This window comes from Conger conger, chromosome 6, assembly GCF_963514075.1.
Source record: "Conger conger chromosome 6, fConCon1.1, whole genome shotgun sequence".
In the NCBI taxonomy this organism is placed as follows: domain Eukaryota; kingdom Metazoa; phylum Chordata; class Actinopteri; order Anguilliformes; family Congridae; genus Conger; species Conger conger.
The window spans coordinates 2,502,758-2,574,846 of NC_083765.1; the positions used below are offsets into that span (position 1 = coordinate 2,502,758).

General features: G+C 45.8%; 4 protein-coding genes and 1 pseudogene across 5 annotated transcripts in view; all 5 read left to right on the plus strand.

The window, feature by feature from the left end:
- Positions 1–740, plus strand: part of LOC133130442 (transmembrane protein 132C-like) — a 17,115-nt gene extending 16,375 nt beyond the window's left edge. Inside the window, exons 12-13 of the mRNA XM_061245043.1 lie at positions 263–365; positions 681–740. Coding sequence (XP_061101027.1) covers positions 263–365; positions 681–740 — 163 coding nt within the window. The remainder of the gene's footprint in view (positions 1–262; positions 366–680) is intronic.
- A 5,201-nt stretch (positions 741–5,941) lies between these two features.
- Positions 5,942–13,911, plus strand: LOC133130443 (uncharacterized). Its single transcript, XM_061245044.1, has 5 exons — positions 5,942–6,170; positions 6,816–7,145; positions 10,718–11,038; positions 12,079–12,372; positions 13,664–13,911. Exons 1-5 carry the CDS (start codon positions 6,128–6,130, stop codon positions 13,909–13,911), a joined length of 1,236 nt encoding a protein of 411 aa, XP_061101028.1. The 5' UTR covers positions 5,942–6,127.
- A 9,164-nt stretch (positions 13,912–23,075) lies between these two features.
- LOC133130445 (transmembrane protein 132C-like) lies at positions 23,076–38,306 on the plus strand (annotated as a pseudogene).
- Positions 38,307–44,295: 5,989 nt separating this feature from the next.
- On the plus strand, positions 44,296–58,171 carry LOC133131323 (uncharacterized). 2 transcript variants are annotated; one of them, XM_061246627.1, is made up of 6 exons: positions 44,296–44,400; positions 47,140–47,212; positions 47,858–48,187; positions 53,999–54,319; positions 55,358–55,651; positions 57,118–58,171. In XM_061246627.1, exons 2-6 carry the CDS (start codon positions 47,170–47,172, stop codon positions 57,234–57,236), a joined length of 1,107 nt encoding a protein of 368 aa, XP_061102611.1. In that variant the 5' UTR covers positions 44,296–44,400; positions 47,140–47,169; the 3' UTR covers positions 57,237–58,171. The 2 variants fall into 2 exon arrangements, with proteins under 2 accessions (XP_061102611.1, XP_061102610.1); XM_061246626.1 differs by lacking the exon at positions 44,296–44,400 and having other exon boundaries at positions 46,987–47,212.
- Positions 58,172–60,579: 2,408 nt separating this feature from the next.
- Positions 60,580–72,089, plus strand: part of LOC133130447 (transmembrane protein 132B-like) — a gene marked incomplete at its 5' end in the record, with an annotated part of 26,697 nt that continues 15,187 nt past the window's right edge. Inside the window, 6 exons of the mRNA XM_061245053.1 lie at positions 60,580–60,599; positions 67,581–67,800; positions 68,498–68,508; positions 68,897–69,092; positions 70,160–70,303; positions 70,503–70,705. Coding sequence (XP_061101037.1) covers positions 60,580–60,599; positions 67,581–67,800; positions 68,498–68,508; positions 68,897–69,092; positions 70,160–70,303; positions 70,503–70,705 — 794 coding nt within the window. The remainder of the gene's footprint in view (positions 60,600–67,580; positions 67,801–68,497; positions 68,509–68,896; positions 69,093–70,159; positions 70,304–70,502; positions 70,706–72,089) is intronic.

Below are 72,089 nucleotides of genomic sequence, written 5' to 3' on the forward strand. Positions count from 1 at the left end.
CACTCTTGTGATGTAGTAAACTCTCACTCTTGTGATGTAGTAAATCTCTCACTCTTGTGATGTAGTAAATCTCTCACTCTTGGGATGTAGTAAACTCTCACTCTTGTGATGTAGTAAATCTCTCACTCTTGTGATGTAGTAAACTCTCACTCTTGTGATGTGGTAAACTCTCACTCTTGTGATGTAGTAAACTCTCACTCTTGTGATGTAGTAAACTCTCACTCTTGTGATGTAGTAAAACTCTCATGTTCATTTCCCCCAGGAGCCCACTGGAGAGAGCAGTGCTGAGGCCTGGCCGTAATGGGGGAGGGGTGTTCTCCCCCCCCAGCAGAGAGGGGGGCGGCGGGGGGGACGGGGAGCTGCAGGTGGGGGCCGGGACCCTGCTCTCCCTCCTCTGCCTCTCCACACTCCTCTTCCTGGCAAACTTCCTCCCCTGCGCCCTGCGGGGGAGAGGGAGAAGGAAGGAGAGGGGGAGGGAGAGAGGGAGGGGGGCCCAGTGCCCAGAGGAGGATGGGTGGAGAGAGAAAGCAGGTGATGGTGAGGAAGGAGGAGAAGAAACGGAGGAGCGCATGAGGAGTGGACTTGGCTAGCGGACGACTGTCACCTGTCTGTCACACAGACTGTCTCTCTCACTGTTCCTGTGGCTCAGTACAACTACCCATGTCTCTCTGTGCCTTTAGACCATAAATCCTACACCCCCCCCCCAGATACACAACATTGGGATTTGTAGTCCTCAATAGGAAGGTAAAGTGGAAGTTTTCACATAGGGAACAACATTTCAGGTTTACTGCAAAGTGCTATGCTCGGGGATTTCATCATAGACGGCATTGTGTACCAAATGCAACAACAAAGATGACGTTATCTATTCTGGGATGGCCAGTGTCACGGGACGTACCAACACATTCACACACACAATTGCGCTTGACATTAGTTTCAGGTTGCCATCGATAGGCCACTGATTATAAATATATATCCAATTTGTAATCAAGTTTATAAGTTAGAATCATGCCAGTTGTCGGATTTTTTTAATCGCACGAGTCGGGACAATAAATGAACAGAGACACTATATTCCTTGTATAGTGTGCATAAACATATTGTCTTATTTGTTTTATGAATATTGTACAGCACTACGCTCCATAAATAAAGGTAACTTGACACACTGTCGGTGGCATCAGGATGGTCCCTATTGTGGGAATTTCGTCACTTTGAAAGGGAAAGTATCATGGGAGGCTGAGTTTAAGCCTACTGAAAAGCCATCGTATTCAGTATATACCTATGTATATAAACCATAAAAAACATCCCGACTTCAACTATGTAGTTTGCTTATATTTAGCTTTTGCCGCTCTATTTAATAGAGAGCAGTATATCTGAAGTATCATTGCCGATACATCCGTTTTACCTCCCTATAGATTCTACACTTCTGTAGATGGCCAGCTCTGGGAGGTGTAGGTCTTCAAATATCTAAGCTCACCAGATAGCCTACCTAGCTTTGTGCGCTTAACACTGAACGTTATCCCTATTGAAGCTGAAACCTTCATTAAACTATTTCATCTTCTGAAAATGCATTAAGGAGTATTATACTGGCAGATACTGTGACAGAGGGAACTGAGTATATCTAGAGCAGGGGTCGGCAACCCTGGTCCTGGAGAGCCGCAGGGTGTGCTGGCTTTCGTCTCCACCTTAAAATAAGCAACCGATTCAGACCCAAGAAACCAGGTGAGGTGAGTTAACTGTGCAATCAACGGCTTTCATTGATCAATTAATGCCAAGTAACAACGAAAGCCAGCACACCCTGCGGCTCTCCAGGACCAGGGTTGCCGACCCCTGATCTAGAGTGTGTCTTTGTCCCCATTTTTTAAAAGGACTTTAGCTTTGTCAGCACTGCGTTTCCCCTGCATGTCAGTGTTCCTTCCCTGCAGTGACTCTGTATCTGTCAAAATATCAGCACAAATCCACGCCTTCCTCTGTTCAACACTATAGGATCCTCACCCGCTTCCGGGGGCTTCAGCCGGGAATCTTTTCCAGTGTTCTAGCTGCGTGGATAATGGTTTGTTAACTTCCCGACTGACTGATAAAAACATAACCACTAATTTCGTCCACACTCATGTGATTGACATTGCGGACAGCCAATGAGAGTGTAACTGTGGGCGGGCTGTCAGAGACAACTCCAGCCTTGAAACCATATGTCTGTGCGTGAAACTTTTCTCCCGGTTTCTCCATGGTTCAATTTATGCTGCCTCCCATTTACCATCGGAGGTCGGAACTTGGAAATTTCCGACCTCCGATGGTAAATGGAACGTTCCAGGTGCACGACACCAAACGTAAACGAAAAATATGGCTGACCATGAAAAACTGGTGGTGTTTATGTGGCAAGTGTATAAACCACATGAACTGTCTGCTGTTCTCCGGTCTAGTTACATTAGTCGCTAATGAGGAAAAGTCAGTAAATGATATGTTTACAAATGGTTTCACTGTTTTTAAATGTTCTAAAATAACTTTTGTGCAGAGAAGATAACTTTCAGAGATCATTTGCCATAACCAGCTAACTAATAACATCGGCAACTTTGTTTCAAATCAATTGACACGCAGAACAGGCTTTACTATATGACAGTATGTTCTATTCAAATGTCATGAAGGAACAAATACTTTGCGTTGCATTTTAGTTGAAGGTTTACTATTTACGATGCGTGCCTCCATGGATGCTGCCATTGTTGTGTGACGTCAGACAGGTTCCTTATCGTGAAGTCGGGGTAGATGGACTTGAATTTGGACTTTGAGTGATATTCTATTGCTCTTTTCCGAGTATGAGGTCGGAAAGACTTCCGAGTTGTCTGGAATGCAGCATTAGCTCTGATATTGTCATCTTGACACCGCGTGATGATCGAAGGTGTTTCATCAAACGGAAAAGGTACATTTAAAAAAAACATAAGCCAAGATAAAGTTAAAAGTGGTATCAGTTGTGGGGGACTAAGTTAATTAATGCCACATCCCAAGAAGACGATGAGGCTAACCTAGGCTATCGTTAGCATTGTACTTAGCTAGCTATGTAACTACTGTTTACGTTAGCTATGTAAAGTATTTAGCTATGTAAGGTTCCAAAACATTTCTGGGGACCCTTATGAACTACTGCTGCAGACTGTGCAAGCACTAAATGGCAATATTAACTTACCTACTACATTAAGTAGATATGTTTAAATTAGTTTGGTGGGCAATCTATGAGATAGTTTGAGATTAGCCTACATTTGAAAACATTTGGTCCAGAAAAACAATGGGGTAAAAATATCCTAAATTTGTTTTTTGTCCATCCACTAGGTGGCGGTGTACGCACCCATTGCATTATGCAGACTTCCCAACGTATTTCCCCTCCTTAAAATCTCCATCTGGCAAAAACAAAGCTGTCATTCTATAACTGCAAAACATTCCTTAAATTCTTACAAAGAACACAATTTATAAGATTGTTTTGTGAATGTTAGAAAACTCTAAATGGAACTATTACATGTTACTGTTTGATGTATGCATAGATGACATGAGTTAAATGGATACATGACATTTTTGGAACATAATTTCAGTCCAATCTACTGTCATCATCAGGCTCCTTGTTTATTATATGTATACATACTGACTGTGAAACATTACAGTAATTTAACCTGTAAAGGTAAAATGCATGGAACGCCCCTTCCCAGCTCAGCCCCATATGACTTTGTCCCAAATGTATTCAAACCTTGGTGATGCCCCTGCATCTGTGGATTTAATTTTTGTGAATGCATTTCTTATGTGAATGTTTATGTGAATGTTTATGTGTGTCGGATTAGGTTATTCTCTGCATGGCCATGCTTTTCACCACTGGTGTTTTTTGCCAAAAACTATTTTTGTCTCATCTCACCATAGAAACCAGTTCCAATCAAAGTTCCAGGGATGTCAATGAACTCCAGACACTTACAGTACATTTGATTAGATGCTCCAAAATCTACAGTTAGATGAAACCTCCATGCCAAACCCTAACCCCAGCCCTCCCAGCAAAAATTGAATGGTTTGAGGAACAAATGCTTTTTTTGTGAGCAATCAAGAAATTCAATTGAAACTCAGTTGAACATCAACGGCTTCAAGCCAAGTTACACTTTGAAATGGAGAAAACTTGATAAAATGGCTTTTACATGATACAACCAGGCAACATAAGAAGCGTTTGGATGCTTTCCAGATTTCTCATACGCATATTTGTTTATTTGTCAGGGACAATACTTACAAACATTGTTATAGTTAAAAAACATGAATAGTTTCTAGCCAGAAATGAGCCAGATCTAATTTTCAACCCTGGTTAGTCTTTTCCATTTTAAAATCAAAATTATTTTGGTAATAAAATGAGATTAATTGCAACTGGATATAGAAAGGAAAAGGAAAGTATAGTAGTTTGAATGAGATTTACAGCATAAATGCATGAGGTGTAAGACATGTCCATGGTCAGTGGATGCAAATCTGATTCTGTTCATGCCATTGTTTTATGTTTTCTTTCAAAGACCCTGGGCTCTGTTTGTGTTTTAATTTCAGGTAGAGCATTCCATGGTTTTTATCGTTTGTGACTTTTACTGCTAAATTTGGTTGACCTTGTGGTACTCGTAGTAGTGACCTGTTAAATGTGACTAAATTATAAATTGTAGCTACCATGTAGTAGACACCTACAGCCAACAAACGTGTCAGATACTGACTTAGCGGTCACAATTATTGGCACCCTTAAAGATTCTTATCAATAAAATCTCACAAAGTGAAGTCAACTTCACCATGTAGATATGAGACTATGTCCTAAAGAACTGTGTTGTAGCCTTCCATGGCTTCCTTTTTCACAGGGGTATAAAACATGCTTTTAAAATAAATTTTTCATCAAAGGAATCAAACTCTCAAATTAAAAGAAACAAATGTTTGGTTTCCTTCAAAAATCAGGCAATCGATCAAACGATAGATAAGTATTTCCATATATATTAGACTTACTACTATCATGTGATCTGTGAGAGTCCTCTAGTGGTCAGAAAATGCCACTGCACCCCTCTCCTATCTACCTCAAGCTTGACCTCCCTTGCAGGTTTCTCCAACACAGTTCTGTACAAGGCCCGATGGTGTTGTAGCCTCTCGACTGTGACCTCCTCTCTATGCGCCCTCAAGAACAGAACAGCCTATAATACCATGGGACATCATCAGCCCTGGGCCCACAATGGTCCCACCCAAACACCTGTCTTATTGCCGCCCCAACCCATATTTTCAAAATACATTTACATTTGTGCAGACCCAACAAGTATCAAAAATGCCCTTTACAAATAAAACTCCCCACTTCTACTGGCAAAGACAACCTGTCCCTATGTGACAAACAGCCCCATGAAACAGTTTTCAGTAAAAAAGAATATATATTGTAGTCACCAAATAAGTTCTACATTTGTAGAAATTTGACATATGTATTACAAAGACGGCTATAGGCTATATATTTGATATGAAAAGTTACAAAGTAAATGTGACAACCCAAAAGTGCACTAGAATTGTAGCTAGTGACCACATGCTGTAGCCTAGCTAAAGAAAACCCTGGATAAATGATAGTACTCCCTTCACAGCTTTGGTGATAATTATTTGAAGATTAATTTATAGTGTAGAAGTATAGAAGAAAAACATCAATGGGTTGGAACTGAACTTTTTGAAACATTAACCCCAAACCCCCCGCCCCCCCTCCTCCCCCCTTTTCAATGATGTGTGTCTTATTCATTACATAACCATTTGGGTGAACCCCAAAACTGAACAGTTTGATGCCAAAATATTTGTACAGTGCCTTCTAACACAGTAAATGATTCAGCGACGAAGGAGCGAACGCCTCCTTGCTTGAGCCAATGAAAAAAGAAGGGCTAGGATCCAAAAGCGAAACTAAAAGCAGATCAAGCTAATCGTCATTTTGGTCAACGTTTCCTGATTAGCAGAACTAGCCAGTAGAGCCAAGGCGTTTAGCTACCGAATTTTGCTGTTTGATTTATTGGACACTAAATGGTACATAGTTTCATAGTCGGAAAGGAAATTAAGGGGATTTTACATAATAGTTTTCTGTTCTTTCAAAATACCTTTGCAGACATTTTAGTAGCGACTACCCTACCCGGAAATGAGGGGTGCAGCTTTGCACATGGTCGTTCTGCTGTTGCTGGGTGAGTAGCTACAGATCGTGCTACATTTTGCATTAATGAAAGGGTTTTAAAGATGTTTGACCTGCGAATGAATATAACATCAGATCTACCTAAATACAGGCAAATAAGTTGTCTCTGAAACAATTTGTTCCAATTTGTGACATGCCTGCAAATATTTAGATTAGTTAAAGAATTTGTGTCCTCAGAACCATTTATTGTTTAACCTATCAATCTTAACTGGACACATCTGGACAATGAGAAACACCTGTCAGTCACTTGTTCCAATACTTTTGATCAAAATTGGGTGCTCTGATACAAAAGGTGATATGTTGTAAGTTGTTTAACAAATCTCGATAAAAATACTAGGAAATAAAAGCTGAAATTTAGATCTCGTATATATTTTGAGCTCAAACTCAATTGTCTTCAGTGTATAGCAACAACAAAGGAATTGACCTTCCTGTTCCAATACTTTTGGAGGGGAAAGTACATGCCAATGACAAGTACAGAAACAAATCCAGAAAATGTTTTTCCCAAATATTGTGGAGGCCACGGTATATTTACTTTGTTATTTTCCTTTGGGCATGAAAAGCCCAGCACTGTGAGATTTTTCTCTTAATCTGATTGAACATCCAGTTTCCCCACTTTCTCTCATTTCCCCGCTTCTAGCCCTGCAACAAACATGTTCAGCCCACCCAGTGTTTTTATATGCACGCGTTGGCCAGTCCATCACCCTCCCCTGCAGTGGAGAGCCCAATAGGGTTGTGGAATGGTATTTTCAACAGCCTGTGCTCCCTGATTGGCTGCTTGTGGCCAAACTCCACAATGGATCCATTTCCCCAGGACCTGGCTTCCAGGAACGGGTGAAGTCCATCTGTGAGGAGCAGCCAGGAAACTACAGCCTGGTCCTCAGTCCTGTGAGGTATGATGACCTAGGCATTTACGAATGCCGGGACAAGGATGGGTCCATTCTTTCAGATGTGAAGCTACAAATTTCTGGTAAGTGCATATTGCCTTTTTTTCCTGCAAATGTGGTTAATTTCTTTTGGTGCTCATGGATTTCAGTTTCATTTCCCAAAATGTTTTTTGTTGATGATGTATATTATTATTCTGGATCATTCCAGTCTGTAGAAAACCCACAAACCATGGGCTGTATCCAGCCATTCATCTACCCCAAGCAACATGGTTCACCTGTTCAAATCTTATATTCTCTCTCCCTCTCCATTTCAAATGACTTTTATTGACATGGTAAGGTACACTCACATTGTTCCATCAAAGAATGCTTTGACAAACATAACAGGCAATAATAATTTAACTACAATAAACAATACAATTCAGGAGACATCATACATGTAGAGGTGAACACAAAAATGTCAATGAACTATAATCATTTTGCTTTCTGGTGTCATTGTTTCTCGCTGTCCCTATATTGTGCTGCCACATCCCCTCCTCTCTCCCAGAAGGAATGGTAGCCTCTCTGTGTCTGAGAGTCTCAGATTGTGGTTTGACTTCTTTTATTTTGGGGAAATACATTGACCTTGCCGGCGGCACGGATGGTGCAGTGGGTAGCACTGTCGCCTCACAGCAAGGAGGTCCTGGGTTCAAATCCCCGTCGGCCGGGGCCTCTCTGTGCGGAGTTTGCATGTTCTCCCCGTGTCTGCGTGGGTTTCCTCCGGGTACTCCGGTTTCCTCCCACAGTCCAAAGACATGCAGGTTAGGCCGATTGGAGAGTCTAAATTGCCCGTAGGCATGAGTGTGTGAGTGAATGGTGCGTGTGCCCTGTGATGGACTGGCGACCTGTCCAGGGTGTATTCCTGCCTTTCGCCCAATGCATGCTGGAATAGGCTCCAGCCCCCCTGCGACCCTGATCAGGATAAGCGGGTTCAGAGAATGGATGGATGGATGGACATTGACCTTGCCTTACTGTATTCGTCACATTTCATGAGGAAACTCGGTCTCCTCCTCTTCAGTGTTACAGAGTGAGCACAACCTGGCCTCTCTGGCCAGCCTGCTCTGCCAGAGTCCACCTGTCTCAATGGCCAGGTTGTGTTCATTGAGTCTATATTTATGTTCCTTGAAACCAAGGAACACCTTTACAACCAACTATATCATATACTTCAGGCCTTGAAAGAAAAGGACATCATGATTTTGATGGGAGACATGAATGCAAAGATGGGAGGAAACAACAATGGCAACAAACTAATAATGGGAAGACAAGGACTAGGAACCCTGAACGAAAATTCTCCAGAGGGACCAAGGCGACAGCACAGAAGGAATATGAAGCAGCAAACAAAGAAGTGAAGAAAAGTGTCAGAAGGAACAAGAAGTACATCGAGGATCCAGCACAACAGGCAGAGGAAACAGCAGGAAAAAACAATCTGAAGGAACTCTACTTAACCACAAAAAAGCTCATTGGCAAGTTCAAACAAACACAAGCACACATTTAAAAACTCACAGGGGACACTCCTCACAAGACCAGTTTAAGAGGTGGACAGAACACTTTAGTCCACTGCTCAATAGGCAGCCTCCTCAACTGACAGCAGAAATTCCACCAGCCATAACCTGTTGGAGATAAACTGCAACCCCCCCACCGAGACAGAAATCAAGAAAGCCATTAAGGCCTTGAGAGGAGGCAAGGCAGAGGGACCGGATGAGATACCAGCCGAAGGCAGATATTGAAACCTCCCCCAGCATGCTTCACCATCTCACGCCAATCATCTGGGAGGAAGAAAATGTCCCGTCCGACTGGAGAGATGGCTACATTGTGAAGATTCCTAAGAAAGAGGACCTTAGGGAGTGCAAAAACTACCAAGGACTAATGCTGCTTTCAACACGAGGGAAGGTGCTCAACCGCATTCTACTGGAGAGGCTCCAGAAGGCAGTTGTGGAGAAACTGTGGGAAAACCAGGCTGGCTTCAGGAATAACCAGGGCGACATGGCTCAGGCAGTAGTCTGGCAGTTGGAGGGTTGCCGGTTCAATCCCCCGCCCGGGCTGTGTCAAAGTGTCCCTGAGCAAGACACCTAACCCCTGAATGCTCCTGACGAGCTGGTCGGCGCCTTGCATGGCAGCCAATCGCCATCGGTGTGTGAGTGTGTGTATGAATGGGTGAATGAGAAGCATCAATTGTACAGCGCTTTGGATAAAGGCGCTATATAAATGCAAAACCAAAACCAATAACAGATCCTGTGGAGATCAAATAGCCCCCCTCAGGATTATCATCAAACAATCCATCGAATGAAACTCCCCTGTCTATGTCAATTTCATAGATTTTGAAAAGGCCTTTGACTATGTGGATGGGGAGATGCTGTGGAAATTGATGGCGCACTGGGGGCAACATGGCTCAGGCAGTAAGAGCAGTCATCTGGCAGTCAACAAACTACAGACATTCATTAACCGCCACTAACATTCTCAACAAACTACAGACATTCATTAACCGCCACTAACATTCTCAATGAACTACAGACATTCATTAACCGCCACTAACATACTCAACAAACTACAGACATTCATTAACCGCCACTAACATTCTCAACAAACTACAGACATTCATTATCCGCTGCCTACGATGCCTCCTGGGAATATACTGGCCCAACACCATCTCAGACGCCAACCTACGGAAACAATAGAAATTCAAATCAGGAGGAGGAAATGGAATTGGATAGGTCATACACTCAGAAGACAAAACAAATCTATCACAAACCCACAAGGCAGGAGGAAGAGAGGAAGACCTAGAACCACCTGGAGAAGAACCACAGAACAGGAGATGAAGGAGGAAGGGCTGGCATGGCAACAACTGGAGCGGAGGGCACAAGACCGGACAGGATGGAGGGGTCTCATCGAAGACCTATGTTCCTCAGGGAATTTAAAGGCCTAAGAAAAGAAGTAGAATTTCAGTTATTTTTCTTCATGGTGTAGAATGCCCTGCGTGCTTTCTCCTTCAGTTCCTGTACTGTTCCTGTATCCAGTTGATCTTATTTTTAAACTCAAGTAACTAACTGTGTTTTATTGTTTTATTTCCTAAATTGAATCTGGCATAGGCCAGGTTTGACAGTGCTTCTCTACCAGAACCAGGCTCTGTCATCGTCCATGTTCTGTGGGCGACAGCAGAACCAGGTCATTTGCGTAGAGAATTAATTGTATTGCTTTGTCATCAAGGTGTCATTGAGTCTAGGTGCTGCAGATTGCTCCAGCACTGTGGCCAACTCATTGATATAAATGCTGAACAGAGTGGGACTCAAGCTGCAACCCCTGAGAGAAGAATTCTGTACTTTTGTTTCTGATTTTGACTGCGTATTTGTTTTTAGTGTACATTGATATAATTATATCATGTACTTCACCCCCTACACCATTCTGTGTGTTTATTATGCGACATAGAACCCTTCCCAAATGACTGTTCACACAAATGCCTAGGTAGTTGTTGGTCTAATTTGACTCTGCTTTTAAATATAAATGGTAATTAATCCTTGATTCCAGTTTTCAGGGAAATAACCCAGGCTCAGAATCAAATGGCTTTAAAATCACCTTTTGTCATTTTTGGTTGCTGTATTTTTTTTTTCTCTCCCTCTCTCAGTCCCAGTAAGTGTTTCCATAGCGGTGGGAATGTCTGCCAGTCTGCCTTGCTATGGGGGCATTAGTAAACAAGCGCATGCTGTTGATCTGGATATCCTCTGGAAAAAAGATGGAAAGATGGTTTACCAGCTCTATAACAACACCATCACCTATGGGCCCGGGTTCGAGAGCAGAGCTTCAGTTTCCCCAGAACAGGCTCTCCATGGAAACATGTCTCTAACCATCAAACAGACACAGTTTTCAGATCAAGGTGACTACCAGTGCTCCTACAGCAGTCCAAAAGAGAGAGGGACCCCAGATTCTGCCAGGCTCCATGTTACAGGTAAAATACACTTTACAGGGTCTTTGCTGCTCTCTAAGTCTTCTTCGAACAGTTGATTGAGATGCCTTCACCCCTGCCCTGTGGAGATTGTTTGTCATGTCACTGATGGATGTTTTGGGGATTTTCTTCACAGCTCTCAAAATGTTTCTCTCATCAACTGCTGTTGTTTTCCTTGGTCGACCTGTTCGATGTCTGTTGCTCAGCATGCCAGTGGTTTCCTTGCAGGACATTCCCAGTTGTTGTACATGCTATCCCCAATGCCTGTGCAATGGCTCTGATTTCCTCTCTTTTCTAAGCTTCAAAATGGCTGCTTTTCTCCCACAGCTCTCCAGTCTTCATGTGGGTTTATCTTTTTTTAACACAAATGCAGTCTTCACAGGCAAAACCCAAGACTAAAACCAAGAGTAGACATTCAGAACTATTTATTGTTTAACCAATCAACCTAAGAGGGCACATTTGGGCAACAAGAAATACCTGTCAGTCACATATTCCAATACATTTGCTCACCTAAAAATTAGGTGGTCTGATACGAAAGGTGTTTAATAAATCCATCCATTATCTTAACCCGTTTATCCTGAACAGGGTCGCTGGAGCCTATGTACCAGGGTCACTGGAATACACACTGGACAGGTCGCCAGTCCATCGCAGGGCACACACACCACTCACTCACTCACACTCATAACCACGGGCAACACGGGGAGAACATGCAAACTCCACACAGAGAGGCCCCGGCCGACTGGGATTCGAACCCAGGACCTCCTTGCTGTGAGGCGGCAGTGCTACCCACTGCACCATCCTTGCCTCCCATTTGTTTAATAAACATTTTTTGAAAAGCTGAAATTTGGATCTGTCATGTACATCTTTTGACCTCAAACTCAATTGTCTTCAGTGTATAGCAAAAACAAAGGGTTGTCCTTGCTGTTTTGGAGGGGACTGTATTACCCTATATTGTACTTTTTTACAAGCATGTTCATATTCCCTGCAAATGTCCATGAGAATGAAAACCTGCAAATATGTAAAAGATGTGTCTGCCCTCCCAGACCACCCACCCCAGATCCTCACAGTGAAGGCTGGTGAAGAGCTCTCGGTACGGCTCCGTACCACAGACCCAGTGAGGGTAACATTCACAGGCCCTGGTCTGGACAAGGTGCTGATGGCCGACTCTAACAAAGACCCAGTCACATATGGGGAGCAGTGTGGTCAGAGATGTGAGGTTCTGGGCCAGGAAAACACCTTTCTGCTGAGGCGTGTAACACCGGAGGATGCCGGGGTCTACACAGTGACTGATTCTGAGACCAACAGGACCATCAGCATCGTCTTTCTACAAATCTCAGGTATCATCGAGAAGCTCATTGTGTTCCTCCTGACCCAGGGCATGGCATCTTACTGGTGCTCTCTTATTACACTGGGTGCTGTAAGCCATTGGGTAAATACAGGGTAATTAATAAAAATAACAACAAACATTAGGGCTGACCCCAGTGGCCGACTAGCCGAAGCATCAGCCAGGACCGGGACTGTCGAATATTCACAGGCAAATGCAGTTCCCTTGTGCATTAGCAGAAGTGTCTGGTTGTGTGGTGTGCTGCTATGGCAAATCATTCCTTAGCAATAGGCAGACTAGAGCTGACGGCACCTGTGTGAAATGTACCTGTTTGAGTGAAGCAGAGGCGGCTCTCAGTCGATGGAAGCTGAGCGTTCTCAGTGGAATGGGTCTTGATATCAGAGGTTTGCGTGATATCAAGCCGGGCTGGAGGGAGTGGTGGAGGGGTGAGGGACTATGGAAGTTGGTCTGCTGGTTCGACTTGTTCATGACACATGACATGCCTAGGGCGATAGCAGCACGAAAAAACCTCCTGACTAACAGGAAGAAACCTTGAGCAGATCCGAACTCAGGAGGGGGAGCCCATCTGCTTCTGGCTGGCACTGGGCAAACAGTGGGCGTAACAGTAGTATTATAAGTAATATATAAATAAATGTAATTAATTAATTAAATCATTAATTATGAAATTATATATTCTGCAAATAATAATTATGCAGATGACAGATATAGATGATTATCTGGGAAGGTCCGTTCTTGGCGCAGGCAGGGCAGAAGTGGCAGGTTCGCTGGGGTCAGCTGGGGTCAGCTGGGGTCAGCTGGGGTCAGGGTGTGGTGCTTGAGCTGCTGCTCCAGATTGAATGTGTGGCTGAACCAAAGGTCCATGACTGCAGTGACTCTGCCTGCACTGTGTGACCTCTGACCTCTGACCTCTGACCTCTGATCGTCACATTCCGGTGCATGTTAATGGATGACGGCATAGACACTCTAGATCTCTAGCGCCACCGTGTGGCCTGATGGTGGGGGTTCAGCACCCAGCGTTGCTGCTGGGCAGCTGTATTTAATATTGACATTATTGGCATTTGGCAGATGAATTTATGACTATGAATGACTATTTATTATTCTTATTGTGTGCTCTGCTGCATTTCTCCCAATTAAGCCCTCTGTCTCCATGTTCTCTATCTGCCCTCTGTCTCCATGTTCTCTCTCTGCCCTCTGTCTCCATGTTCTCTCTCTGCCCTCTGTCTCCATGTTCTCTCTCTGCCCTCTGTCTCCATGTTCTCTCTTTGCCCTGCCTCCCTCTACAGGAGAGACTACAGGAGCAGTGCCTGCGATCGTGTTGACAGTGGTCTTTGGTTGTTTCGGCTGCATTGGCTTTGGCATTGGCCTTGCAGTCTCTTTGTACCGCATTAAGAGACGAGAGGCTAACAGACGAATGGCTGAACAGAGAATCACATGCCAACCAGCAGCAGTGGAAGACCCGAGTGGCTCCAGAACAGCCCTGCAGCAGCAGAACTGCAGCAGCCTGGAGGCCCTGAGCCCTCTCTCTCCGTGACCGAGACCCAGCCTGCTGACCCCAAAACCTGTCCCCTCCTGTCCGAAATGGATCCCGCAGAACCCCATCTCCCTGTGTCTGAAACGGGGCCTTCAGACCGGACTGAAGTGCAGGAGAAGAAGAGCGAAGAGGTGCAGGGGTCTCAGCCATGGTGAGAGTGAGAGTGAGAGTGAGAGGGGGAGGGGGAGGGGGAGGGGGAGAGGGAGAGGGAGAGAGAGGAATGATGCATTAGAAGAACATTCTAAATGTTATTCTAATGCATCACAAAGCACAACACAAAAAATATAAGTGCCTAAGAAAAAAATAAAATAATATATATATATATTGATATAAAAATACTTTTTATACATTTGTCAACTGGAGTACTTGGAGGAAACCCACGCAAACATGGGGACAACATGCAAACTCTGCACAGAGAGGCCCCGGCCGACGGGGATTCGAACCCATTTGTCACGGTGGTGTGGGTCCCGTGTGCTGTTCTCTCCCCTCCTTCTTTTAGATGATCAGGCTGCAGGGCGAGGCTGTGATGGGCATAGGAGGCTCCGCCTTCAGCGTTTAAAAGGGCATAGGACGCTCCGCCTTCAGCGTTTAAAAGGGCATAGGAGGCTCCGCCTTCAGCGTTTAAAAGGGCATAGGAGGCTCCGCCTTCAGCGTTTAAAAGGGCATAGGACGCTCCGCCTTCAGCGTTTAAAAGGGCATAGGAGGCTCCGCCTTCAGCGTTTAAAAGGGCATAGGAGGCTCCGCCTTCCAGCGTTTAAAAAAAGTGACTCCTGGCTGACTCCCGTAGCCGGAACGTACCTGTGTCTGTAGACTGCAGTTTGATTTGACCCCGAATCCAGAGCGACGTGCGGGAGGCAAATCCTCACCTGGAGCAATGCAGGGTCAAGGGCCTGTGCGGATCTTATCTCAATCAAAATCGTGTGTCCTTGGGCGATGGTAATTAGCATGCTCTGCTTCCAGCCGAGCGTGAACACGTTTCAAATCACGTTTGTTATTTTAGTTTGTTTTCGTGCCGGACAGCAGAAGCGGGCGGTTGCACTCCAGGTCACGCTTGGCGTGCTAGCGTGCTAGCGTGCTAGCCTGGACGGGTGAAGTGATTCTGAATCTCACCGCTCGTCTCACGTACAGGCATCGGGAGCTCAGGATAGGCATTTGCTGCTCGTGTTTTGCCTTTAATCGCCACACTTTGCATTACACTAAGCATTAGGAGCAATAGCACCATGCAGGAGAGCCATTTGACCTTTTCTTCAGGGCCTTCAACCCTTCACATTATGGAAGCGTAAGGTTGCATTGCATTGCATTTCCAGTCATTGTGCAGAGCAATGATGTCTGACTAGAATCCATAATTAATGCATCTTAACTCGTGAACGGCCCTGGGTGACATGCTTTTTTTTTTTAATGTTATTTTTAAGCCCTGTGTATTTTATTATAGTTTAAGGGTTATTTTTACTTTGACTTATTAAAAATGAGTAATATTTGTACATTCCAAAATTAGTAATATTTGTACCATTGCTGTTGAACTGTGCTCTCTGGTCCTTTTTTGGACAGTGATATGCATCAGCACCTCTGGATCAACAGCATTGTGTGATGAATTGTGGCAGATTTATTATGTCTGGCATTCCTCTTTACCTTGCCATGAAAATAGTGTGAATGTGTTTGTACAGTTAATTGTTCGACATGGTGCCTTCATATTTCTCTGAAGGGGCCTGACATTTTTCAGGAATTTTCTTTTTTTTTTTTTTTATGTGAAACATTTAGTTCAAACATTTGTAGTTCAAATGAATTTGCTCACCCAGAATTGGTGGGATACAAAACGGTTGTCTTCTTCCACTATGTATTCCCCCTTGATATTGTTGTTTTTTTTTTTTAAAGATATTTTTTAGGCCTTTTTCAGCTTTTTTGGACAGTATATAGTATAGAGAGACAGGAAGAATGGGAGCGAGAGAGAGGGGAAGACATGTAAACTCTCTTCCTTCTCTTCTTCCTTCCTTCTCTATGCGAGGCATAGAGACAACATGGTAAAGAAGGGATTTTTTCTTTTTCGTGTTGTTTTTAAGCCCTGTGTATTTTATTATAGTTTAAGGGTTATTTTTACTTTGACTTATTAAAAATGAGTAATATTTGTACATTCCAAAATTAGTAATATTTGTACCATTGCTGTTGAACTGTGTTCTCTGGTCCTTTTTGGACAGTGATATGCATCAACACCTCTGGATCAACAGCATTGTGTGATGAATTGTGGCAGATTTATTATGTCTGGCATTCCTCTTTACCTTGCCATGAAAATAATGTGAATGTATTTGTACAGTTAATTGTTCGACATGGTGCCTTCATAGGGGTCTTCAAGGGGTCTGACATTTTTCAGGAATTTTCTTTTTTTTTTTAATGGGCTGATTTTTAAATGTGAAACATTTAGTTCAAACATTTGTAGTTCAAATGTTAATTTGGAAGTTGATTGTATTCTTCAAGGGTTCTGATTATCTGTATGTTTACACTAGGACTAGGAACTGTACTGTCCTCTCAGGTCCTCTTCGCACTTGTACTTGTGTTTGATCTGCACTTCGTTGTACATCGCTGTGGATCAGGGTGTGCTAAATGCAGTGTAATGTAATGAGGTGCCTGGATTGGATCACGCCTGTGTGGCCTCCATGATGTGAAGTGGAACTTTGTTTCAGATAAACATGTACATGCTTACTGATTTATTATTGTTATGGTTGTTATTATTGTTATGTACTGTTCAGTATTTTCATATCATTGTATTAATATGATTCATATGTACGTACATTCAATAAGTACAGTTGGGTTACAAAAAATAGCAGTACAACATCAGTAACCTGATGAACCAGTTATTAGTAGTTATATTTCTGCATGGCAAATAATTTAATTGCAGATGTAGTAGTGTAATATAAAAACAACAGACCCAACTGTCATGACATGCACGCTGCTTGTTCTGAGTAATTGGCTCATTCATTGAAAGGGGCGTGTTCAAAATAGTAGCAGTTTATGCAAAAATGTGGAGTTTAGAGCATTAATTCTGTGAAAAAACAGGTGTCATTAATGGTCCTTTATTAAGGAAGAAGGAAAGCAAATGTTTCACATATTGTTATAAAACATATTTCCTTCTGAATTGCTAAGTAAAATGGGCAGTTCAAAACATTGTTCGGAGGAACAACGTCAATTGATAAAGTTGATTGGAGAGGGGAAAACATAGAAGTGCAGCAAATTATAGGATGCTCAGCTAAAATTCTCAAATGGCAACGAAAACCCAAAACGCGGTAGAAAACAAGCAACTACTGTTAAAACAGATCAAAGAATAATCAGAATGGCAAAGATTGAGCCATTCAGCAGCTCCAGAAAGATCAAAGATGATCTACAATTACCTGAAAGTGCTGTTACAGTCAGAAGATCAAAACTAAGCTATCAGCAAGAAGCCCCCGTTGTTAAAAAAAAATGGCATGTGCAGAATCGATTAAAATTTGCCAAGGAACACATCAATTGGCCCAGAGAAATATTACGAAACATTCTGTGAACTGATGAGAGTAAAATTGTTCTTTTTGGGTCTAGTGGTTGTCAACAGTACGTCAGATGACCCCCGGCTACTGAATTAAAGCCACAGTACACTGTGAAGACAGCAAAGCATGGTGGCGCAAAAATCATTGTATGGGGATTTGTTTCATACTACGGTGTTGGGTTTGTATACCAGGGATCATGGATCAGTTTGAATAGATCAAAATACTTGAAGAGGTTATGTTGCCATATGCTGAAGAGGAAATGGCCCTGAAATGGGTGTTTCAACAAGACAATGACCCCAAACACACAAGTTAGCGAGCAACATCTTGGTTCCAGACAAAAAGGATTGAGGTAATGGAGTGGCCAGCTCAATCCCCAGCCTCAACCCCATTGAAAACTTGGTGAACTTGGGGTGACATTAAAAATGCAGTTTCTGAAGCAAAACCTAAAACTTCACAGGAACTGTGGAATGTAGTTTGTTCATCCTGGGCTGAAATACCTGTTTCTAGGTGGCAGAAGTCGGTTGACTTGATGCAATGCAGATGCGCAGCAAAAACAATGGTTATGCAACTAAATATAGTCCAGTAATTTAAAGTGAAGTTAACTCTTTAAAAACCCATCCATCCATCATCTTAACCCGCTTATCGTAAAAAGGGTCGCAGGGGGGCTGGAGCCTATCCCAGCATACATTGGGCGAAAGGTAGGAATACACCCTGGACAGGTCGCCAGTCCATCACAGGGCACACACACCATTCACGCACACATGCTATTAAAAGCTATTAAAAAATGTTTTGTAATACACTGCAATTTATTTGAACACAACTGTACATTTGTAGTTCATGCCAATAAAGCAATTTGAATTTGACTGATGGGATTCAAATTCAATGAGATTGACAGAGGGAGACGGAGAGGGAGCCAGTGACAGGGAGAGAGACAGAGGGAGAGAGAGGGTGACAGGGAGAGTGACAGAAGGAGAGAGAGAGGGTGGCAGAGGGAGAGAGTACACAATGGCCTTTATCACATTAACTTGGATATATGTCTGCACTGCTCTCCTTGAGAAAAGTGCTGGTATCATGTTTTCTGTGAAATGCTTTCTTTAGTGTCAAGAATTTCAGTTTTGTGATCATCTGCTGCCCCCTTCTGGAAAATTGGGTGACTGTCAAAGCCTCAGATCAAAGGACTTCCTTTGAATCCACGCTATGCAAGCTGGCGACCCCTCCTGTTCTGGAGGAGAACTGCGGATGTCACTGGGTGACCGGACACAACATGTCAAACCTCTGTGGATAGCTACAGCAACAGAAGACTTGAGTCCACAAAATAAGACTAATAAATACCTAATAAAGTGTGTAGTTAGTAATGAGTGTAGTTAACTTATATTTACATTTACATTTTTGTCATTTGGCAGACGCTTTTAATCCAAAGCGACTTACAAGTGCATAGGTTCTACCATAAGTCAAAGCCAAGCAGGCAGAGATCTGTGTGGTGACTTGGGTGTCGGGGGGGGGGAAGGAAATAAAGAGTTGGGTGTCATCAGCGTAAGAATGATAAGAAAAGCCATGGGAAGCGATAACAGAACCAAGAGACATGGTGTATAGCGAGAAGAGGAGAGGCCCAAGAACTGAGCCCCGCGAGACACCAGTTTGTAGGGGGTGAGGGTCGGAGACTAAGCCCCTCCAAGTCACCTGGTCGGAGCGACCAGAGAGGTAGGAAGAAAACCAAGTGAGTGCAGACCCTGTGACACCCATCCCAGACAGCGATGAGAGCAGAATCTTATGGTTGACTGTATCGAAGGCGGCCGACAGGTCGAGGAAGATGAGGACAGAGGAGAGGGATTTGGCTTTAGGAGAGTGGAGTGCCTCAGTGACCACGAGCAGGGCGGTCTCAGTGGAGTGGCCACTCTTGAAGCCAGACTGGTTGGGGTCATGGAGATTGTTGTGAAGAAGATAAATGGACAGTTGGGAGCAGACCGCCCATTCCAGAGTTTTAGCGAGAAAGGGAAGAAGAGAGACAGGCCGGTAGTTGTTCAGGGCAGAGGGGTCAAGAGTAGGTTTTTTGAGCAGGGGAGTGACTCTGGCCCTCTTCTAGGAAGAGGGCATGGTGCCGGAAGAGAGGGAGGTGTTGATTAGAGAGGAGAGAAAAGGGAGAATGTCATCGGATATAGACTGTAGGGGAGAGGGGATGGGGTCAAGAGGACAGGTGGTCGGGTGGTGGGAGTTTCAATGTGTCGGCGTCAGAGAGGGGAGAAAAGGAGGCTAGGGAGTAGGGGAAGGTAGGAGGGTCAGCAGGGGGAGAGGGTTGTGAGAAGGAATTGCGAATGGCATCAACCTTCTTTTAAAAGAAGGAGACAAAGTCATCAGGTGTGAGTGATGAGGGGGGTGGGGGGGGGGTGGGGGGCAGAAGAGAGGAGAAGGTTGAAAACTTTTTGCGGGGATTAGAGGCGGCCGCGTTAATTTTCGAGTGAAAGAAGGAAGATTTAGCTAGAGAGACAGAGGAATGGAAAGATGATAGGAGGGCATGGAAGGAAGCTATATCCAAAAGCCAAGGACTGGGGGGGGAGGCCCGAGCTAGTTTGGTGGTGAGGGGACACAGAGAGTCAAAGGAAGATGAGAGGGAGGACATGAGAGTTGTAGCAGCATCATCGGGAGACAGTCGAGAGAAAGACTCCGTGGATGGTAGGGAAGAGAGGATTGTAGATGAGAGAGTGGAGGAAGACATGTGGCGTAGGTTCCGCCAACAGGTGACAGTGGATGGTGGGAGAGATGGATGGGTGGAAGAGAAAAAGAGATGAAGGAGTGGTCAGATATATGGATTGGTGTTACAGAGAGGTTGGTTGTTGTGCAGCTCCTTGTGAAGATGAGGTCAAAAAGGTTGCCTGCTTTGTGGGTGGGAGGGGAAAGAGTGAGGGTAAGGTCAAAAGAAGAGAGGAGGGAGAGAAAGGTAGACTGGGTGGACTCTGAGTTGAGGTTGAAGTCACCCAGGAGGATCAGGGGGGTGTCATTGACTGGTGAGGAGCTGAGGAGGATGTCCATCTCATCCAAGAAGCTCCCCAGAGGACCCGGGGGGCGATAAACAACAATAAACAGTTTGCACGGCAAAGTAACAGAAACCGCATGAAATTCAAAAGAGGAGAAGGCGAAGGATGAGGAGAAGACACTAGATCTCCATGAGGATGAGATTAGGAGACCTGTGCCACCTCCTCTGCCAGAAGTTCTGGGTGTGTGGGGAAAAGAGAAGGCAGAGGAAAGGGCAGCCGGGGTGGCCGTGTTCTCTGGTGAGAGCCACGTTTCAGTTAAAGCAAGAAAGTCAAGGTTGAGGTGGAAGGCATAGGCAGATATGAAGTCTGCTTCCTGGACGGCAGACTGGCAGTTCCAGAGGCCACCAGCCACACAGAGATCAATACCAGCGGATCTGGGAGGGAAGATGAGGTTAGAGATACTGCCCATGTTGGCGGGAGGCGAACCTCCTACCTGACTGGGACCTGGGGAGAGGAGAGAGGACAGGGGTGGGAAGGAAACACAGGGAGGGAACTAGGGAGGACAAGAGGAATACTACGTAGTGAAATGAGGGCAGGCAGCAAAAACAAAATCAATCATCAGGCTCTCAGACAGCCTCGATGGACACCCGTAGATAGACACCCTCGACTTTGTACGCCTGTGACTTTGTACGCCTGCGACTTTGTACGCCTGCGACTTTGTCTGCCGAGACAAGTAGCCGAGGCTGCCGCTGGTGCGCTACACAACTGCTTAAATAACACTGACACTGAATCACAGAAAATGTTACAAACCCACTGGAGAACACTAATGCACACTGAAGTGAGTTCAGGTGTGCCAGTAATTATACCCTAAGCAAGGTGCAAACTATTGGCTCCTCCTACAACAAAAGCTGTGGCCTGCCAGCCAGTAAAAACAATAGCCTAACTTAATAGCCTAGCTCACCTGAGAGAAACAAACACCTAACCCAGTTTCACTGTAATCTAAATAAACACCACTTGTATTAGCTAACAAACAAACAAATACACAGCAGAACACTATAATGAGAACTTAAACTGAATTTAGAAACAGCAAACAAACAAATGATACCTAACTAATCCAGGAGTAAATGCTACCAACCCACTGCAGAACACTAATGCACACTGAAGTGAGTTCAGGTGTGCCAGTAATTATACCCTAAGCAGGGTGCAAACTATTGGCTCCTCCTACAACAAAAGCTGTGGCCTGCCAGCCAGTAAAAACAATAGCCTAACTTAATAGCCTAGCTCACCTGAGAGAAACAAACACCTAACCCAGTTTCACTGTAATCTAAATAAACACCACTTGTATTAGCTAACAAACAAACAAATACACAGCAGAACACTATCATGACAACTAAATATTGAATTGACTATTTAATAAGGCTTAAACCTAGCTATAAAATCACTCATGACTAAGTATGTTCCGTTATAAGCAATTGGAAATATGCTGGTATTTAGTGTGACATGGTGCACCCTATATTTAACAATAACAATAACAATAACTAGTAATAGTCGCTTTGGATTAAAAGCGTCTGCCAAATGACTAAAATGTAAATGTAAAATGTAATAACTGCTTGTTGACAGTTACTGCAATAGGGCTATATAACGTGGGTATTAACCCAGGGTTGCAATAATGTAATTATATTTACAAAAAGCTATGAATGTATCAAGATTCTGTTTTGTTACTTATGGACATAAATTTCATAAACATTTTCTTTAAGAACATTAAAACGGCTTATATGTTAATTACGTTGTAAAGCACAATGACAATGTACATTATATACCTAAAATTACACATTTGTTTAATTATGATTTGCAGCATGGATGACGAAAGCCGTCTGCTTCGTAGTCTAAATGGTAAATGGTTGGCATTTATATAGCGCCTTTATCCAAAGCGCTGTACAATTGATGCTTCTCATTCACCCATTCATACACACACTCACACACCAACGGCAATTGGCTACCATGCAAGGTGCCGACCAGCTCGTCAGGAGCATTTGGGCGTGTCTTGCTCAGGGACACTTCGACACAGCCCGGGCGGGGGATCGAACCGGCAACCCTCCGACTGCCAGACGACTGCTCTTACTGTCTGAGCCATGTCGCCATAGAATAATTAAATAATACATAAGATTTGAATAGCATTAATACACGTTTTATCTTCCACGGCTTCATTTCAAGTTTCATTTAAAAAATCATAGGCTAGGACACGTTGTTGTCAAAACATATCTAAATCACACACACATCACATCATTGACCCATGTACTAAAAAAAGTCACATCAACTAGGTGCCGTCATCAAAGCACACTGTGTTGAAAGCATAGACTGTATAAAGAATAGGTTTAAAGTTTCGGCGTTCTATGACGAAGTAGTATGTTACTTTTTACTGGTAGTTTACTGGTGTTGTATTTGATTTGGGACACCGCCCTTTCCCCGCATATTCGGTAGCACAGCTCCTCATCCAGCCAGTCAAAATATAGCAGAAACCTCATCCATCCAATCACAACACAGCAGAAATATCATCCAGCCAATCACAACACAGCAGAAATATCATCCAGCCAATCAGGGGGAGGGGTGGACAGTGAGCCACGGATGATTGGACTGTCGAAAGGTCATGTGGTCTTTGTCATGTGACAGGGGTGTGGAGATGGGCAGGGAGCTGGTGGTGACGTTCTTCTGCTTCCTGGCCGTTGGTGAGTTCCAGAGAAATGCAATTGTGTCCCTGGTGAGTTCAGTTACGAGCGAGACAGGTCTGCCCTCCGTTTCTAAATACTACACGGTTCGGGAGTGGAGAGCTCCAGTCCTGACGGACCGGTGTGTATCCTGGTTTTTGTTCCAGCCAATTATTTTGGTTTCGGGTTTCTAAACCGCTGTAGAGGCCAATGCTGGCTCAGTGCTGTTCTGGTTCACCACAGCGAAGCAGCCATGGGCATGCATGGAGTCTGCAGGGTCATGAGTAACGCAAGTGTAAGGTCAAAGGAATGGCTGGCCTGATGAGTGCAGAAGTGGGGATGAAATCCTGGACCGGATCAACCCTCGACCGGACAGAATCATAATGGATTTAATCAGAACTGGGTCAATTATATACGTAATTGTTTTGGATTGAATTACTTTTCTGCACTGACCTGACAAAATTGGAATATGTTGGAAAATGCTAGCTTAAGGTTTGCCGTCTTGAAAGCACGTCTGTATCCCCCCCCCCATCTTCCATCACACAGGCCACAGCCAGCTGCCCCCCCCCCTCCCCCTCTCTGCCTGCCCAGATCAGCGTGTCCCCCCCTTGGCACGCCCTCCCTCTGTCGCAGTCTGACCTGGGCCTCCTCTTCTCCAACACCACCCCGTTCGCCTGCTCGCAGTCCCTGCTCATGGTGCCTCCTGCAGGGGCGCGCTCCACACCGGGGGTCCAGGCTTCCTTTGGGCCTTACTTCACCTCACAGGTAAAACACACACACACACACACTTACACACACACACTCTCACACTCACACACACACACACTCACACACACACACACACACACACACACACACACATACACACACACACACACACTTACACACACACTCACACACTTACACACACACACACTCACACACTCACACACACACACACTAACACACACACACACACACTTACACACACACTCACACACTTACACACACACACTCACACACTTACACACTCACACACTCACACACTCACACACTCACACACTTACACTCACACACACACACACTAACACACACACACACACACACTCACACACTTACACACACACACTCACACACTCACACACTCACACACACACACTCACACACTTACACACACACACTCACACACACACACACACACACACACACACTCACACACACACACTCACACACTTACACACACACACTCACACACACTCACACACACACACTCACACACTCACACACACACACACACACACACACACACACTCACACACACACACTCACACACTTACACACACACACTCACAGACTCACACACACACACACACACACACACACACTAACACACACACACACACACACATACACACACACACAAACTCACACACACACACTCACACACTTACACACACACACTCACACACTCACACACACACACACACACACACTCACACACACACACACACACACACACACACACACACTAACACACACACACACACACACACATACACACACACACAAACTCACACACACACACTCACACACTCACACACACACACACATACACACACACACAAACTCACACACACACACACACACTCACACACTAACACACACACACACACACACACACACGCACACACACACTTACATGCATACTTACACACACACACACACTTACATGCATACTTACAAACACACACACTTGCATGCATACTTACATACACACACACGCATGCATACTTACACACACACACACACACCCATACACACACTTGCATACTCACACAAACACACACACACACACACGCTCACACATTTACACACACACACACACACACACACACACTTACATGCATACACACACACACACACACACACACACAAGCCCACAAAGCCAACACGCACACACATATGCGCATCCACACAAACACATGCAAACATGCATGCACACGTGAATAAATTCACAAGCACATACATACACAAACAGTACATACACACACAGGCATGTGTTCTTGTCTGTCCTGCATCCATGTACACACACATTTTCTGGATTGGTCTTCTTGTGTGTGTGCATGTGTGTGCAACTCTGTTATTGTTATGATCCTGATCCAGTTTTTAGTGCAGTAAGTGAATTCTGTCCCAGATAATAACTGACAGTGCAGAAATGATAATGTTCCTGAAGCTGAGATGAGCTGTTGATGTTTAACAATACTTAAACGTCAAAGACTGGAAACATAAGAACAGTCAACAAACATGAAAACAAGAACCCTCTCCTTCTCTCCCTCTCTTTCCAATTCAATTCAATATTCTTTATGAGCATGAAATACATACAGTAAATATTGCCAAAACATAACAGAAACACACACACACAAATACAGCAATTCCAGATATAATTTAGAAACAGAGAACAAAATAGACTATTTACTGCAACTGATTTACTGCAATTTTATTTACAAGTTGAGCAGGTAATATGTTCAGGTGTAATGTAATGTGTTCTTTTATTTCATCTGGGTGGTTTCTCACTGCCACTGTTTCTCTCTCCCGTTCTCTCCCTCTCCCTCTCTATCTCTCTCCCCCTCTCTCTCTCCCTCTCTTGCTCTCTCTCTCCCCCTCTCTCCCTCTCTCTTGCTCTCTCCCTCTCCTTCTCTCTCTCTCTCTCCCCCCCTCCAGCCAGTCCCTGGGTCCCCCCTCCCTCTCTCCCCCCCTCTCTCAGCCTTCCTCTAACACTGTGGAAAGAGAGAGGGACGGGGAGAAAGGAGAGAGGTTCAGGGTTGGTGTTTTGTTTCACTGGCGCGGGGATGCCAGCAGAGGGTGCTGTGTCACTCTTCACGCGTTCAAGGAGACAGAAGAACAGAGAGCTTCCTGTGTCACACAGGTAAGCTCAAGGATATTATAATCCTGCTATCTGATTGGTTAATAGCAGTGAGAAAACAATACTTCTAATAACTATGACGCTTGTTTACAGGTCTATTTCAATTAGTACTACACACTATGGCAAAGCAGTCATTCAAGTCAAAATGAAAGACTGCTTTTAATTGGATTGTGTCTGTAATATTAATAATAATAATAAACTTTATTTATAAAGCACATTTAAAACAACCATGGTTGACCAAAGTGCTGTACAAAACCAGGCAATAAAATTAAAGATAAAATGAAATAAAATGAGATGAGATGAAATGAAATGAAATGAAATAAAATGAAATACATGTACATTATCTGGATCCCCCATTTATGTCTGACATAAAGGCCTCACTAAAAAGGTGGGTTTTTAACAAGGATTTAAAAACATCTATGTTTTGGGCAGATTTAATATGTGGCTGTTCCACAACTTGGGGCCAGCTACCTCAAAGGCCCGGTCACCCCTCCTAGCTCTCCTCGACATAGGGACATCTAAAAGTTGCTGATTGCATGATCTAAGTGATCTAGCTGGGGTATACATATTGACGAGTTCAGACAAGTACGTAGGTGCTAGACCATTCATTGCCTGAAAAACAAATAATAAAATTTTAAAATTTATTCTGTAACGGACAGGAAGCCAATGTAGGGATGACAGTGCTGGTGTAATATGTTCCCGTTTCTTTTTGCCAGTCAGAAGGCGGGCAGCAGCATTCTGCACTAGCTGCAGACGGCAGAGAGAGGACTGGTCTAAGCCTATATACAGAGAATTGCAGTAGTCCAGCCGAGATGTTATAAAAGCATGGACCACTCTTTCCAAATCTTTTTGAGAAAGATAGGCCTTGACCTTGGCTATTTGTCTTAACTGAAAAAAGGCAGCTTTGACAACAGCACTAATTTGCTTCTCAAGTTTAAAGGCACTGTCAAAGGTGAAACCAAGGCTTTTCACAGCAGGAACATTTTTGGGGGCCAGGGGGCCCAAAGCACCAACAATGTCCTCCAATTGAGCTGGATGTCCAAACATAATGACCTCTGTCTTATTTTCATTTAAATGCAGGAAGTTAGCATCCATCCAGTTTTTTAAGTCTTTAAGACATGCAAGTAAAGGCTGCAGTGATTTCTTGCATTGAGATTTTACGGGTAAGTAAATCTGTACATCATCAGCATAGCAATGGAAAGAAAGGTTATGCTTCCTGAAAATTGACCCCAGGGGCAGCATATATAAAGAAAATAATATAGGACCTAGAATAGAGCCCTGGGGGACTCCACAAGTGAGTGGGACTGTATCTGAGGAGTAATCTCCCACATGGACAGAGAAACTCTGTCCAATAGGTACGACCGAAACCACTCCAAGCCAGCCGCCTTAATACCCACACAGTGTTCAAGGCGAGATAAAAGAATCTCATGATTCACGGTGTCAAATGCCGCTGTCAAGTCTAAGAGCACCAGGATAGCAGGCTCACCAGAGTCTGTAGTTATTATCAGATCATTAAAAACTCATAAAAGGGCAGTTTCAGTACTGTGCCGAGGTTTAAAACCAGACTTTCACAGATGTCATTTTTATCTAAAAGTGATTGTAACTGAATAAAAACTGCTTTCTCCAATACTTTAGACAAAAAAGGTAACTTGGAGATAGGCCTAAAGTTAGAGAGAACCGAGGGGTCAAGATTTTTCTTTTTGAGCAGTGGTTGCACTACAGCATGTTTGAATGCAGCTGGGACACATCCTGAACTGAGACAGGTATTGATTAACAATAATACGCTAGCACCAACTGAATCAAAAACTTCTTTGAGAAGACGAGAGGGGATGCTGTCTGAGGAGCAATATGTAGGCCGCAGATGCTTAATTATATCTGAGAGCGAAGGGAGGGATATAGGCTCAAACTGGTCAAAAATGGCAGAGCACAGAGATGGAGGAGGGTCAATGGTAACACTCAATGTGTTAACACTCGTGTGGGCTAGCCTAAGAGTAGAGACCTTCTCAATGAAAAATTTAAGAAACTTTTCACAGAGTGTGGGTGAAGATATGATGGGGGATACATCACGGGGGTTAATAAGGGAATTAAAAACATTAAAAAGAACCTGAGGCTTGTGGGTGTTTTTGAAGACTAAGGTAGATATATATACTCTGTTTTGGCAGTTTTAACAGCTCTCTGGTAGTCTGATAGGCAACTACGCAGGATTTCTAGAGAGACATGGAGTTTATCCTTTTTCCACTTTCTCTCAGCGCGCTTGCAGAGAGAAGGAGTAGAGAACGAGTGGAATCATTAAGCCACGGCTCTGAAAGTGCTTTGGTGCGTCTAAGCCTAAAAGGAGCAACAGAATCCAGTATTTCAGAACATGTAAAATTAAACATGGAGATAAGCTCCTCAGCACTGAGAGCACAGTTCGCATCCAGCGCACAAATCGAGGAGACGCTGAAAATATCAGAGAACTGTGATGCGGTCGACTGGTTGATCGAGCTCAAACGGCGTGCGGAGGCGCGTGATTTGATTCCCGAGCAAGGGATAGAAGATGTAAACAGGACAGGTAAATGGTCTGAGATACATGCTGTTGTACAGATTTCATTTACAGAAACAGATAGACCAAACGATAAGACAAGATCCAATGTGTGTCCCTTTTCATGTGTCGGGCCAGATACAGATTGGATGAGATTAAAAGAATCAATTAAGTGCAGAAATTCCCTGGTTAAAGGTCTTGATTCACAGCACACATGGACATTAAAATCACCTAAAATTAAAATATGGTCATATTTAACCATGATCCCCGACAAAAAGTCAGCAAAATCATTAATGAAGTCCGTGTTACATTTTGGCGGACGATAAGCAACAGCGCAGAGCACCGGGGAGGACAGGTTCATTTCAAAGAGCTGCAACTCAAAACTAGAGTAACTAGGTGTGGAATGACACAGTCGGCACATGAGATTAGATCTAAACACTGAGGCTATGCCTCCACCGTTACCAGTGGTGCGAGGGGAGCTGAGGAATGAACAGTCAGGGGGAAGGAGTTCAGAGAAAGGTGCATATTCGTCAGCATGGAGCCAGGTTTCCGTAATAAACATAAAATCCAATCCCCGGGAGATAAAAAAGTAATTTAATAAAAATGTTTTATTAACTATTGACCTTGCATTTATTAGAGCCATGCGAAGGTTTACCTGATATTGTTTGAATGGGATTTCATCCTGTTTGCACCTGTGCTGCTCTGTGTCTGTGGTTTCATAAAAAAGGACTCCTGCAAAGGTGTATTTACTGGTTGTTTTACTATTCACTACAGTATACACTCTCAAATGGAGAGTCAACATATATTTTTAAAACGGTCCAACAGGCATTACAAAAACATAACTTGAAAGTGACAATACATGACAGTACTTTGACTTACACACTGAAGCCAGCAGACAGACATTCTTGTAATACAGCAATTATACATAAGACAATCCAGTTCACAAGACATGGGTAAACTGTAGCATTAACATTGTTAAACCGCAACATTCCCTCTAGGGTCTTCCAGTGCACTTGTCCCTGGTTATGATTTGCACTTTATTGTACGTCGCTCTGGGTAAGAGCGTCTGCCAAATGCCCGTCGTGTAATGTGATGTAAATGTGCACTCCTACAGAGGCTTGCAGGTCTTGCGACACTTTCGTCCTCTGTGGACTCTCTCAGGCGCCTCTGGGGCTGTGCGTCGTCTCTCTGGACCTGCCGAAGCGCTGGTTCCGGGCGGGAAGGCGACACGGCCACGCACTGCACTACCCGCCCAGGCACAGGGACCGCCGCTGGGCCCGGCGACACCGCCACAGGACCGAACCCGGCCGCTCCGCCCACCTCGTCCAGCTCTACTACTCCTCCAGCGTGGCCTCGGGCCCCAGACGGGCGCCCCCTGGCTGCGTGGAGGAGCAACTGCAGCAGTCCCAGAGGAGGCTCCGGTACCTTGGGCCGCTGGCTGGCGCTGGGGGGGACGATCAGTCTGGAGGGCAGCTGGGCCGTTCGGATCGGCAGGAAGAGGAGGAGCTACTACTGGATCCCAATGTACTGATTGGTTATCGGCGGGGACCGGTCCGTGCCGGTCGACCAATCGGGGTTTCTGTGAGCGTGCGGGCAAATTTCACCGGGGATTTTGTGGTCATCAGGTACGTTCATCCCAGACCTGGGTTCAAATAGCATTTGTTTTGGATTGAAATACTTTTCTGTGCTCTATTGATCCTGCCTGGAGTATTTGGAGGCGCAGATGGGCGGGGTTTACACTTCTGGGATCATTTCATTTGTCCAAATACACCAGGCAAGCTTAGACAAATGCAGAAAAGTCTTTGACTCTAAAACAAATCCTTCGTGAACCTAGGTCTGGTTCATCCGAGTGACACTTTAACACTCAGTTCAGCTTCTCCTCCATTGTGCAATGTCTCTTTAATCCAGACTCCGTGTGAGGAAGGGGTTGATGTCCTTGCTGGCCCAGCCGTCTGTGGCATCCGAGTTCTGGTCCACTTCGCTGGAAAGGACCCCAGGATCCAGTCATGACATCATCTCTGTCATCTGCCTGAGGGACGCGCGCGGGCAGGGCCGCAGCGGCAGGTATGCAGCGCGCCCCTGTGAGGTCATCAGAGAGCCAGGTGTGATGACCAATGAGGGATGGGCGATTGGTGACATTACCTTTTGCACAGAAACCAGGGAGGAGTTCGACCAGTCAGGGAGTGCGTTGTTAACAGAACAATAGAGCAATGCGGATGGTGATTGGTGGATGCCCAGAGCCCGGCAGGGTGATGTCCTGACTTTGCTCCAGTGCCACGGGAGCAGTTCCGCATTTAAACCAGGGATCACAGATCTCCACCTGCCACTTAAAAACCAGAGGGGTGCCCCACCAATCATGGAGTTTGGAACTGCTGGTCGCCTGGACAGCCAAGTGCCTCTCGGTCATCAGAACAGTACTCTGATTGGTCGAGCTCCTCTCTGTCTTCGATGCATAAAATTGAAGACCACTACCCTACCCCTATTCCATTATCCCTGATTTAAACAAAATCTGATATCTGACCAATATAAGCAATTGATTGAGTTCATCAGAATGTTTGTTAAATCAGATACTATACTCTCTATCTGTTTCTCTTCTTTCTCTCTCTCTCTCTCTCTCAGCCCCTCTGTTCTTCATCAGGTCGCATGTTTCTCATTGGATGGTTTGGAGGGGAGCTTTAGGGTTGCCATGACAGTGGCCGTACACTGGTGGGTGGAGTATTCTGGCCGCAACAGCCCACTCCCGCCACACGGTGGAGTGGTGAGCACATTCTCCTTCACAGACCGGGAGATCGTAGGCATCGCCCCCATAACTGAGGTACTACCACCTGCTGTGACTACGACGACTGCTACTGCTACTACTGCTACTGCTACTACTGCTTCTACTACTGCTACTGCTACTACTACTACTGCTGCTGCTGCTACTGTACTGCTAATACTGCTACTACTACTGCTATTGCTACTACTGTACTGCTACTGCTGCTACTACTACTGCTACTACTGCTACTACTATTACTACTACTACTGCTACTACTGCTACTACTGTACTGCTACTACTATTACTACTACTACTGCTACTACTGCTACTACTGTACTGCTACTGCTACATAATAATACAAAACGTTTATATGGAAACCATATCAAAATCAGCAGTTAGTTCATCAGTTAAAGCATTTCTATTTCACCCTCACCTTGTCTCTTTGGTCTGAACTGGATAATGGCTCACTGCCATAAACTTGCTCTGAGGAACCAAGTTTTCACACAGAGCAGCACGATCATCAACACTGCCATCCTGAACAGTCAGCGCGTGTCAATTCCTGTCCTGGTCCTGGCTGTGGGTCCTGAGGGGAAGGTGTCTGACGTCACCGCCGCGGTCACCTGCCGTTCGGCTAACGAGGACATCGTCAAGGTAACTGCGCCGCAGTGTGAACTCTGCTGACGGAGCGTCTTCACACTTGTCCCTGCATTCGATCTGCACTTCGTTGCGTGTCGCCCTGGATGAGAGCGTCTGCTAAATACCTTGTGATGTAATGTAATGTAATGTAATGACAGAATTCATCTCATTGGGTTTGAGGATACGCAGAGTTAGTAATGCTCGTCGTCTGATTGGTAGGTTTCCAGTGACTGCTCCACCCTCTTTGTGGACGGGAGCGAATCGGGGGTGGGCAGCGCTTGTGTGGGGGTGGAGTTCCGCCTGGGCAGGCTCGGGGGGGGGCAGTGCGTGTCCGTCTGGGTGCCCGCGCTGCCCCTCCGGGTGTCCCTCTCCGACCCCGTCCTGAGCCCCATCCAGGGCTGGAGCCAGCTGGCCCAGGGCCGGTGAGTCCCGTCATCGCTCAGAAACAAACGGCTCCCAGCCCTCCCCAAGGGCATCTGAAGCAGGGGTGGGCAACTCCAGTCCTGGGTGTGTGCAGGATTATAGCAGGGGTGGGCAACTCCAGTCCTGGGTGTGTGCAGGATTATAGCAGAGGTGGGCAACTCCAGTCCTGGGTGTGTGCAGGATTATAGCAGGGGTGGGCAACTCCAGTCCTGGGTGTGTGCAGGATTATAGCAGGGGTGGGCAACTCCAGTCCTGGGTGTGTGCAGGATTATAGCAGGGGTGGGCAACTCCAGTCCTGGGTGTGTGCAGGATTATAGCAGGGGTGGGCAACTCCAGTCCTGGGTGTGTGCAGGATTATAGCAGGGGTGGGCAACTCCAGTCCTGGGTGTGTGCAGGATTATAGCAGGGGTGGGCTGTCTACAAGACAGTAACTTTTATCAGCTTCTGTTTATATCGAAGAATGTGGCTAAACAGTTTTAGGTGAATTAGAAGCAGTGTTACTCAACAGGGTAGGAAAGTATTGATTGGAAATGTGCTCAATGCTCAATGCTCATGGTCTCTGTGCTGCGAGACACAGGTGCACCCTGTGCTAAACGCTCACGGTCTCTGTGCTGCGAGACACAGGTGCACCCTGTGCTAAACGCTCACGGTCTCTGTGCTGCGGGACACAGGTGCACCCTGTGCTAAACGTTCATGGTCTCTGTGCTGCGAGACACAGGTGCACCCTGTGCTAAACGCTCATGGTCTCTGTGCTGCGGGACACAGGTGCACCCTGTGCTAAACGCTCACGGTCTCTGTGCTGCGGGACACAGGTGCACCCTGTGCTAAACGCTCACGGTCTCTGTGCTGCGAGACACAGGTGCACCCTGTGCTAAACGCTCATGGTCTCTGTGCTGCGGGACACAGGTGCACCCTGTGCTAAACGCTCACGGTCTCTGTGCTGCGGGACACAGGTGCACCCTGTGCTAAACGCTCACGGTCTCTGTGCTGCGAGACACAGGTGCACCCTGTGCTAAACGCTCATGGTCTCTGTGCTGCGAGACACAGGTGCACCCTGTGCTAAACGCTCATGGTCTCTGTGCTGCGAGACACAGGTGCACCCTGTGCTAAACGCTCATGGTCTCTGTGCTGCGAGACACAGGTGCACCCTGTGCTAAACGCTCACGGTCTCTGTGCTGCGAGACACAGGTGCACCCTGTGCTAAACGCTCACGGTCTCTGTGCTGCGGGACACAGGTGCACCCTGTGCTAAACGCTCACGGTCTCTGTGCTGCGGGACACAGGTGCACCCTGTGCTAAACGCTCACGGTCTCTGTGCTGCGAGACACAGGTGCACCCTGTGCTAAACGCTCACGGTCTCTGTGCTGCGGGACACAGGTGCACCCTGTGCTAAACGCTCACGGTCTCTGTGCTGCGAGACACAGGTGCACCCTGTGCTAAACGCTCACGGTCTCTGTGCTGCGAGACACAGGTGCACCCTGTGCTAAACGCTCATGGTCTCTGTGCTGCGAGACACAGGTGCACCCTGTGCTAAACGCTCATGGTCTCTGTGCTGCGGGACACAGGTGCACCCTGTGCTAAACGCTCACGGTCTCTGTGCTGCGAGACACAGGTGCACCCTGTGCTAAACGCTCACGGTCTCTGTGCTGCGAGACACAGGTGCACCCTGTGCTAAACGCTCATGGTCTCTGTGCTGCGGGACACAGGTGCACCCTGTGCTAAACGCTCACGGTCTCTGTGCTGCGAGACACAGGTGCTCCCTGTGCTAAACGCTCATGGTCTCTGTGCTGCGAGACACAGGTGCTCCCTGTGCTAAACGCTCACGGTCTCTGTGCTGCGGGACACAGGTGCTCTCCCGTCTATCAGCGTTCTGCGGTCCAGGTCCTGGCGCAGTTCACTGCTCAGTCTGTGGAGACCGGCCAGCTCACCTACATGCTGGGTTCACCCGATTGGTTCATGGACGTGACTGAACTGGTCCGTGACTGGCTGAAGGTGGAGCACCCAATGGTGGCTGAGCTCGACGAGCGAACCTATCTGATTGGCTTACAGCCTGGAGTGACATCCCTGCAGGTGAGTGCAATACCTCAAAAGTTATAACAATCAATCTATCAGTCTGATGGTCTGTCTATGTCTGAATGCCTGTGGGTATACCGGTGTGTGTGTGTGTGTGTGTATGTGTGTGTGTGTGTGTGTGTGTGTGCATGTCTATATATGTGTATACTGTCACTGCGCACCTTATTAGGAACACTATTTTGATCATTCTTTGTGGCATGGATTCCACAAATGGTAAATAAAGCATTTATAAAGTGCTTTTATCCAAAGTGCTTTACAATTGATGCTTCTCATTCATACACGCACTCAAATACCAATAGCGATTGGCTGCCATCCAGGCACCGACCAGCTCATCAGGAGCAATTTGTTGGCTGCACATGCATGCTGCGAATCTCCAGTTCTACCACATCCCAAAAGTGTTCAACTGGATTCAGATCCGGTGACTGGGAAGGCCACTGAAGAACATCGAACTCATCGTTATGAAACCAGTTTGAGATGACTTTTGCTTTGTGACATGGTGCATTATCATGCTGGAAGTAGCCATTAGAAGATGGGTACATTGTGACCATGAAGGCCATCTGCCTGCAGAACTGCCACTCACTGGATGGTTTTTTGTTTTTCGCTCCATTCTGAGTAAACTCTAGAGACTGTTGTGCATGAAAATCCCAGGAAATTAGCAGTTACAGAAATACTCAAACCAGCCCATCTGGCACCAACAATCATGGCATAGTCGGAATCACTGAGATCACATTTTTCCCACATTCACATTCAGTGAAGCTCCTGACTCGTATCTGCATGACTGTATGCAATGTACTGCTGCCACATGATTGGCTGATTAGATAATCACGTGAATAAATAGGTGTACAACTGTTCCTAATAAAGTGCTCAGTAAATGCGTGTGTGTGTGTGAGCGCGTGTGTGAGTGCGTGCACGTGTGTGAGTGTGCGTGTGTGTGTGTGAGCGCGTGTGTGAGTGTGTGTGTGTGTGTGAGCGCATGTGAGTGTGTGTGTGTGTGTGAGTGAGTGTGTGTGTGTGTGTGTGTGTGTGTGAGTGTGTGAGTGAGTGAGTGAGTGTGTGTGTGTGTGTGTGTGTGCGTGCGTGCGTGCGTGTGTGTGTGGGTGTGTGAGAGAGTGTGTATGTGTGTGTGTGTGAGTGTGTGAGTGAGTGAGTGAGTGAGTGAGTGAGTGAGTGAGTGAGTGAGTGTATGTGTGTGTGTGTGTGAGTGTGTGTGTGTGTGTGTGTGTGTGCGTGTGTGCGTGCGTGTGTGAGTGTGTGTGTGTGTGTGAGAGAGTGTGTGTGTGCGTGTGTGTGTGTGAGAGAGTGTGTGTGTGTGTGAGAGAGTGTGTGTGTGCGTGTGTGTGTGTGAGAGAGTGTGTGTGTGTGTGAGAGAGTGTGTATGTGTGTGTGTGTGTGCGTGCTTGTGGATTGAGACGGGTTTTCTGTCTCTTCCTGTCCCTCTGCCCCTCAGGTCATATCTAACCAATGGGATGGAGTCCTGGGTTCCTGTGATGTCACTGTGACTGCGGACCATGTGACAGCCGGTGACCTATCGGTCCAGCTGGTGGGAGGACTGAGTCTGTCAGTCACTGCCAACCCGGCCCACCCCTCCATAGTCACGGCAACGGCTATGGCTCACAACATTCTGTACAGCTATGGGCAGGTTTGTGGGAGACCATGCCACAGATTCTTGATCTTACCAGACGGTCAACTCTTTCTTCCCTCCATCCTCTCTGCTTCTTAAAAAAAATGTTTTAATACTGCGGAACATCCATTGCAACAGCACTGCCCTTGGTCACTTAATTAACTTTCCAGAACATGCACTGAATGTGAATGTTTATTGCGTTTACAGCATCTGTGACCGTGCATTATATTACATTTAGCTGATGCTTTTATCCAAAGCGACTTCCAGTTGATGAGCTTAGGTCGGGGACAATCCCCCCTGGAGCAATGTGGGGTTAAGGGCCCGACCGCTGCGCAGATCTTATTGTGGCTAAACTGGGGTTTGAGCCATTAAGCTTGCATTTTAACCCCCCTGGCTCCCTGAGCAACACGCTTACTCTGCTGGGCCACAGCCACAGCCACAGCGAGCCACGGCCACAGCCACAGCCACAGCGAGCCACAGCCACAGCCACAGCGAGCCACAGCCACAGCGGGCCACAGCCACAGCGAGCCACAGCCACAGCCACAGCCGTCTCCATCCCCGTGTCTCTGGCACACACCTCCGCTTCATTTCTGAGGACAAGTGAAGCACCTGCTCCTTGCTGCTCATTTCAGTGTCCCTTCATGTACACGTGCTGTCGCTCATGTACACACGAGCATCTTGATAACTGCCTCTCCCTGGCTCCACAAGTATCCTCCACTGCCAGAACCTGCAGGTTCTTTCTGTATAATATACGCCGCATCCGTCATCTCCTGACGGAGAAAGCCACCCAGCTCCTAGTCCAGGCGCTCGTCATTTCCCGCCTGGATTACTGTAACTCCCTCCTAGCCGGTCTCCCAGCGTGCGCCATCAAGCCCCTCCAGCTGGTCCAGAATGCTGCAGCCCGCTTGATCACCAGTCAGCCCAGGTCGGCTCATGTCACCCCGCTTCTCATTGGCCTCCACTGGCTTCCTATTGCCGCACGCATCCGATTCAAGGCCCTAGTGTTGGCATTTCAGGCTGCTAAGGGGACTGCCCCACATTACATACAATCCCTGATCACTCCCTACTCCCCAGCTAGACCACTCCGGTCTGCCAGCTCTGGTCGCCTTACGGTTCCCTCTCTACGGGCACCTGGCGGTCGAGCTGCACGTTCACGCCTGTTTTCCGTTCTGGTTCCTCAGTGGTGGAATGACTTGCCTACCACTGTCAGGACAGCAGAATCCCTCCCCCTATTTCGACGCAGACTCAAAACACACCTCTTCAAACTCTACCTTAGTCCTCCCTCCTGATTTACCCCGCCCCCCCCTTCTGATACCCCTATCCCTGTCTAACCCCCCCCCCCAAAAATAAAAAAATAAAAAAATAAAAAATAAAAAATTGCACTTATGATGACGACTATATGTTTAGAACAGCAGTCCAGGTGTATTTTCCTAGTTCTGGATGTGATGCTTTGACTTGTGGTAGAACCTATGCACTTGTAAGTCGCTTTGGATTAAAAGCGTCTGCCAAATGACTAAAATGTAATTGTAAAATGAGCAAAGGAAAGCATAACTTTGTTCTCAATGTTGGTCAAAATGGTTGTTTCTTTAAAGAATGTCTGCAAGCACACATGGATTTTTGCTAGTGTCCTAAAGTGGTCTGAAACATATGCAGTAATGGCATTAAATCGACTCTAACAGAGTGCAGTTGGGGACGTATGTTCTCTGTAGCTGCTGAGTGTGTGTGCTTGTGTGTGTGTGTGCATGCGTGTGTGCGCTACACTGCTGTGTGTGTGTGTTTGTGTCTTTTAGGAAGCATCCTTCAGCATCTGGCTCCAGTTCAGCGATGAAACGGCCACGCTAGTCTCCGCCTTCGAGCCCGCCCCCTTCTCCCTGCAGCTGTCCTCATTGGCTGAGACTGTGGTCGCCGTGACGCCCGGGCCGACCCAGCGGGTGGTTGCCCAGGGCGATGGAGGCGGACCTTTGCTGAGGGCAGAGCTGCTGGTCTCCACCTGTCAGCCAATGACTGACTCGGCTCAGAAGCAAGCAGCCAATGAGAGAGCAGGCGTGGGAGGAAGGGGCGGGACTAAGACGCTAGCCAGGGGCTCTGGTTGGGTGAGAGTGAATGTGGACTGGGAGCTCCACCCTGAGGGCGGCGAGGAGCCCAGGTTCGAGGTGCTGGAAATGTCTGACCTGTCCGAGAGAGAGCTGTATGAACTGACCACTTCCTCCGGCCTAGACAGAGAGGAGGAGGACGATGAAGATGCCTACGGTGGCAGGAACCACAGCCTGAGGTAAAAAATAAATACATCAGGATCTTTCCATCCTTGTTGCAGAGCTATAATACAGTCACCTCCAAAAATATTGGAACAACGAGGCCAATTCCTTTGTTTTTGCACTACACTTAGTACATTTGGGGTTGAAATGACAACATAAACACGAGACAAGAGTTCAGAATTTCAGCTTTTACAGTGGGAGCAATAATTATTTGATCCCTTGCTGATTTTGTAGGTTTGCCCACTTACAAAGAATGGAACTGTGTAGAATTTTAATCATAGGTACATTTTAATATTGAGAGACAGAATATCACAAAATAATCCACAATAACAACATCATATAAATTTTATATCATATTTTCACATGAAATAAGTATTTGATCCATAGAACAATAGGACTTAATACTTGGTGGAGAAACCTTTGTTGGCAAGCACAGAGGTCAGATGTTTGTAGTAGTTTTTCACCAGGTTTGCACAGATCTTGGGAGGGATTTTGGTTTAACTTCTCACCAAGCTGCTTGCTTATTTTCTTGTAGCCCATGCCAGCCTTGTGCAGGTCTACAATTTTGTCCCTGATGTCCTTAGGCAGCTCCTTTGTCTTGGCCATGGTGGAAACATTGGAATCTGATTGTGTGGACAGGTGTCTTTTATACAGCTACATAACGATGTAACAAGTTGACACAGGGGTTTTGGGTAATGAGTTGAGATTAGGAGTGCTTCTCAATGGAAAGCTAACTGGTCTGTGGGAGCCAGAATTATTGCTGATTGGTAGGGGATCAAATACTTATTTAATACAAAAATACGATAATAAATTTATAAAATGTATATGATGTTGTTATTGTGGATTATTTTGTGATATTCTGTCTCTCAATATTAAAATGTACCTTTGATTAAAATTCTACACAGTTCCATTCTTTGTAAGTGGGCAAACCTACAAAATCAGCAAGGGATCAAATAATTATTGCTCCCACTGTATTTCATGGTATTTACACCTAGATGTGTTAAACTACTTAGAACATAGAACCTTTGGTATCAGACCACCTAATTTTTAGGTGAGCAGAGAATATTTAAGTAAATATAACACTTAATATTTGGTAGCATATCCCTGTTTGCAATAGCTGCATCAAGCCTGCAACCGATTGACACCAAACTGTTGCATTCTTCTTTTGTGAAGTCTTTCCAGGCTTTTACTGCAGCCTCTTTCAGTGGTTTGTTTCGGGGGGTTTTCCCTTCAGTCTCCTCTTCAGGAGGTGACATGCATGCACAATTGATTTAAGGTCTGGTGATTGACTTGGACAGTCTAAAGCCTTCCACCTTTTCTACCTAATGAAGTCCTTTGTTGTGTTGGCAGTGCGTTTTGGGTTGTTGTATTCCCTCCCAATTAGTTTGGACACATTTCTCCGTAAGTTAGCAGACAGTATGTTTTTGGAGACTTCTGAATTCATCCTGCAGCTGCCATCATGAGTTACATCATCAATAAAGATGAGTGAGCCCACTCCAGAAGCAGCCATGCAGGCCCAAGCCATAACACTTCCTCCACCCTGCTTCACAGATGAGCTTGTATGTTTTGGACCATGAGCAGGTCCCTTCTTTCTCCACACTTTGGCCTTCCTGTCACTTTAGACCAGGTTAATCTTGGTCCCATCAGTCCATACTGGGGGCGACATGGCTCAGGCAGTAAGAGCAGTCATCTGGCAGTCGGAGGGTTGCCGGTTCGATCCCCCGCCTGGGCTGTGTTGAAGTCTCCCTGAGCAAGACACCTAACCCCCAAATGCTCCTGACGAGCTGGTCGGCGCCTTACATGGCAGCCAATCGCCGTCGGTGTGTGAGTGTGAGTGTGAGTGTGTGTATGAATGGGTGAATGAGAAGCATCAATTGTACAATGCTTTGGATAAAGGCGCTATATAAATGTCACAATTTACCATAAAACGTCAGTATATCCCAATTGGCCACTAAATTTGGAGAAAATGGGAAAAAAACAAATGGGGAAAAAAACAAATGCAGCCTTCACAGGCAAAACCCAAGGCTAAAACCAAGAGTAGACAATCGGAACTATCAGTCACATGCTCACCTAAAAATTGGGTGGTCTGATACAAAAGGGGTTATGTTCTAAGCTGTTGAACAAATCTAGATGAAAATACCAGGACATAAATGTACAATGTACTGTCATCTCATCTTTTGACCTCAAACTCGATTGTCTTCAGTGTTCAGCAAAAACAAAGGAATTGACCTTGCTGTTCCAATACTTTTGAAGGGGACTGTAAGCCATATCTAAGATATGCCCAAGATATTCTTTTTTTTAATACATAATCAAAATTACATCATCCTCTGTTCGTATGAACAGTTGTAATGTCGTAAACTCTCACTCTTGTGATGTAGTAAACTCTCACTCTAGTGATCTAGTAAACTCTCAATCTTGTGATGTAGTAAATCTCTCATGCTTGTGATGTAGTAAACTCTCACTCTTGTGATGTAGTGAACTCTCACTCTTGTGATGTAGTAAACTCTCACTCTTGTGATGTAGTAAACTCTCACTCTTGTGATGTAGTAAACTCTCACGCTTGTGATGTAGTAATCTCTCACGCTTGTGATGTAGTAAATCTCTCACGCTTGTGATGTAGTAAATCTCTCACGCTTGTGATGTAGTAAACTCTCACTCTTGTGATGTAGTAAACTCTCACTCTTGTGATGTAGTAAACTCTCACTCTTGTGATGTAGTAAACTCTCACTCTTGTGATGTAGTAAATCTCTCACGCTTGTGTTGTAGTAAACTCTCACTCTTGTGATGTAGTGAACTCTCACTCTTGTGATGTAGTAAACTCTCACTCTTGTGATGTAGTGAACTCTCACTCTTGTGATGTAGTAAACTCTCACTCTTGTGATGTAGTGAACTCTCACTCTTGTGATGTAGTAAACTCTCACTCTTGTGATGTAGTAAACTCTCACTCTTGTGATGTAGTAAATCTCTCACTCTTGTGATGTAGTAAACTCTCACTCTTGTGATGTGGTAAACTCTCACTCTTGTCATGAAGTAAACTCTCACTCTTGTGATGTAGTAAACTCTCACTCTTGTGATGTAGTAAATCTCTCACGCTTGTGATGTAGTAAACTCTCACTCTTGTGATGTAGTGAACTCTCACTCTTGTGATGTAGTAAACTCTCACTCTTGTGATGTAGTGAACTCTCACTCTTGTGATGTAGTAAATCTCTCATGCTTGTGATGTAGTAAACTCTCACTCTTGTGATGTAGTGAACTCTCACTCTTGTGATGTAGTAAACTCTCACTCTTGTGATGTAGTGAACTCTCACTCTTGTGATGTAGTAAACTCTCACTCTTGTGATGTAGTGAACTCTCACTCTAGTGATCTAGTAAACTCTCACTCTTGTGATGTAGTAAATCTCTCACGCTTGTGATGTAGTAAACTCTCACTCTTGTGATGTAGTAAAACTCTCATGTTCATTTCCCCCAGGAGCCCACTGGAGAGAGCAGTGCTGAGGCCCGGCCGTAATGGGGGTGGGGTGTTCTCCCCCCCCAGCAGAGAGGGGGGCGGCGGGGGGGACGGGGAGCTGCAGGTGGGGGCCGGGACCCTGCTCTCCCTCCTCTGCCTCTCCACACTCCTCTTCCTGGCAAACTTCCTCCCCTGCGCCCTGCGGGGGAGAGGGAGAAGGAAGGAGAGGGGGAGGGAGAGAGGGAGGGGGGCCCAGTGCCCAGAGGAGGATGGGTGAAGAGAGAAAGCAGGTGATGGTGAGGAAGGAGGAGAAGAAACGGAGGAGCGCATGAGGAGTGGACTTGGCTAGCGGACGACTGTCACCTGTCTGTCACACAGACTGTCTCTCTCACTGTTCCTGTGGCTCAGTACAACTACCCATGTCTCTCTGTGCCTTTAGACCATAAATCCTACACCCCCCCCAGATACACAACATTGGGATTTGTAGTCCTCAATAGGGAGGTAAAGTGGAAGTTTTCACATAGGGAACAACATTTCAGGTTTACTGCAAAGTGCTATGCTAGGGGATTTCATCATAGACGGCATTGTGTACCAAATGCAACAACAAAGATGACGTTATCTATTCTGGGATGGCCAGTGTCACGGGACGTACCAACACATTCACACACACAATTGCGCTTGACATTAGTTTCAGGTTGCCATCGATAGGCCACTGATTATAAATATATATCCAATTTGTAATCAAGTTTATAAGTTAGAATCATGCCAGTTGTCGGATTTTTTAAATCGCACGAGTCGGGACAATAAATGAACACAGACACTATATTCCTTGTGTAGTGTGCATAAACATATTGTCTTATTTGTTTTATGAATATTGTACAGCACTACTACCATAAATAAAGGTAACTTGACACACTGTCGGTGGCATCAGGATGGTCCCTATTGTGGGAATTTCGTCACTTTGAAAGGGAAAGTATCATGGGAGGCTGAGTTTAAGCCTACTGAAACGCCATCGTATTCAGTATATAGCTATGTATATAAACCATGAAAAACATCCCGACTTCAACTATGTAGTTTGCTTATATTTAGCTTTTGCCGCTCTATTTAATAGAGAGCAGTATATCGGAAGTATCATTGCCGATACATCCGTTTTACCTCCCTATAGATTCTACACTTCTGTAGATGGCCAGCTCTGGGAGGTGTAGTCTTCAAATATCTAAGCTCACCAGATAGCCTACCTAGCTTTGTGCGCTTAACACTGAACGTTATCCCTATTGAAGCTGAAACCTTCATTAAACTATTTCATCTTCTGAAAATGCATTAAGGAGTGTGATACTGGCAGATACTGTGACAGAGGGAACTGAGTATATCTAGAGCGGGGGTCGGCAACCCTGGTCCTGGAGAGCCGCAGGGTGTGCTGGCTTTCGTCTCCACCCATAAGCAACCGATTCAGACCCAAGAAACCAGGTGAGGTGAGTTAACTGTGCAATCAACGGCTTTCATTGATCAATTAATGCCAAGTAACAACGAAAGCCAGCACACCCTGCGGCTCTCCAGGACCAGGGTTGCCGACCCCTGATCTAGAGTATGTGTCTTTGTCCCCATTGTTTAAAAGGACTTTAGCTTTGTCAGCACTACGTTTCCCCTGCATGTCAGTGTTCCTTCCCTGCAGCGACTCTCTGTATCTGTCAAAATATCACCACAAGTCCACGCCTTCCTCTGTTCAACACTATAGGATCCTGACCCGCTTCCGGGGGCTTCAGCCGGGAATCTTTTCCAGTGTTCTCGCTGCGTGCATAATGGTTTGCTAACTTCCCGACTGACTGATAAAAACATAACCACTGATTTCGTCCACACTCGTGTGATTGACATTGCGGACAGCCAATGAGAGTGTAACTGTGGGCGGGCTGTCAGAGACAACTCCAGCCTTGAAAACCATATGTCTATGCGTGAAACGTTTCTCCCGGTTTCTCCATGGTTCAATTTATGCTGCGTCCCATTTACCATCGGAGGTCGGAACTTGGAAATTTCCGACCTCCGATGGTAAATGGAACGTTCCAGGTGCACGACACCAAACGTAAACGAGAAATATGGCTGAACATGAAAAACTGGTGGTGTTTATGTGGCAAGTGTATAAACCACATGAACTGTCTGCTGTTCTCCGGTCTAGTTACATTATTCGCTAATGAGGAAAAGTCAGTAAATTATATGTTTACAAATGGTTTCACTGTTTTTCAATTTTCTAAAATAACTTTTGTGCAGAGAAGATAACTTTCAGAGATCATTTGCCATAACCAGCTAACTAATAACATCGGCAACTTTGTTTCAAATCAATTGACACGCAGAACAGGCTTTACTATATGACAGTATGTTCTATTCAAATGTCATGAAGGAACAAATACTTTGCGTTGGATTTTAGTTGAAGGTTTACTATTTACGATGCGTGCCTCCATGGATGCTGCCATTGTTGTGTGACGTCAGACAGGTTCCTTATCGTGAAGTCGGGGTAGATGGATTTGAATTTGGACTTTGAGTGATTTGCTATTGCTCTTTTCCGAGTATGAGGTCGGAAAGACTTCCGAGTTGTCTGGAATGCAGCATTAGCTCTGATATTGTCATCTCGACACCGCGCGATGATCGAAGAAGGTGTTTCATCAAACGGAAAAGGTACATTTAAAAAACATATGCCAAGATAAAGTTAAAAGTGGTATCAGTTGTGGGGGACTAAGTTAATTAACGCCACATCCCAAGAAGACGATGAGGCTAACCTAGGCTATCGTTAGCATTGTACTTAGCTAGCTATGTAACTACTGTTTACGTTAGCTATGTAAAGTATTTAGCTATTTAAGGTTCCAAAACATTTCTGGGGACCCTTATGAACTACTGCTGCAGACTGTGCAAGCACTAAATGGCAATATTAACTTACCTACTACATTAAGTAGATATGTTTAAATTAGTTTGGTGCGAAATCTATGAGATTGTTTGAGATTAGCCTACATTTGAAAACATTTGGTCCAGAAAAACAATAGGGTAAAAATATCCTAAATAGGTTTTTGTCCATCCACTAGGTGGCGGTGTACGCACCCATTGCATTACGCAGACTTCCCAACGTATTTCCCCTCCTTAAAATCTCCATCTGGCAAAAACAAAGCTGTCATTCTATAACTGCAAAATATTCCTTAAATTCTTACAAAGAACACAATTTATAAGATTGTTTTGTGAATGTTAGAAAACTCTAAATGGAACTATTACATGTTACTGTTTGATGTATGCATAGATTACATGAGTTAAATGGATACATGACATTTTTGGAACATAATTTCAGTCCAATCTACTGTCATCATCAGGCTCCTTGTTTATTATATTTATACATACTGACTGTGAAACATTACAGTAATTTAACCTGTAAAGGTAAAATGCATGGAACGCCCCTTCCCAGCTCAGCCCCATATGACTTTGTCCCAAATGTGTTCAAACCTTGGTGATGCCCCTGCATCTGTGGATAAAATTTTTGTGAATGCATTTCTTATGTGAATGTTTATGTGAATGTTTATGTGTGTCGGATTAGGTTATTCTCTGCATGGCCATGCTTTTCACCACTGGTGTTTTTTGCCAAAAACTATTTTTGTCTCATCTGACCATAGAAACCAGTTCCAATCAAAGTTCCAGGGATGTCAATGAACTCCAGACACTTACAGTACATTTGATTAGATGCTCCAAAATCTACAGTTAGATGAAACCTCCATGCCAAACCCTAACCCCAGCCCTCCCAGCAAAAATTGAATGGTTTGAGGAACAAATGCTTTTTTTGTGAGCAATCAAGAAATTCAATTGAAACTCAGTTGAACATCAACGGCTTCAAGCCAAGTTACACTTTGAAATGGAGAAAACTTGATAAAATGGCTTTTACGTGATACAACCAGGCAACATAAGAAGCGTTTGGATGCTTTCCAGATTTCTCATACGCATATTTGTTTATTTGTCAGGGACAATACTTACAAACATTGTTATAGTTAAAAAACATGAATTGTTTCTAGCCAGAAATGAGCCAGATCTAATTTTCAACCCTGGTTAGTCTTTTGCATTTTAAAATCAAAATTATTTTGGTAATAAAATTAGATTAATTGCAACCGGATATAGAAAGGAAAAGGGGTATAAAACATGCTTTTAAAATAAATTTTTCATCAAAGGAATCAAACTCTCAAATTAATAGAAACAAATGTTTGGTTTCCTTCAAAAATCAGGCAATCGATCAAACGATAGATAAGTATTTCCATATATATTAGACTTACTACTATCGTGTGATCTGTGAGAGTCCTCTAGTGGTCAGAAAATGCCACTGCACCCCTCTCCTATCTACCTCAAGCTTGACCTCCCTTGCAGGTTTCTCCAACACAGTTCTGTACAAGGCCTGATGGTGTTGTAGCCTCTCGACTGTGACCTCCTCTCTATGCGCCCTCAAGAACAGAACAGCCTATAATACCATGGGACATCATCAGCCCTGGGCCCACAATGGTCCCACCCAAACACCTGTCTTATTGCCGCCCCAACCCACATTTTCAAAATACATTTACATTTGTGCAGACCCAACAAGTATCAAAAATGCCCTTTACAAATAAAACCCTCCACTTCTACTGGCAAAGACAACCTGTCCCTATGTGACAAACAGCCCCATGAAACAGTTTTCAGTAAAAAAGAATATATATTGTAGTCACCAAATAAGTTCTACATTTGTAGAAATTTGACATATGTATTACAAAGACGGCTATAGGCTATATATTTGATATGAAAAGTTACAAAGTAAATGTGACAACCCAAAAGTGCACTAGAATTGTAGCTAGTGACCACATGCTGTAGCCTAGCTAAAGAAAACCCTGGATAAATGATAGTACTCCCTTCACAGCTTTGGTGATAATTATTTGAAGATTAATTTATAGTGTAGAAGTATAGAAGAAAAACATCAATGGGTTGGAACTGAACTTTTTGAAACATTAACCCCAAACCCCCCGCCCCCCCTCCTCCCCCCTTTTCAATGATGTGTGTCTTATTCATTACATAACCATTTGGGTGAACCCCAAAACTGAACAGTTTGATGCCAAAATATTTGTACAGTGCCTTCTAACACAGTAAACGATTCAGCGACGAAGGAGCGAACGCCTCCTTGCTTGAGCCAATGAAAAAAGAAGGGCTAGGATCCAAAAGCGAAACTAAAAGCAGATCAAGCTAATCGTCATTTTGGTCAACGTTTCCTGATTAGCAGAACTAGTCAGTAGAGCCAAGGCGTTTAGCTACCGAATTTTGCTGTTTGATTTATTGGACACTAAATGGTACATAGTTTCATAGTCGGAAAGGAAATTAAGGGGATTTTACATAATAGTTTTCTGTTCTTTCAAAATACCTTTGCAGACATTTTAGTAGCGACTACCCTACCCGGAAATGAGGGGTGCAGCTTTGCACATGGTCGTTCTGCTGTTGCTGGGTGAGTAGCTACAGGCCGTGCTGCATTTTGCATTAATGAAAGGGTTTTAAAGATGTTTGACCTGCGAATGAATATAACATCAGATCTACCTAAATACAGGCAAATAAGTTGTCTCTGAAACAATTTGTTCCAATTTGTGACATGCCTGCAAATATTTAGATTAGGTAAAGAATTTGTGTCCTCAGAACCATTTATTGTTTAACCTATCAATCTTAACTGGACACATCTGGACAATGAGAAACACCTGTCAGTCACTTGTTCCAATACTTTTGATCAAAATTGGGTGCTCTGATACAAAAGGTGATATGTTCTAAGTTGTTTAACAAATCTCGATAAAAATACTAGGAAATAAAAGCTGAAATTTAGATCTCGTATATATTTTGAGCTCAAACTCAATTGTCTTCAGTGTATAGCAACAACAAAGGAATTGACCTTCCTGTTCCAATACTTTTGGAGGGGAAAGTACATGCCAATGACAAGTACAGAAACAAATCCAGAAAATGTTTTTCCCAAATATTGTGGAGGCCACGGTATATTTACTTTGTTATTTTCCTTTGGGCATGAAAAGCCCAGCACTGTGAGATTTTTCTCTTAATCTGATTGAACATCCAGTTTCCCCACTTTCTCTCATTTCCCCGCTTCTAGCCCTGCAACAAACATGTTCAACCCACCCAGTGTTTTTATATGCACGCGTTGGCCAGTCCATCACCCTCCCCTGCAGTGGAGAGCCCAATAGGGTTGTGGAATGGTATTTTCAACAGCCTGTGCTCCCTGATTGGCTGCTTGTGGCCAAACTCCACAATGGATCCATTTCCCCAGGACCTGGCTTCCAGGAACGGGTGAAGTCCATCTGTGAGGAGCAGCCAGGAAACTATAGCCTGGTCCTCAGTCCTGTGAGGTATGATGACCTAGGCATTTACGAATGCCGGGACAAGGATGGGTCCATTCTTTCAGATGTGAAGCTACAAATTTCTGGTAAGTGCATATTGCCTTTTTTTCCTGCAAATGTGGTTAATTTCTTTTGGTGCTCATGGATTTCAGTTTCATTTCCCAAAATGTTTTTTGTTGATGATGTATATTATTATTCTGGATCATTCCAGTCTGTAGAAAACCCACAAACCATGGGCTGTATCCAGCCATTCATCTACCCCAAGCAACATGGTTCACCTGTTCAAATCTTATATTCTCTCTCCCTCTCCATTTCAAATGACTTTTATTGACATGGTAAGGTACACTCACATTGTTCCATCAAAGAATGCTTTGACAAACATAACAGGCAATAATAATTTAACTACAATAAACAATACAATTCAGGAGACATCATACATGTAGAGGTGAACACAAAAATGTCAAGACTGGGTGGACTCAGAGTCCACCCAGTCTACCTTTCTCTCCCTCCTCTCTTCTTTTGACCTTACCCTCACTCTTTCCCCTCCCACCCACAAAGCAGGCAACCTTCTTGACCTCATCTTCACAAGGAGCTGCACAACAACCAACCTCTCTGTAACACCACTCCATATATCTGACCACTCCTTCATCTCCTTCTCTCTTCCACTCTCCTCTAACACCCATCCATCTCTCCCACCATCCACTGTCACCTGTCGACGGAACCTACGCCACCTGTCTTCCTCCACCCTCTCATCTACAATCCTCTCCTCCCTACCATCTGCGGAGTCTTTCTCTCGACTCTCTACCGATGATGCGGCTACAACTCTCATGTCCTCCCTCTCATCTTCCTTTGACTCTCTGTGTCCCCTCACCACCAAACTAGCTCGGGCCTCCCCCCCCAGTCCCTGGCTTTCTGATGCTCTACGAGCTGTCCGTACCGAACTGCGGGCGGCGGAGAGAAAATGGAAAAGGTCCTGTCTCCCCAGTGATATGGCTTCCTTCCATGCCCTCTTATCATCTTTCCATTCCTCTGTCTCTCTAGCTAAATCTTCCTTCTTTCACTCGAAAATTAACGCGGCCGCCTCTAATCCCCGCAAACTGTTTTCAACTTTCTCCTCTCTTCTGGCCCCCCCTCCCCCCCCACCCCCCTCATCACTCACACCTGATGACTTTGTCTCCTTCTTTGAAAAGAAGGTCGATGCTATTCGCAATTCCTTCTCCCAACCCTCCACCCCTGCTGACCCTCCTACCCTCCCCAACTCCCTAACCTCCTTTTCTCCTCTCTCTGACGCCGACACGCTGAAACTCCTTACTTCCCACCGCCCAACCACCTGTCCTCTTGACCCCATCCCCTCTCCCCTCCTACAATCTATATCTGAGGACATTCTCCCTTTTCTCTCCTCTCTAATCAACACCTCCCTCTCTTCCGGCACCATGCCCTCTTCCCTGAAGAGGGCCAGAGTCACTCCCCTCCTCAAAAAACCTACTCTCGATCCCTCTGCCCTGAACAACTACCGGCCTGTCTCTCTTCTTCCCTTTCTTGCTAAAACCCTGGAACGGGCGGTCTGCTCCCAACTGTCCACTTATCTTCTCCACAACAATCTCCATGACCCCAACCAGTCTGGCTTCAAGAGTGGCCACTCCACTGAAACCGCCCTGCTCGCGGTCACTGAGGCACTCCACTCTGCTAAAGCAAAATCCCTCTCCTCTGTCCTCATCTTCCTCGACCTGTCGGCCGCCTTCGATACAGTCAACCATGAGATTCTGCTCTCATCGCTGTCTGGGATGGGTGTCACAGGTTCTGCACTCGCTTGGTTTTCCTCCTACCTCTCTGGTCGCTCCTACCAGGTGACTTGGAGGGGCGCACTCTCCGACCCTCAACCCCTACGAACTGGAGTCCCGCAGGGCTCGGTTCTTGGGCCTCTCCTCTTCTCGCTATACACCATGTCTCTTGGTTCTGTTATCTCTTCCCACGGCTTCTCTTATCACTCCTACGCTGATGACACCCAACTCTTCATTTCCTTCCCCCCTGACACCCAAATCACCACACAGATCTCTGCCTGCTTGGCTGATATCTCTGCATGGATGACTTCCCATCACCTGAAGCTCAACCTTGCCAAAACTGAGCTTCTCTACATCCCTGCTAAGTCCTCTCCGTCAATCGACCTCTCACTGACTGTGGAGGACTTTGTAGTTTCCTCCTCCCGTACGGCAAAGAATCTTGGGGTGACTCTTGATAACTGCCTCTCCCTGGCTCCACAAGTATCCTCCACTGCCAGAACCTGCAGGTTCTTTCTGTCTAATATACGCCGCATCCGTCATCTCCTGACGGAGAAAGCCACCCAGCTCCTAGTCCAGGCGCTCGTCATTTCCCGCCTGGATTACTGCAACTCCCTCCTAGCCGGTCTCCCAGCGTGCGCCATCAAGCCCCTCCAGCTGGTCCAGAATGCTGCAGCCCGCTTGATCACCAGTCAGCCCAGGTCGGCTCATGTCACCCCGCTTCTCATTGGCCTCCACTGGCTTCCTATTGCCGCACGCATCCGATTCAAGGCCCTAGTGTTGGCATTTCAGGCTGCTAAGGGGACTGCCCCACATTACATACAATCCCTGATCACTCCCTACTCCCCAGCTAGACCACTCCGGTCTGCCAGCTCTGGTCGCCTTACGATTCCCTCTCTACGGGCACCTGGCGGTCGAGCTGCACGTTCACGCCTGTTTTCCGTTCTGGTTCCTCAGTGGTGGAATAACTTGCCTACCACTGTCAGGACAGCAGAATCCCTCCCCCTATTTCGACGCAGACTCAAAACACACCTCTTCAAACTCTACCTTAGTCCCCCCTCCTGATTTACCCCGCCCCCCCCTTCTGATACCCCTATCCCTGTCTAACCCCCCCCAAAAAAAAAAAAAAAAAAAAAAAAAAAATTGCACTTATGATGACGACTATATGTTTAGAACAGCAGTCCAGGTGTATTTTTCTAGTTCTGGATGTGATGCTTTGACTTGTGGTAGAACCTATGCACTTGTAAGTCGCTTTGGATTAAAAGCGTCTGCCAAATGACTAAAATGTAAAATGTAATGTAAATGTATAATCATTTTGCTTTCTGGTGTCATTGTTTCTCGCTGTCCCTATATTGTGCTGCCACATCCCCTCCTCTCTCCCAGAGGGAATGGTAGCCTCTCTGTGTCTGACAGTGTCTCAGATTGTGGGCTGACTTCTTTTATTTTGGGGAAATACATTGACCTTGCCTTACTGTATTCGTCACATTTCATGAGGAAACTCGGTCTCCTGCTCTTCAGTGTTACAGAGTGAGCACAACCTGGCCTCTCTGGCCAGCCTGCTCTGCCAGAGTCCACCTGTCTCAATGGCCAGGTTGTGTTCATTGAGTCTATATTTTTGTTCCTTGAAACCAAGGAACACTTTTACAACCAACTATATCATATACTTCTGGCCTTGAAAGAAAAGGACATCATGATTTTGATGGGAGACATGAATGCAAAGATAGGAGGAAACAACAATGGCAACAAACTAATAATGGGAAGACAAGGACTAGGAACCCTGAACGAAAATTCTCCAGAGGGACCAAGGCGACAGCACAGAAGGAATATGAAGCAGCAAACAAAGAAGTGAAGAAAAGTGTCAGAAGGAACAAGAAGTACATCGAGGATCCAGCACAACAGGCAGAGGAAACAGCAGGAAAAAACAATCTGAAGGAACTCTACTTAACCACAAAAAAGCTCATTGGCAAGTTCAAACAAACACAAGCACACATTTAAAAACTCACAGGGGACACTCCTCACAAGACCAGTTTAAGAGGTGGACAGAACACTTTAGTCCACTGCTCAATAGGCAGCCTCCTCAACTGACAGCAGAAATTCCACCAGCCATAACCTGTTGGAGATAAACTGCAACCCCCCCACCGAGACAGAAATCAAGAAAGCCATTAAGGCCTTGAGAGGAGGCAAGGCAGAGGGACCGGATGAGATACCAGCCGAAGGCAGATATTGAAACCTCCCCCAGCATGCTTCACCATCTCACGCCAATCATCTGGGAGGAAGAAAGTGTCCCGTCCGACTGGAGAGATGGCTACATTGTGAAGATTCCTAAGAAAGAGGACCTTAGGGAGTGCAAAAACTACCAAGGACTAATGCTGCTTTCAACACGAGGGAAGGTGCTCAACCGCATTCTACTGGAGAGGCTCCAGAAGGCAGTTGTGGAGAAACTGAGGGAAAACCAGGCTGGCTTCAGGAATAACCGGGGCGACATGGCTCAGGCAGTAGTCTGGCAGTTGGAGGGTTGCCGGTTCAATCCCCCGCCCGGGCTGTGTCAAAGTGTCCCTGAGCAAGACACCTAACCCCTGAATGCTCCTGACGAGCTGGTCGGCGCCTTGCATGGCAGCCAATCGCCATCGGTGTGTGAGTGTGTGTATGAATGGGTGAATGAGAAGCATCAATTGTACAGCGCTTTGGATAAAGGCGCTATATAAATGCAAAACCAAAACCAATAACAGATCCTGTGGAGATCAAATAGCCCCCCTCAGGATTATCATCAAACAATCCATCGAATGAAACTCCCCTGTCTATGTCAATTTCATAGATTTTGAAAAGGCCTTTGACTATGTGGATGGGGAGATGCTGTGGAAATTGATGGCGCACTGGGGGCAACATGGCTCAGGCAGTAAGAGCAGTCATCTGGCAGTCAACAAACTACAGACATTCATTAACCGCCACTAACATTCTCAACAAACTACAGACATTCATTAACCGCCACTAACATTCTCAATGAACTACAGACATTCATTAACCGCCACTAACATACTCAACAAACTACAGACATTCATTAACCGCCACTAACATTCTCAACAAACTACAGACATTCATTATCCGCTGCCTACGATGCCTCCTGGGAATATACTGGCCCAACACCATCTCAGACGCCAACCTACGGAAACAATAGAAATTCAAATCAGGAGGAGGAAATGGAATTGGATAGGTCATACACTCAGAAGACAAAACAAATCTATCACAAACCCACAAGGCAGGAGGAAGAGAGGAAGACCTAGAACCACCTGGAGAAGAACCACAGAACAGGAGATGAAGGAGGAAGGGCTGGCATGGCAACAACTGGAGCGGAGGGCACAAGACCGGACAGGATGGAGGGGTCTCATCGAAGACCTATGTTCCTCAGGGAATTTAAAGGCCTAAGAAAAGAAGTAAAATTTCAGTTATTTTTCTTCATGGTGTAGAATGCCCTGCGTGCTTTCTCCTTCAGTTCCTGTACTGTTCCTGTATCCAGTTGATCTTATTTTTAAACTCAAGTAACTAACTGTGTTTTATTGTTTTATTTCCTAAATTGAATCTGGCATAGGCCAGGTTTGACAGTGCTTCTCTACCAGAACCAGGCTCTGTCATCGTCCATGTTCTGTGGGCGACAGCAGAACCAGGTCATTTGCGTAGAGAATTAATTGTATTGCTTTGTCATCAAGGTGTCATTGAGTCCAGGTCCTGCAGATTGCTCCAGCACTGTGGCCAACTCATTGATATAAATGCTGAACAGAGTGGGACTCAAGCTGCAACCCCTGAGAGAAGAATTCTGTACTTTTGTTTCTGATTTTGACTGCGTATTTGTTTTTAGTGTACATTGATATAATTATATCATGTACTTCACCCCCTACACCATTCTGTGTGTTTATTATGCGACATAGAACCCTTCCCAAATGACTGTTCACACAAATGCCTAGGTAGTTGTTGGTCTAATTTGACTCTGCTTTTAAATATAAATGGTAATTAATCCTTGATTCCAGTTTTCAGGGAAATAACCCAGGCTCAGAATCAAATGGCTTTAAAATCACCTTTTGTAATTTTTGGTTGCTGTATTTTTTTTTTCTCTCCCTCTCTCAGTCCCAGTAAGTGTTTCCATAGCGGTGGGAATGTCTGCCAGTCTGCCTTGCTATGGGGGCATTAGTAAACGAGCGCATGCTGTTGATCTGGATATCCTCTGGAAAAAAGATGGAAAGATGGTTTACCAGCTATATAACAACACCATCACCTATGGGCCCGGGTTCGAGAGCAGAGCTTCAGTTTCCCCAGAACAGGCTCTCCATGGAAACATGTCTCTAACCATCAAACAGACACAGTTTTCAGATCAAGGTGACTACCAGTGCTCCTACAGCAGTCCAAAAGAGAGAGGGACCCCAGATTCTGCCAGGCTCCATGTTACAGGTAAAATACACTTTACAGGGTCTTTGCTGCTCTCTAAGTCTTCTTCGAACAGTTGATTGAGATGCCTTCACCCCTGCCCTGTGGAGATTGTTTGTCATGTCACTGATGGATGTTTTGGGGATTTTCTTCACAGCTCTCAAAATGTTTCTCTCATCAACTGCTGTTGTTTTCCTTGGTCGACCTGTTCGATGTCTGTTGCTCAGCATGCCAGTGGTTTCCTTCTTTTGCAGGACAAGTTGTTGTACATGCTATCCCCAATGCCTGTGCAATGGCTCTGATTTCCTCTCTTTTCTAAGCTTCAAAATGGCTGCTTTTCTCCCACAGCTCTCCAGTCTTCATGTGGGTTTATCTTTTTTTAACACAAATGCAGTCTTCACAGGCAAAACCCAAGACTAAAACCAAGAGTAGACATTCAGAACTATTTATTGTTTAACCAATCAACCTAAGAGGGCACATTTGGGCAACAAGAAATACCTGTCAGTCACATATTCCAATACATTTGCTCACCTAAAAATTAGGTGGTCTGATACGAAAGGTGTTTAATAAATCCATCCATTATCTTAACCCGCTTATCCTGAACAGGGTCGCTGGAGCCTATATACCAGGGTCACTGGAATACACCCTGGACAGGTCGCCAGTCCATCGCAGGGCACACACCACTCACTCACTCACACTCATAACCACGGGAAACACGGGGAGAACATGCAAACTCCACACAGAGAGGCCCCGGCCGACTGGGATTCGAACCCAGGACCTCCTTGCTGTGAGGCGGCAGTGCTACCCACTGCACCATCCTTGCCTCCCATTTGTTTAATAAACATTTTTTGAAAAGCTGAAATTTGGATCTGTCATGTACATCTTTTGACCTCAAACTCAATTGTCTTCAGTGTATAGCAAAAACAAAGGGTTGTCCTTGCTGTTTTGGAGGGGACTGTATTACCCTATATTGTACTTTTTTACAAGCGTGTTCATATTCCCTGCAAATGTCCATGAGAATGAAAACCTGCAAATATGTAAAAGATGTGTCTGCCCTCCCAGACCACCCACCCCAGATCCTCACAGTGAAGGCTGGAGAAGAGCTCTCCATACGGCTCCGTACCACAGACCCAGTGAGGGTAACATTCACAGGCCCTGGTCTGGACGAGGTGCTGATGGCCGACTCTAACAAAGACCCAGTCACATATGGGGAGCACTGTGGTCAGAGATGTGAGGTTCTGGGCCAGGAAAACATCTTTCTGCTGAGGCGTGTAACACCGGAGGATGCCGGGGTCTACACAGTGACTGATTCTGAGACCAACAGGACCATCAGCATCGTCTTTCTACAAATCTCAGGTATCATCGAGAAGCTCATTGTGTTCCTCCTGACCCAGGGCATGGCATCTTACTGGTGCTCTCTTATTACACTGGGTGCTGTAAGCCATTGGGTAAATACAGGGTAATTAATAAAAATAACAACAAACATTAGGGCTGACCCCAGTGGCCGACTAGCCGAAGCATCAGCCAGGACCGGGACTGTCGAATATTCACAGGCAAATGCAGTTCCCTTGTGCATTAGCAGAAGTGTCTGGTTGTGTGGTGTGCTGCTATGGCAAATCATTCCTTAGCAATAGGCAGACTAGAGCTGACGGCACCTGTGTGAAATGTACCTGTTTGAGTGAAGCAGAGGCGGCTCTCAGTCGATGGAAGCTGAGCGTTCTCAGTGGAATGGGTCTTGATATCAGAGGTTTGCGTGATATCAAGCCGGGCTGGAGGGAGTGGTGGAGGGGTGAGGGACTATGAAAGTCGGTCTGCTGGTTCGGCTTGGTCGTGGCCTGATTTTTATAAGCCGTCTCTCCTTACAATGTGTGAGAAATCAACTAATTTGAAAAGTTGAATTTGCCTAACTAGCCGCTAGTCTACTGATAAATGTTGAGAAACAGACAAGAGAAAGCATGAGAGAACCATTAACACAAACTGCGCATTTTACGTGATTGAATTTGCACTGGTGCAGCCCCTGCGGGGTCAATAGTCCACATGCCAACAGGAAGCAGCACCATCTTGCACCTTGTTCCCCGGAGTCAAAATGGCTGCCACAGACAAATGACATGCCTAGGGCCACAAAAAAACCTCCTGACTAACAGGAAGAAACCTTGAGCAGATCCGAACTCAGGAGGGGGAGCCCATCTGCTTCTGGGCAGCACTGTGCAAACAGTGGGCGTAACAGTAGTATTATATGTAATATAGAAATAAATTAAATTAATGAATTCAATCATTAATTATGAAATTATATATTCTGCAAATAATAATTATGCAGATGACAAATATAGATGATTATCCGGCAAGGTCCATTCTTGGCGCAGGCAGGGCAGAAGTGGCAGGTTCGCTGGGGTCGGCTGGGGTCAGCTGGGGTCAGCTGGGGTCAGCTGGGGTCAGCTGGGGTCAGGGTGTGGTGCTTGAGCTGCTGCTCCAGATTGCTTCAGATTGAATGTGTGGCTGACCCAAAGGTCCATGCCTGCACTGTGTGACCTCTGACCTCTGACCTCTGATCTGATCGTCACATTCAGGTGCATGTTAATGGATGACGGCATAGACACTCTGGATCTCTAGCGCCACCGTGTGGCCTGATGGTGGGGGTTCAGCACCCGGCATTGCTGCTGTGCAGCTGTATTTAATATTTACATTATTGGCATTTGGGAGATGAATTTATGACTATGAATGACTATTTATTATTCTTATTGTGTGCTCTGCTGCATTTCTCCCAATTGAGCCCTCTGTCTCCATGTTCTCTATCTGCCCTCTGTCTCCATGTTCTCTCTTAGGCCTGCCTCCCTCTACAGGAAAGACTACAGTAGCAGTGTATTTGATCGTGTTGACAGTGGTCTTTGGTTGTTTCGGCTCCATTGGCCTTGCAGTCTGGATGTACTGCAAAAACAGATGAGAGGCTAACAGACGAATGGCTGTACAGGGAATCACATACCAACCAGCCGCAGTGGAAGACCCTGCAGCAGCAGAACTGCAGCAGCCTGAAGTCCCTGAGCCCTCTCTCTCCCAGCTTGCTGACCCCCAAAACCCTCCTGTCCAAAACGGATCCTACAGAACCCCATCTCCCTGTGTCCAAAACGGATCCCACAGAACCCCATCTCCCTGTGTCCGAAATGAATCCCACAGAACCCCATCTCCCTGTGTCTGAAACGGGGCCTTCAGACCGGACTGAAGTGCAGGAGAAGAAGAGCAAAGAGGTGCAGGGGTCTTGGCCATGGTCAATGAACGACTGAGGCAGAGGGAGAGTGACAGATGGACGTCCCGTGACGTGGTTGACGAGAATGGCTGCCATCCCCGCTTGTAACTTGCTTCAAAACTCGACAAAGAGCCCAAACCTATTTTAATTATTTTGTTAAAAAGTAGAGTGCAATAATGCCAAATAGCACTAGAAACAACGCAAACTCCTCTAAATCTGGGGGGGAGAAGCCTAGCGAAGTGGCTAATCTAGCTAACCAGAAGAAGCTAACATTCCCTCGTGTTGAACCTAACGTTAACATTGTTGATGGCCATGTTGATAAAGTTGGTTCCTTCCCAAAAGAAGCGGGCGAAGAGCTCGCAAAACTTAATTCTAATTCTAATTCTAGAAAAGTCTGAGGCCCACGACAACAAACTAGAGGCTATTCGGCTGACCACAAGTGCAACAGACGGCAAATTAGCTGATATTGCCAACCGCATTTCACGGACCAAGCTGAGTGTATTTCAAGCGTCATGTTTTGCAGACGCAATTTAGTTGTGTGTAATTTTATTGTGTTTATTGTGTTACACCCAGTGTAAGTTTTATTGTTGTGTGTTATTTAGTTTATTTTTGTGTGGTGATGTTATGTATTAGGTCAGTATGGGTTCAGCAGAATTTGCATGATATCATGTTATGTCAATTAGCAGTACAACTAGCTTAAAGTTAATGAGCTGGAATGTCAGAGGCCTCCAAGGTGTGGTTAAGAAGAAGAGAATATCAACTTTCATTAAATCCAAAAAGTGTGACATAGTATTTATGCAGGAGACCCACCTGTTAGTAAATGAATCCCAGAAGCTTTGCAAGGATTGGGTGGGCTTTGTGGGGGCGGCTTGTAGTAGTAGCAGGAGCAGAGGGGTTGCAATATTAGTAAATAAGTAGGGCTGTCAAAATAACGCGTTAATTTCGATTAATTAATTATAGAGTAAATAACGCGTTAAAAAAATTAACGCAATTAATGATGCGCTGTGATGCCCTTGACCCCGTACGTCACTGGCCAGGAGCTTTGCAAACAAGATGGAGGCTGATGAGAACACGTTGCTTGGCGTATTGAATGGGGAATATACATTCAAAAAACGGCCGGATGGAACTGTTGACAGGAGTACGGTTCTGTGCAATTTGTGCAGCAAGGAATTCGCGTACCATCGGAGTAACTCGAGCCTAAAATATCACCTCAACGCAAAACACATAGCAGTGAGCTCGGTGGTCCGCTCAGCGACTGATGCTAGCGTTAGCAACCAGGCTCGTCAAGCCACACTGGAGGAGGCGTTCAGACGCCACCTGAGCAAGTCTAGTAGTGACCGATTGACCAACTCACTCGCAAAATGGGTTGCAATGGACTGCAGGCCAGTTTCGGTGGTCGAGGACAGGGGGTTAAGGGAGGCGTTGCAGATTGCGTCCACCGACACAACTTACAAGCCGCCATCGAGAGGCACAATTGTGTCAAAAATCCATCAGCTATACGACGCCGAGAAGACTACTAAAGCTGGTGTGTTGGCGAAGGCTGAATATATTGCCCTGACAGGGGATCATTGGACCTCGGTGAGCAATCAGAATTACCTCGGCATGACTGCACACATTAGTGACAGTAAGTGGAAGCTTCAGTCATTTGCTTTAACCATGTGACCGAGACGGTCACCAGGCACACTGCGGATGCCTGCGCCGAACAGTTTCTGTCTGTGGCAGACGACTGGAAAGTTCAATATAGTTCATAGTTCAAATGAATTTGCTCACCCAGAATTGGTGGGATACAAAACGGTTGTCTTCTTCCACTATGTATTCCCCCTTGATATTGTTGTTGTTTTTTTTTTAAAGATATTTTTTAGGCCTTTTTCAGCTTTTTTGGACAGTATAGTATAGAGAGACAGGGAGAATGGGAGCGAAAGACATGCGACAAATGTCAGATGGTCTGAGTTGAACCGCCGATGTCGCGGCTCACAATGAGCATGCTCTACAGGCTGCAATCTGCAGGCTGCGCCACCGAGACACCCCTGAGTTTGTGTTCTAAATTGTTTTCAAGTTCAAGTTTCATTTCAACTGTGTGAGTTGATTATTTCATTATTAATTGCTTATCATATTATTAATTGCTTATCCTTTACTAATTGCTTATACTATTATTGGTTGCTTATGCTGGAGTGATCCAGAGCATACACACTTATTAAATATCATAACTTGCTTTGTATTAATGGAAACTATTTTCTGTGAACTGTGTGAGTTGAGATGTCTCTCTTCCTTCTCTGCCCTGCGGGCTCTGAAGGCCACAAGGCACCACGAGGCCTAGAGACAACATGGTAAAGAAGGGATTTATTTTTTCATGTTGTTTTTAAGCCCTGTGTATTTTATTATAGTTTAAGGGTTATTTTTACTTTGACTTCTTAAAAATGAGTAATATTTGTACATTCCAAAATTAGTAATATTTGTACCATTGCTGTTGAACTGTGTTCTCTGGTCCTTTTTTGGACAGTGATATGTATCAGCACCTCTGGATCAACAGTATTGTGTGATGAATTGTGGCAGATTTATTATGTCTGGCATTCCTCTTTACCTTGCCATGAAAATAATGTGAATGTATTTGTACTGTTAATTGTTCGACATGGTGCCTTCATAGGGGTCTTCAAGGGGTTTGACATTTTTCAGGATTTTTTTTTTTTTTTTAATGGGCTGATTTTTAAATGTGAAACATTTAGTTCAAACATTTGTAGTTCAAATATTAATTTGGAAGTTGATTGTATTCTTCAAGGGTTCTGATTATCTGTATGTTTACACTAGGACTAGGAACTGTACTGTCCTCTCAGGTCCTCTTCGCACTTGTACTTGTGTTTGATCTGCACTTCGTTGTACATCGCTGTGGAACAGGGTGTGCTAAATGCAGTGTAATGTAATGAGGTGCCTGGATTGGATCACGCCTGTGTGGCCTCCATGATGTGAAGTGCAACTTTGTTTCAGATGAACATGTACATACTTACTGATTTATTATTGTTATGGTTGTTATTATTGTTATGTACTGTTCAGTATTTTCATATCATTGTATTAATATGATTCATATGTACGTACATTCAATAAGTACAGTTGGGTTACAAAAAATAGCAGTACAACATCAGTAACCTGATGAACCAGTTATTAGTAGTTATATTTCTGCATGGCAAATAATTTAATTGCAGATGTAGTAGCGTAATATAAAAACAACAGACCCAACTGTCATGACATGCACGCTGCTTGTTTTGAGTAATTGGCTCATTCATTGAAAGGGGCGTGTTCAAAATAGTAGCAGTTTATGCAAAAATGTGGAGTTTAGAGCATTCATTCTGTGAAAAAACAGGTGTCATTAATGGTCCTTTATTAAGGAAGAAGGAAAGCAAATGTTTCACATATTGTTATAAAACATATTTCCTTCTGAATTGCTAAGTAAAATGGGCAGTTCCAAACATTGTTCGGAGGAACAACGTCAATTGATAAAAAAGTTGATTGGAGAGGGGAAAACATAGAAGTGCAGCAAATTATAGGATGCTCAGCTAAAATTCTCAAATGGCAACGAAAACCCAAAACGCGGTAGAAAACAAGCAACTACTGTTAAAACAGATCGAAGAATAATCAGAATGGCAAAGATTGAGCCATTCAGCAGCTCCAGAAAGATCAAAGATGATCTACAATTACCTGAAAGTGCTGTTACAGTCAGAAGATCAAAACTAAGCTATCAGCAAGAAGCCCCCATTGTTAAAAAAAATGGCATGTGCAGAATCGGTTAAAATTTGCCAAGGAACACATCAATTGGCCCAGAGAAATATTACGAAACATTCTGTGAACTGATGAGAGTAAAATTGTTCTTTTTGGGTCTAGTGGTTGTCAACAGTACGTCAGATGACCCCCGGCTACTGAATTAAAGCCACAGTACACTGTGAAGACAGCAAAGCGTGGTGGCACAAAAATCATTGTATGGGGATTTGTTTCATACTACGGTGTTGGGTTTGTATACCAGGGATCATGGATCAGTTTGAATAGATCAAAATACTTGAAGAGGTTATGTTGCCATATGCTGAAGAGGAAATGGCCCTGAAATGGGTGTTTCAACAAGGCAATGACCCCAAACACACAAGTTAGCGAGCAACATCTTGGTTCCAGACAAAAAGGATTGAGGTAATGGAGTGGCCAGCTCAATCCCCAGCCTCAACCCCATTGAAAACTTGGTGAACTTGGGGTGACATTAAAAATGCAGTTTCTGAAGCAAAACCTAAAACTTCACAGGAACTGTGGAATGTAGTTTGTTCATCCTGGGCTGAAATACCTGTTTCTAGGTGGCAGAAGTCGGTTGAATTGATGCAATGCAGATGCGCAGCAAAAACAATGGTTATGCAACTAAATATAGTCCAGTAATTTAAAGTGAAGTTAACTCTTTAAAAACCCATCCATCCATCATCTTAACCCGCTTATCGTAAAAAGGGTCGCAGGGGGGCTGGAGCCTATCCCAGCATACATTGGGCGAAAGGTAGGAATACACCCTGGACAGGTTGCCAGTCCATCACAGGGCACACACACCATTCACGCACACATGCTATTAAAAGCTATTAAAAAATGTTTTGTAATACACTGCAATTTATTTGAACACAACTGTACATTTGTAGTTCATGCCAATAAAGCAATTTGAATTTGACTGATGGGATTCAAATTCAATGAGATTGACAGAGGGAGACGGAGAGGGAGCCAGTGACAGGGAGAGAGACAGAGGGAGAGAGAGGGTGACAGGGAGAGTGACAGAAGGAGAGAGAGAGGGTGGCAGAGGGAGAGAGTACACAATGGCCTTTATCACATTAACTTGGATATATGTCTGCACTGCTCTCCTTGAGAAAAGTGCTGGTATCATGTTTTCTGTGAAATGCTTTCTTTAGTGTCAAGAATTTCAGTTTTGTGATCATCTGCTGCCCCCTTCTGGGAAATTGGGTGACTGTCAAAGCCTCAGATCAAAGGACTTCCTTTGAATCCACGCTATGCAAGCTGGCGACCCCACCTGTTCTGGAGGAGAACTGCGGATGTCACTGGGTGACCGGACACAACATGACAAACCTCTGCGGATAGCTACAGCAACAGAAGACTTGAGTCCACAAAATAAGACTAATAAATACCTAATAAAGTGTGTAGTTAGTAATGAGTGTAGTTAACTTATATTTACATTTACATTTTTGTCATTTGGCAGACGCTTTTAATCCAAAGCGACTTACAAGTGCATAGGTTCTACCATAAGTCAAAGCCAAGCAGGCAGAGATCTGTGTGGTGACTTGGGTGTCGGGGGGGGAAGGAAATAAAGAGTTGGGTGTCATCAGCGTAAGAATGATAAGAAAAGCCATGGGAAGCGATAACAGAACCAAGAGACATGGTGTATAGCGAGAAGAGGAGAGGCCCAAGAACTGAGCCCCGCGAGACTCCAGTTTGTAGGGGGTGAGGGTCGGAGACTAAGCCCCTCCAAGTCACCTGGTCGGAGCGACCAGAGAGGTAGGAAGAAAACCAAGTGAGTGCAGACCCTGTGACACCCATCCCAGACAGCGATGAGAGCAGAATCTTATGGTTGACTGTATCGAAGGCGGCCGACAGGTCGAGGAAGATGAGGACAGAGGAGAGGGATTTGGCTTTAGGAGAGTGGAGTGCCTCAGTGACCGCGAGCAGGGCGGTCTCGGTGGAGTGGCCACTCTTGAAGCCAGACTGGTTGGGGTCATGGAGATTGTTGTGAAGAAGATAAGTGGACAGTTGGGAGCAGACCGCCCGTTCCAGAGTTTTAGCGAGAAAGGGAAGAAGAGAGACAGGCCGGTAGTTGTTCAGGGCAGAGGGGTCAAGAGTAGGTTTTTTGAGCAGGGGAGTGACTCTGGCCCTCTTCTAGGAAGAGGGCATGGTGCCGGAAGAGAGGGAGGTGTTGATTAGAGAGGAGAGAAAAGGGAGAATGTCATCGGATATAGACTGTAGGGGAGAGGGGATGGGGTCAAGAGGACAGGTGGTCGGGTGGTGGGAGTTTCAATGTGTCGGCGTCAGAGAGGGGAGAAAAGGAGGCTAGGGAGTAGGGGAAGGTAGGAGGGTCAGCAGGGGGAGAGGGTTGTGAGAAGGAATTGCGAATGGCATCAACCTTTTAAAAGAAGGAGACAAAGTCATCAGGTGTGAGTGATGAGGGGGGTGGGGGGCAGAAGAGAGGAGAAGGTTGAAAACAGTTTGCGGGGATTAGAGGCGGCCGCGTTCATTTTCGAGTGAAAGAAGGAAGATTTAGCTAGAGAGACAGAGGAATGGAAAGATGATAGGAGGGCATGGAAGGAAGCCATATCCAAAAGCCAAGGACTGGGGGGGGAGGCCCGAGCTAGTTTGGTGGTGAGGGGACACAGAGAGTCAAAGGAAGATGAGAGGGAGGACATGAGAGTTGTAGCAGCATCATCGGGAGACAGTCGAGAGAAAGACTCTGTGGATGGTAGGGAAGAGAGGATTGTAGATGAGAGGGTGGAGGAAGACATGTGGCGTAGGTTCCGCCGACAGGTGACAGTGGATGGTGGGAGAGATGGATGGGTGTTAGAGGAGAGTGGAAGAGAAAAAGAGATGAAGGAGTGGTCAGATATATGGATTGGTGTTACAGAGAGGTTGGTTGTTGTGCAGCTCCTTGTGAAGATGAGGTCAAGAAGGTTGCCTGCTTTGTGGGTGGGAGGGGAAAGAGTGAGGGTAAGGTCAAAAGAAGAGAGGAGGGAGAGAAAGGTAGACTGGGTGGACTCTGAGTTGAGGTTGAAGTCACCCAGGAGGATCAGGGGGGTGTCATTGACTGGTGAGGAGCTGAGGAGGATGTCCATCTCATCCAAGAAGCTCCCCAGAGGACCCGGGGGGCGATAAACAACAATAAACAGTTTGCACGGCAGAGTAACAGAAACCGCATGAAATTCAAAAGAGGAGAAGGCGAAGGATGAGGAGAAGACACTAGATCTCCATGAGGATGAGATTAGGAGACCTGTGCCACCTCCTCTGCCAGAGGTTCTGGGTGTGTGGGGAAAAGAGAAGGCAGAGGAAAGGGCAGCCGGGGTGGCCGTGTTCTCTGGTGAGAGCCACGTTTCAGTTAAAGCAAGAAAGTCAAGGTTGAGGTGGAAGGCATAGGCAGATATGAAGTCTGCTTTCTGGACGGCAGACTGGCAGTTCCAGAGGCCACCAGCCACACAGAGATCAATACCAGCGGATCTGGGAGGGAAGATGAGGTTAGAGATATTCTGCCCATGTTGGCGGGAGGCGAACCTCCTACCTGACTGGGACCTGGGGAGAGGAGAGAGGACAGGGGTGGGAAGGAAACACAGGGAGGGAACTAGGGAGGACAAGAGGAATACTACGTAGTGAAATGAGGGCAGGCAGCAAAAACAAAATCAATCATCAGGCTCTCAGACAGCCTCGATGGACACCCGTAGATAGACACCCTCGACTTTGTACGCCTGTGACTTTGTACGCCTGCGACTTTGTATGCCGAGACAAGTAGCCGAGGCTGCCGCTGGTGCGCTACACAACTGCTTAAATAACACTGACACTGAATCACAGAAAATGTTACAAACCCACTGGAGAACACTAATGCACACTGAAGTGAGTTCAGGTGTGCCAGTAATTATACCCTAAGCAAGGTGCAAACTATTGGCTCCTCCTACAACAAAAGCTGTGGCCTGCCAGCCAGTAAAAACAATAGCCTAACTTAATAGCCTAGCTCACCTGAGAGAAGCAAACACCTAACCCAGTTTCACTGTAATCTAAATAAACACCACTTGTATTAGCTAACAAACAAACAAATACACAGCAGAACACTATAATGAGAACTTAAACTGAATTTAGAAACAGCAAACAAACAAATGATACCTAACTAATCCAGGAGTAAATGCTACCAACCCACTGCAGAACACTAATGCACACTGAAGTGAGTTCAGGTGTGCCAGTAATTATACCCTAAGCAGGGTGCAAACTATTGGCTCCTCCTACAACAAAAGCTGTGGCCTGCCAGCCTGTAAAAACAATAGCCTAACTTAATAGCCTAGCTCACCTGAGAGAAACAAACACCTAACCCAGTTTCACTGTAATCTAAATAAACACCACTTGTATTAGCTAACAAACAAACAAATACACAGCAGAACACTATCATGACAACTAAATATTTCATTGACTATTTAATAAGGCTTAAACCTAGCTATAAAATCACTCATGACTAAGTATGTTCCGTTATAAGCAATTGGAAATATGCTGGTATTTAGTGTGACATGGTGCACCCTATATTTAACAATAACAATAACAATAACTAGTAATAGTCGCTTTGGATTAAAAGCGTCTGCCAAATGACTAAAATGTAAATGTAAAATGTAATAACTGCTTGTTGACAGTTACTGCAATAGGGCTATATAACGTGGGTATTAACCCAGGGTTGCAATAATGTAATTATATTTACAAAAAGCTATGAATGTATCAAGATTCTGTTTTGTTACTTATGGACATAAATTTCGAACATTTTCTTTAAGAACAATAAAACGGCTTATATATTAATTATGTTGTAAAGCACAATGACAATGTACATTATATACCTAAAATTACACATTTGTTTAATTATGATTTGCAGCATGGATGACGAAAGCTGTCTGCTTCGTAGTCTAAATGGTAAATGGTTGGCATCCATATAGCGCCTTTATCCAAAGCCCTGTACAATTGATGCTTCTCATTCACCCATTCATACACACACTCACACACTCACGGCGATTGGCTACCATGCAAGCTGCCGACCAGCTCGTCAGGAGCATTTGGGGGTTAGGTGTCTTGCTCAGGGACACTTCGACACAGCCCGGGCGGGGGATCGAACCGGCAACCCTCCGACTGCCAGACGACTGCTCTTACTGTCTGAGCCATGTCGCCATAGAATAATTAAATAATACATAAGATTTGAATAGCATTAATACACGTTTTATCTTCCACGGCTTCATTTCAAGTTTCATTTAAAAAATCGTAGGCTAGGACACGTTGTTGTCAAAACATATCTAAATCACACACACATCACATCATTGACCCATGTACTAAAAAAAGTCACATCAACTAGGTGCCGTCATCAAAGCGCACTGTGTTGAAAGCATAGACTGTATGAAGAATAGGTTTAAAGTTTCGGAGTTCTATGACGAAGTAGTATGTTACTTTTTACTGGTAGTTTACTGGTGTTGTATTTGATTTGGGACACCGCCCAATCGCTCCGCCCCTTTCCCCGCATATTCGGGAGCACAGCTCCTCATCCAGCCAGTCAAAATATAGCAGAAACCTCATCCATCCAATCACAACACAGCAGAAATATCATCCATCCAATCACAACACAGCAGAAATATCATCCAGCCAATCAGGGGGAGGGGTGGACAGTGAGCCACGGATGATTGGACTGTCGAAAGGTCATGTGGTCTTTGTCATGTGGCAGGGGTGTGGAGATGGGCAGGGAGCTGGTGGTGACGTTCTTCTGCTTCCTGGCCGTTGGTGAGTTCCAGAGAAATGCAATTGTGTCCCTGGTGAGTTCAGTTACGAGCGAGACAGGTCTGCCCTCCGTTTCTAAATACTACACGGTTCGGGAGTGGAGAGCTCCAGTCCTGACGGACCGGTGTGTATCCTGGTTTTTGTTCCAGCCAATTATTTTGGTTTCGGGTTTCTAAACTGCTGTAGAGGCCAATGCTGGCTCAGTGCTGTTCTGGTTCACCACAGCGAAGCAGCCATGGGCATGCATGGAGTCTGCAGGGTCATGAGTAACGCCAGTGTAAGGTCAAAGGAATGGCTGGCCTGATGAGTGCAGAAGTGGGGATGAAATCCTGGACCGGATCAACCCTCGACCGGACAGAATCATAATGGACTTAATCAGAACTGGGTCAATTATATACGTAATTGTTTTGGATTGAATTACTTTTCTGCACTGACCTGACAAAATTGGAATATGTTGGAAAATGCTAGCTTAAGGTTTGCCGTCTTGAAAGCACGTCTGTATCCCCCCCCCCATCTTCCATCACACAGGCCACAGCCAGCTGCCCCCCCCCCCTCCCCCTCTCTGCCTGCCCAGATCAGCGTGTCCCCCCCTTGGCACGCCCTCCCTCTGTCGCAGTCTGACCTGGGCCTCCTCTTCTCCAACACCACCCCGTTCGCCTGCTCGCAGTCCCTGCTCATGGTGCCTCCTACAGGGGCGCGCTCCACACCGGGGGTCCAGGCTTCCTTTGGGCCTTACTTCACCTCACAGGTAAAACACACACACTTACACACACACACTCACACACTCACACACTCACACACACACACACACACACTAACACACACACACACACATACACACACACACACAAACTCACACACACACACACACAAACTCACACACACACACTCACACACACACACACACACACATACACACACACACAAACTCACACACACACACACACTCACACACACACACACACGCACACACACACTTACATGCATACTTACACACACACACACACACACTTACATGCATACTTACAAACACACACACTTGCATGCATACTTACATACACACACATGCATGTATACTTACACACACACACACACACACCCATACACACACTTGCATACTCACACAAACACACACACACACACGCTCACACATTTACACACACACACACACACACACACACACTTACATGCATACACACACACACACACACACACAAGCCCACAAAGCCAACACGCACACACATATGCACATCCACACAAACACATGCAAACATGCATGCACACGTGAATAAATTCACAACTGAGCCAGGTGTGATGACCAATGAGGGATGGGCGATTGGTGACATTACCTTTTGCACAGAAACCAGGGAGGAGTTCGACCAGTCAGGGAGTGCGTTGTTAACAGAACAATAGAGCAATGCTGATGGTGATTGGTGGATGCCCAGAGCCCGGCAGGGTGATGTCCTGACTTTGCTCCAGTGCCACTGGAGCAGTTCCGCATTTAAACCAGGGATCACAGATCTCCACCTGCCACTTAAAAACCAGAGGGGTGCCCCACCAATCATGGAGTTTGGAACTGCTGGTTGCCTGGACAGCCAAGTGCCTCTCGGTCATCAGAACAGTACTCTGATTGGTCGAGCTCCTCTCTGTCTTCGATGCATAAAATTGAAAACCACTACCCTACCCCTATTCCATTATCCCTGATTTAAACAAAATCTGATATCTGACCAATATAAGCAATTGATTGAGTTCATCAGAATGTTTTTTAAATCAGATACTATATTCTCTATCTGTTTCTCTTCTTTCTCTCTCTCTCTCTCTCTCTCTCTCTCTCTCTCTCTCAGCCCCTCTGTTCTTCATCAGGTCGCATGTTTCTCATTGGATGGTTTGGAGGGGAGCTTTAGGGTTGCCATGACAGTGGCCGTACACTGGTGGGTGGAGTATTCTGGCCGCAACAGCCCACTCCCGCCCCACGGTGGAGTGGTGAGCACATTCTCCTTCACAGACCGGGAGATCGTAGGCATCGCCCCCATAACTGAGGTACTACCACCTGCTGTGACTACGACTACTGCTACTGCTACTACTGCTGCTACTGCTACTACTGCTAGTACTACTACTACTACTGCTACTGCTACTACTGCTACTACTGCTACTGCTACTACTGCTTCTACTACTGCTACTGCTACTACTACTACTACTGCTGCTGCTGCTACTGTACTGCTAATACTGCTGCTGCTACTGTACTGCTAATACTGCTGCTACTGCTACTGCTACTGCTACTACTGCTAGTACTACTACTACTACTGCTACTGCTACTACTGCTACTACTGCTACTGCTACTACTGCTTCTACTACTGCTACTGCTACTACTACTACTGCTGCTGCTGCTACTGTACTGCTAATACTGCTACTACTACTGCTACTGCTACTGCTACTACTGTACTGCTACTGCTGCTACTACTACTACTACTACTACTGCTACTACTGCTACTGCTACTACTATTACTACTGCTACTGCTACTACTGCTACTACTACTACTGCTGCTACTGCTACTACTGTACTGCTACTGCTACATAATAATCCATCCATCCATCCATTATCTGAACCCGCTTATCCTGATCAGGGTCGCAGGGGGGCTGGAGCCTATCCCAGCATACATTGGGCGAAAGGCAGGAATACACCCTGGACAGGTCGCCAGTCCATCGCAGGGCACACGCACCATTCACTCACACACTCACACCTACAGGCAATTTAGACTCTCCAATCGGCCTAACCTGCATGTCTTTGGACTGTGGGAGGAAACCGGAGTACCCGGAGGAAACCCACGCAGACACGGGGAGAACATGCAAACTCCACACAGAGAGGCCCCAGCCGACAGGGATTCGAACCCAGGACCTCCTTGCTGTGAGGCGGCAGTGCTACCCACTGCACCATCCGTGCCGCCCTACATAATAATACTAAACTTTTTTATAGAAACCATATCAAAATCAGCAGTTAGTTCATCAGTTAAAGCATTTCTATTTCACCCTCACCTTGTCTCTTTGGTCTGAACTGGATAATGGCTCACTGCCATAAACTTGCTCTGAGGAACCAAGTTTTCACACAGAGCAGCACGATCATCAATACTGCCATCCTGAACAGCCAGCGCGTGTCAATTCCTGTCCTGGTCCTGGCTGTGGGTCCTGAGGGGAAGGTGTCTGACGTCACCGCCGCGGTCACCTGCCGTTCGGCTAACGAGGACATCGTCAAGGTAACTGCGCCGCAGTGTGAACTCTGCTGACGGAGCGTCTTCACACTTGTCCCTGCATTCGATCTGCACTTCGTTGCGTGTCGCTCTGGATGAGAGCGTCTGCTAAATACCTTGTGATGTAATGTAATGTAATGACAGAATTCATCTCATTGGGTTTGAGGATACGCAGAGTTAGTAATGCTCGTCGTCTGATTGGTAGGTTTCCAGTGACTGCTCCACCCTCTTTGTGGACGGGAGCGAATCGGGGGTGGGCAGCGCTTGTGTGGGGGTGGAGTTCCGCCTGGGCAGGCTCGGGGGGGGGCAGTGCGTGTCCGTCTGGGTGCCCGCGCTGCCCCTCCGGGTGTCCCTCTCCGACCCCGTCCTGAGCCCCATCCAGGGCTGGAGCCAGCTGGCCCAGGGCCGGTGAGTCCCATCATCGCTCAGAAACAAACGGCTCCCAGCCCTCCCCAAGGGCATCTGAAGCAGGGGTGGGCAACTCCAGTCCTGGCTGTGTGCAGGATTATAGCAGGGGTGGGCAACTCCAGTCCTGGGTGTGTGCAGGATTACAGCAGGGGTGGGCAACTCCAGTCCTGGGTGTGTGCAGGATTATAGCAGGGGTGGGCAACTCCAGTCCTGGCTGTGTGCAGGATTATAGCAGGGGTGGGCAACTCCAGTCCTGGGTGTGTGCAGGATTATAGCAGGGGTGGGCAACTCCAGTCCTGGGTGTATGCAGGATTATAGCAGGGGTGGGCAACTCCAGTCCTGGGTGTGTGCAGGATTATAGCAGGGGTGGGCAACTCCAGTCCTGGGTGTGTGCAGGATTATAGCAGGGGTGGGCTGTCTACAAGACAGTAACTTTTATCAGCTTGTTTATATCGAAGAATGTGGCTAAACAGTTTTAGGTGAATTAGAAGCAGTGTTACTCAACAGGGTAGGAAATTATTGATTGGAAATGTGCTCAATGCTCAATGCTCACGGTCTCTGTGCTGCGGGACACAGGTGCACCCTGTGCTAAACGCTCACGGTCTCTGTGCTGCGGGACACAGGTGCACCCTGTGCTAAACGCTCATGGTCTCTGTGCTGCGAGACACAGGTGCACCCTGTGCTAAACGCTCATGGTCTCTGTGCTGCGAGACACAGGTGCACCCTGTGCTAAACGCTCACGGTCTCTGTGCTGCGAGACACAGGTGCACCCTGTGCTAAACGCTCACGGTCTCTGTGCTGCGGGACACAGGTGCACCCTGTGCTAAACGCTCATGGTCTCTGTGCTGCGAGACACAGGTGCACCCTGTGCTAAACGCTCACGGTCTCTGTGCTGCGAGACACAGGTGCACCCTGTGCTAAACGCTCATGGTCTCTGTGCTGCGAGACACAGGTGCACCCTGTGCTAAACGCTCACGGTCTCTGTGCTGCGAGACACAGGTGCACCCTGTGCTAAACGCTCACGGTCTCTGTGCTGCGAGACACAGGTGCACCCTGTGCTAAACGCTCACGGTCTCTGTGCTGCGAGACACAGGTGCACCCTGTGCTAAACGCTCATGGTCTCTGTGCTGCGGGACACAGGTGCTCCCTGTGCTAAACGCTCATGGTCTCTGTGCTGCGGGACACAGGTGCACCCTGTGCTAAACGCTCATGGTCTCTGTGCTGCGAGACACAGGTGCACCCTGTGCTAAACGCTCACGGTCTCTGTGCTGCGAGACACAGGTGCACCCTGTGCTAAACGCTCATGGTCTCTGTGCTGCGAGACACAGGTGCACCCTGTGCTAAACGCTCACGGTCTCTGTGCTGCGAGACGCAGGTGCACCCT

Excerpts from the sequence above, each read along its gene's own strand:
- LOC133130443 (XM_061245044.1), top strand. The coding sequence starts at position 6,128 with ATGAGGGGTGCAGCTTTGCACATGGTCGTTCTGCTGTTGCTGG. Across the intron at positions 11,039-12,078 it reads TGCCAGGCTCCATGTTACAG|ACCACCCACCCCAGATCCTC; the intron begins GTAAAATACACT and ends CTGCCCTCCCAG. Across the intron at positions 12,373-13,663 it reads CGTCTTTCTACAAATCTCAG|GAGAGACTACAGGAGCAGTG; the intron begins GTATCATCGAGA and ends CTCCCTCTACAG.
- LOC133131323 (XM_061246627.1), top strand. The coding sequence starts at position 47,170 with ATGAGGGGTGCAGCTTTGCACATGGTCGTTCTGCTGTTGCTGG. Across the intron at positions 47,213-47,857 it reads GGTCGTTCTGCTGTTGCTGG|CCCTGCAACAAACATGTTCA; the intron begins GTGAGTAGCTAC and ends CCCCGCTTCTAG. Across the intron at positions 54,320-55,357 it reads TGCCAGGCTCCATGTTACAG|ACCACCCACCCCAGATCCTC; the intron begins GTAAAATACACT and ends CTGCCCTCCCAG.